This window comes from Thalassophryne amazonica, chromosome 2 (genome assembly GCF_902500255.1).
Source record: "Thalassophryne amazonica chromosome 2, fThaAma1.1, whole genome shotgun sequence".
In the NCBI taxonomy this organism is placed as follows: domain Eukaryota; kingdom Metazoa; phylum Chordata; class Actinopteri; order Batrachoidiformes; family Batrachoididae; genus Thalassophryne; species Thalassophryne amazonica.
Genome location: NC_047104.1, coordinates 11,977,595 through 12,049,683, shown reverse-complemented (window position 1 = coordinate 12,049,683; position 72,089 = coordinate 11,977,595). Strand labels below are relative to the sequence as shown.

General features: G+C 42.0%; 1 long non-coding RNA gene across 1 annotated transcript; it reads right to left on the bottom strand.

Annotated features, from left to right (window-relative positions):
- Positions 1 to 47,374: 47,374 nt before the first annotated feature.
- Positions 47,375 to 67,009, bottom strand: LOC117501780. The gene is made up of 3 exons (XR_004558084.1): positions 66,929 to 67,009; positions 61,941 to 61,949; positions 47,375 to 47,384 (listed from the first exon to the last, which is right to left on the bottom strand). It is a non-coding gene; the product is annotated as an uncharacterized LOC117501780 (long non-coding RNA).
- Between the last annotated feature and the right edge of the window lie 5,080 nt (positions 67,010 to 72,089).

Genomic DNA, 72,089 nt, shown 5'->3' with positions numbered 1-72,089 from the left:
TTTTTGTAATACTTCCATGTCCTTTCCTGATATGAGGCAGCTTCCCACAGCTTTCAAAGAGCACCTCCGTAGCTCAGTGGCAAAGGTTCTGACTGCAGATCATGGGTTTTGAAAGGCATGAGTTTGTGCCCTGGGTGGTGTGTTTTTTTCTTTTCTTTTTTTTAAAATTATTTCACATAAGCGGTGCGATGTGGTCACACAGGTACCGGCTGGTTTTTATTTTTTTTATTTCTTCCACATAAGTGGCACTATGTGGTGCACCGGGCACTGTTCCTGCTCGATGGACACCGGCACGTGCATGAACTCTCACACCGGGTTTGTGCACGCCTGCCCATCAGCGCAATGTTTTGTGCACGATGTTTCGTGCGCTAATTTTGAACTGTTTGCGGTGTTTCACCATTTTCATCCAAATGCCATCCAAACTTTGCACTATGTGTGAAGGCTCCATAATGTACAGCATTTGTTAAAATGTCTGCTTTCAGTATACAAATGGAGCCAAATGCACTCTTCAAAAAAGGATTCCAGACCTGTAGGCCTCCAAGTTTTTGTAATTTCTCATTACTGCTGAGCTTAATAAAGCAAGATTCACAACCAAATATTTGTAAATTTGTCAGAATTCCAAACTCGATGAGTTTGTCAGGTCATGGCTCCATTTCTTGGTTGAAATTTTGCACGGATCAGGAAGAGGTTTCAATCTCGTACCGCTCTCCACCTTGGTGAGGTATCTTTGCAGAGCTTACATGTCTAATGCTGCCAGTTTTGAGTTCCCTGTGGATTTTCATGTCTGTATATGTTCTTGTCTTGTGGCTCCCCCTTGTGACTGTTCCTAACGTTGATATTGTCTGGGGTCCCTGTGGGTTTTCATTTCTGTGTATATCTTTGCCCTCTGCTTCCCTCCTTCCATCCTGGTTTTGATTATATTATTTATTGCAGTTGTGTGCCTTTATGTGTGTAATTTATAAATAATTTCCCTGTGCCCGCTCAACTACTTGTTTGCTTTTCCTTTATTACTTTATTACTCCCAGTGTCTTTGGTTCACTTCCTGCCTTATTTGGGTGGTCACAGTTTCCTTGTGTATTTTGGTTAACTTTGTTCCTGCGTCCCTTCCCCACCTGTTTCCAAGTAGTGGTTACTCTCACCTGCTTTTGCTGTTAACTGCCTCGTGTGTTTTTGGACCTTTTGTTGCCTCTCTGACCGCTCTCCTGCACTTCCTCACAGACACTGTTGACAGTTGTGGACTGCTCTCCTGTGACCCTTCCCACATGAGTCATTAAAGAGTGTGTTTTTGAACTTGCTGGTGGTATCTCTGCACTGAGGTCTGAACCATCCTTCCACTCATGACAATACATTCAAGCCCGCAAAGACCCCACAGAGTTCATCCAGAAATATGGACTTGGACTTTTTTATCTGTTCCAAGATGAGGGCAAGCAGGTGAAGCACGGGCAGGTTGTGGAAAAGTTATGCCAGCTGGATGCACTTAAGCAACAGGGAGCCACACCAGTACGAGCCAGCCGCACACAAATTCTCCTGCCAGCAGTCATAACCACCAAAGCCTGCCCAATGTCAGCTTTTGGTCAAGTGTGTGATCTGGCATGTCCCTTAGGCGATTCGCTCAACAACCCCATCATCTACCACCATGCCACTGGTGCAGACACCAGACACACCATCCCTGACCTTGCCTCAGCATCTGGCTGTAAAGAAGCTTTGGTCATTGGCGCTTACTCTTGCAGCACACCTGGCTTCACGTGAGTCCTCGGCACTCACACTTCTTGACAGTCTCCTGCGCTGCTAATGCCTCGTCAGTCTCCAGTGCCACCTTCACATCAGTCTTCAGCGTCGTCTTCACATTAGTCTCCAGCACCGTCTTCACTTCAGTCTCCAGTGCCAATGCTCCGGCAGCTTTCAGAGTCATTGCTGGCTGTGTCACATCAGTGTCCAGTGCCTCTGCAGCCTCCAGTGCAAATGCTGCCCACACCACTTGAGTCTCGAGTGCCGACGTCTTGGAAGCCTTCAGTGCTGATGCCGGCCATGCCTTGTCAGACTCCAGCGGCGATGCCTCAGCAGCATCCAGTGGCAACATCTCAACAGTCTCCAGTGGTGACATCTTGTCAGTCTCCTGTGCCAATGCCTCTTCAGTCTTCAGTGGCGCCCACGTCTTGGCGATACCTTGTCAGTCTCCTGCACCAATGCCTCATCAGTCTTCAGCGGCACACTCACCTTGGAAGCCTTCAGCGCTGACACCTGAAGCCCATGTCTCCACAGTCTTCAGCAGTGCCTTCAGTGGTGCCCACATCTCCAGAGTCTTCAGTGGTGCCTTCAGTGGCGTTCATGTCTCCAGAGTCTTCAGAGGTGCAAACATCTTCAGAGTCTTCAGCGTTGGCTTCTCCAGAGGTGCCCACATCTTCAGTGGTGCCATCTTCTCCAGAGATGCCCACTTCTCCTACAGAGGTGCCTACTCCTCCAGAGTCTTCAGGTGTGCCTTCTCCTCCAGAGGTGTCTACTGCTCCAGAGTCTTCAGCGGCGCCTTCTCCTCCAAAGGTGCCCACTCCTTCAGAGTCTTCAGTGGCACCTTCTCCTACAGAGGTGCCCACTCCTTCAGGGTGTTCAGTGGCACTCTGAGTCTTCAGCATCACCTTCATTAGTGCCCACATCTCCAGAGTGTTCAGCGGTGCCTCCAGGGTTTTCACACATCTTCAGAGTTGCCTTCTCTGCCAAAGTCTTCAGAGGCACCTTCTTCTCCAGAGACGTCAGAGGTGCCTTCTCCTCCAGAGTCTTAAGAGGCACCTTCAGTGGCACCCTCATATCCAGAGTCTCCAGTGGTGCCTTCAGTGATGCCTTCTCCTCCTGATGCACCCACATCTTCAGCATCACCTTCAGCAGCACTCATATCTTCAGAGTCATCAGCATCATCAGTGTCTTCAGTGCCTTCAGCACCGTCTCCTCCTTCAGAGTCTTCAGTGTTGTCTCCCTCAGGGCTATCTCCACTTTCAGGGCCATCTCCACCTTCAGAGTCTACCGGACAGTCTCCTCCTTCAGAGTCTACACTACCTCCGCTGCCTCAAAGAGTGCCTCCTGTGTCACTGCATCTTGAACAGTTATTCCTTTTGTGCTGTGTCTCATGTTTATGTTACTGTGTTGTTTTCTGTGCCTATTGTGGCAAGTGGTATGGTTCCCCGTGTTGTTGTCCTTGTCGTACTTGTGATCCTTTTGTTGTTTTATCTGTCCCTTGTTGTTGCTGTTGTTGTTGTTCAATTGCTCCATCTCCAATCTCTTTTCTCTTGTCCATGTTTCTGTCTACGGCCCCCAGTTCTGCGGTCCTCTTGGTTCTCTCTGTTTCCTCATGTTTATTATGTGGTTTCTAGGTTGTTTTCTCTGCTGTCAGTGTCCCACATAACCATCTGTTAGTATATGTCCACTGGTTTTGCCACAGTCAGTCCTCTGTTTTGTCTGTGCTGTGTTGCCCTCACTGTTGCTCCTCTGACCTCCTGTCTCCCCACTGTTGTCAGCATTGCCATCTGCCTGATGTTCGCCCTTTCCTCTGTCATCTCTGTTTTAGGTCCACTGTTTGTTTGTCTGTCCCCTGTTGGCCTCATGGGTGTCCTCCTGAGGGTCTAGTTGCCCCCTGTCAGCCACATGGCCAGGGCCCAGATATTTCTTGTTTGTCCCGCCCCACTTGTCTTCCACCCTCCCTGCTTGTGTTCTAGGGTTTGTGATTTCCTTCTGTATGTTTTTGCCTCTTGTTAATGTTTGACCTTGCTTGATCTTTGGACACTTTTGTTTTTTGCCTCTCATGTTTTTGGACCTTTTGCTGTCTCTCTGACCACTCTCCTGCCTATCCCCTCACGGACACTGTTGCCAGTTGTGGACTGCTCTCCTGTGTACTGACCTTTGACCCTTCCCATGTGAGCCATTAAAGACTATTTTTGAACTTGCAGTTGTTATCTCTGCATTGGGGTCTAAACCATTTTTTGACTTGGGACAGGCCGCACATGAAATATGTATGTACGGTGCATCCAGAAAGTATTCACAGCTCTTCACTTTTCCCACATTTTGTTATGTTACAGCCTTATCCCAAAATGGATGAAATTAATTTTTCCCCTCAAAATTCTACACACAATCTAATATATAAAGGTGACCGTGTGTGTGTGCATGTGTGTTCTCTGTGCACAGCCACAGTAATTTAGCAGTCGACACCAAAACATGCTATAGCAACTGGGGGCACTGGGGAGGTCACTGGGCCTTTAGGTTGAAAGCATATGTGCACGAACACAAACGTGCACACAAGGTGATGATGGTCTCATCGTTAAGTGTTGTGCTTGAGACCAGAGGATCCTTTACCCAAACCTCAGCATGACCGGTAAGGGCCCTTGGACAAGGTCCTTAAAAGTTGCTCCCAGTGTGTAGTGAGCGCCATGCATGGCAGCACCCTGACATCAGTGTGAGAGTATGTTTGTATGAATGGGTGAATGTGATGCATCATTGTAAAGCACTTTGAGAATCTGATGCAGAAGGAAAAGCGCTATATAAATTCCATTTACCATTCACACACACGCGCACATGGTCAGCCTTATATGTTAGATCACGACTTGTTCACTGGAGCCCTTATTTTCACAGTTCATGTGGTACTCGGGTCAGGTAGCAAGCATAACATGCTTACACTTACACTTACTACGTAGTAGCGGCTGTCTAGGGTGCACTTTAATTACATTCTGAACAGGCCAGCATGTGCCATGTGTGAGTTAAGGTGCGTGTTTTTCAATTAAAATGTACCTGCTGTTTGTGGCATGCCAGAGCTTTGCAATAATATGACATGCTATCACCTTTTTATCATCATTCACTTGAGTCTACTTTTGGTTTTACCTTCATAATTTACCTTAAAAACTGTTTACCTGGCCTTATTTGGTGTCATTTTTTCAGCACAACCTCATCTGTGTGATTTTACAGTTTTTCTTTCATTCTGACATACTGCATTAAAACAGTGACCCAATATTCTCCCCAAAACCTAAAATTATTGTGAAAACCAGAAATATTTTTTAACAAACCATTTTCATAGCTTAGAATGTACATATAAATTGTAAACTTCAAAAATATATGTAAAAATGTAGCATAAACAAAAGTTCTATTCAACAATTCACATTAAAATGGAGGCAATGATTCAGGCGTTTTTTTTTTTTGTGGCTATTTACATGCAATAAGATGCCACACAAATTATATTTGTGCCACTTAGAAAAACAATTCCTGTTCAATGCACACCAGAAGCTCCAAAAAGTTTGTACACATATTCCAGTTGTTTTTGTTGCATTTGTATTGGTATTGGTACAGACTGTCCTGGTTGTTAGTTGCCAAAAAACAAAACAAAACAAAACAAAAAAAAAAAACAATAGAAAATGGTGCTTTGGACTTTGGGGGGGGGGGGGGGGCAGTCTCTACCTGAACTCCTGTGTTCTCCGCCCCTGGAGCCTCCTTAGTACTGGGGCAGTGTGTGTCTCCACCCTGCTCTGCTCCAAGACTCAGCGCTGGAGCAGAAGGAAGGAGAACCGCATGATCCGATCCATTGAGCTGAGCTGTGAGCACAGATTGGTGAATCCATCTGCTCTCATTCGTTCAGACCAGAACAATAAAGTCTACTTCATTATCAGACTGATCACCCTCTGGTTCAGACTCTAATGACGCAGTCCGCGGTTCAATCATCTTCATGCATTTCAAAAACAGAGAGTTGATGCGCTGTTCCAAGACGCTTGATTATTTTGATGCACTAAATAAATAAAAAACTACACCCCACACTAACTACACACACTAAAGCACTCAACCACACACCCCAACACACTCTCCAAGCATGGCAAATATAACTTTCAAAACTGTGTGCCGTCTGCTTTTAGCTCCACAGGAAACCATATTTTTCTTCTTTCAGCAAGCAAATTACGTGGACTGGGGATCATTGTTTATTTGGTAATATATTTTACACCAGTGATAAAGAAAAATTAGTGTATTTTTTTACCTGTTTGCTGTCACAGAGAGAAAGAGACATGGAAGAAAAGTCCCGTTCGCAAAACATGCGTGAGCGCGCGCACACACACACACACACACACACACACACACACACACACACACACACACACACACACACACACACACACACACACACACACACACACACTTGGAGTTTGTGCGTTGTCATCCAACCCACGTGAAGTTGGGGAATGTGATTGGTTAGTTACTGAGTTTTCCACCAATGGTAACTCTCCTCTCTCCTGCTGCAGCTGAGGGAGTCCTGTTTCATTACAACCCTCTTGCTCCTTCAGCTGAAAGGAGGAAATGAGTTGCAGCTGTCTGCAGAACATGCAGTGAATATGAGAATATTATCCCCCAAAAAACTTGCATAATTTATTAATCATAATTCAAGTTATACTTGGCCTATTAGCAAAATTGAAAAAGTGGTTTGGAGGTTGAAGTCTCCACGTTCAACACACATTCAAACAGACCCTCAGAGTGGAGCCGATTGTGTGCTATGTCTGCTTAATTAGGTCATGTGACTTTTGACGCGAGGGCGCGTCATTCGACTCCAGAGGGTTAATGATGACAACATACACACAATGTAATGCAACTTACTAAACCTTAACTAAAGTGACATGAAATGTACAATGACATGGCTAAAATTCATCTCTATTACCTGTGTGTAAAACGGGTAACTCAGCTAGTACTCCATAATGACAATGTGAAAACAGTTTATTTATTTATTTAGATTTTTGCAAATTTATTACAAATAAAAATCTAAGAAAATATATGTACGTAAGTATTCACAATCTTTGTCATTCAGCTCAAAATTGAGCTCTGGTGCATCATGTTTCCACTGATCATATAAGGTCCCACAGTTGAAAGTGCATGTCAGAGGACAAACCAAGCATGAAGTCAAAGGATTGTCTGTAGGCCTCAGAGACAAGATTGTCTTGAGGCACAAATCTGGGGAAGGGTACAGAAATATTTCTGCTGCTTTGAAGCTCCCAATGAGCACAGTGGCTTCCATCATACATCATTGGAAGAAAATCAAATCTATCGGGATTCTTCCTAGAGCTGGCCACCCATTTAACCTGAGCGATCGGTGGAGAAGGACCTTAGTCAGGGAAGTGACCAAGAACCCGATGGTCACTCTGCCAGAGCTCCAGTATTCCTCTGTGGAGAGAGGAGAACCTTCCAGATGGACAACCATCTCTGCAGCAATCCACCAATCAGGCCTGTATGGTAGAGTGGCCAGACGGAATCCACTCCTTAGTAAAAGGGACATGGCAGCCTGCCCGGAGTTTGCCAAAAGGCACCTGAAGGAGTCTCAAACTATGGGAAACAAAATTCGCTTGTCAAATGAGACAAAAATTGAACTCTTTGGTATGAATGCCATGCATCATTTTCGGAGGAAACCAGGCACCATCCCTACAGTGAAGCATGGTGGTGGCAGCATCATGCTGTGGGAATGTTTTTCAGCAGCAGGAACTGGGAGACTAGTCAGGATTGAGGGAAAGATGAATGCAGCAATATACAGAAACATCCTGGATGGAAACCTGCTCCAGAGTGCTCTTGACCTCAGACTGGGGTGACGGTTCATCTTTCAGCAGGACAATGACCCTAAGCACACAGCCAAGATATCAAAGGAGTGGCTTCAGTGAATGTTCTTGAGTGGCCCAGCCAGAGCCCAGACCTGAATCCAGCTGAAGATCTCTGGAGAGATCTGAAAATGTTTGTGCACTGATGCTCCCTATCAACCTGATGGAGCTTGAGAGGTGCTGCAAAGAAGAATGAGCCAAACTGCCCAAAGGTAGGTGCACCAAGCTTGTTGCATCATATTCAAGAAGACTTGAGGCTGTAATTGCTGCCAAACATGCATCAAGAATGTACTGAGCAAAGGGTGTGAATACTGATGCACATGTGATTTCTTTGTTTTTTTTATTTTTAATAAATTTGCAAAAATTAAAAAAAAATTATGATGTCATTATGGGGTGTTGTGAGTAGAATTTTGAGGGACAAAATGAATTTTCACTATTTTGGAATAAGGGTGTAACATCACAAAATGTGGAAAAAGTGAAGCGCTGTCAATACTTTCCAGATGCACCGTATTTAAAACAATTGGAAATCCAAAGTGGCTGCCAGAATAATCCCTCATCGCCCTTGTTGTTTGTTTGTGAGGTGATTGTGCCTTTAAAAGAGCAGTGTGCCTGCGACTCGGGGCCTAATGTCATTACTCTGTACAAACTTGGTGTGACAGAGGCAGGAGGCGCCCACAGATTGATGACATTTTATTGTTATTGCAGCGCCACTATTAACTGTTCAGCACTCCTACTCGTGCTGCTGAGAGACGCTACCTAGTGACAGAGAAAACACAAAAACAGCAAATTGAACACATCGCCAATGTGATGCAGAGAAAAATGATTAATTTAAGTATAAAATTGCTATTCTGATATTATATTTGCTGTTGTGCATTTCCATGCTGTCATGTTAGAATCCGCGGCACAGATCTGGCGAGCATTAAGCTGGATGGAAAGAAATATTTAATTTGTGACCTGGCTGGCTTTGTGAATATCTGTTTTATTTTTAAAGCATGACACTGAACACTGCAGATGAAAATGTGGTTTAAACTGAACAATGTTATTAAAATCCAAAAAGTGTTTAGCAGAAAAACATGCTGCTTTATGTTTTTATTTTACACATCAATTGTAGGTGCACTTACGAGAACAGGTATTTTGTGAATTTTGCTGATGATACAGTCATTGTGAGCCATTTAAATACTGATGAGATTGAGCGTGGTTCTGTTTTTGGTGTGTAATCATCATCTCTGTGGCATCAGTCCTCCACCTGGTCAATGACAAGGTGCCGCCATTAATTGACACTGTATGCAGAACAGATGGAAATCTCTTCAACGTGACCTGACTGAACGCCAAGAAGAAAATCACCATCACGGCATTCCTGGACTTCCAATATGCTGACAACAGCAGAAGGTCTTTGGAAAATCCTTGAAACCTGTGATGAAGCCATCCATGAAACCTTTGATGAAACCAACAACAAGCTTGTTCTTCTCATTAACCCGAGGAAGACAATTCAATTTCAATTTCAATTTTTTTTTTTATATAGCGCCAAATCACAACAAACAGTTGCCCCAAGGCGCTTTATATTGTAAGGCAAGGCCATACAATAATTACGTAAAAACCCCAACGGTCAAAACGACCCCCTGTGAGCAAGCACTTGGCTACAGTGGGAAGGAAAAACTCCCTTTTAACAGGAAGAAACCTCCAGCAGAACCAGGCTCAGGGAGGGGCAGTCTTCTGCTGGGACTGGTTGGGGCTGAGGGAGAGAACCAGGAAAAAGACATGCTGTGGAGGGGAGCAGAGATCGATCACTAATGATTAAATGCAGAGTGGTGCATACAGAGCAAAAAGAGAAAGAAACAGTGCATCATGGGAACCCCCCAGCAGTCTACGTCTATAACAGCATAACTAAGGGATGGTTCAGGGTCACCTGATCCAGCCCTAACTATAAGCTTTAGCAAAAAGGAAAGTTTTAAGCCTAATCTTAAAAGTAGAGAGGGTGTCTGTCTCCCTGATCCGAATTGGGAGCTGGTTCCACAGGAGAGGAGCCTGAAAGCTGAAGGCTCTGCCTCCCATTCTACTCTTACAAACCCTAGGAACTACAAGTAAGCCTGCAGTCTAAGAGCGAAGCGCTCTATTGGGGTGATATGGTACTACGAGGTCCCTAAGATAAGATGGGACCTGATTATTCAAAACCTTATAAGTAAGAAGAAGAATTTTAAATTCTAACTAGAATTAACAGGAAGCCAATGAAGAGAGGCCAATATGGGTGAGATATGCTCTCTCCTTCTAGTCCCCGTTAGTACTCTAGCTGCAGCATTTTGAATTAACTGAAGGCTTTTTAGGGAACTTTTAGGACAACCTGATAATAATGAATTACAATAGGCCAGCCTAGAGGAAATAAATGCATGAATTAGTTTTTCAGCATCACTCTGAGACAAGACCTTTCTAATTTTAGAGATATTGTTATATGGCTGGGGGGGCCTGGCTGCCGGTTTGTTTCTGTTTTTTGGTTTTCCTCCCAGGTGGCTTGCGTTTGGGACTGAGTGGCTGTGTTGCTGAGGCTGTCAGGACCTCACCCTGATCACCTGCGACTCGTCAGGACTCACAGCTGTGGTGCATCTGGATGGATTGGAACATGTTGGCATTTAAGACTGGAGTGCACAGTGTGTATTTGCCAGAGACTCGACCTTGTGACCAGACGGGTGAGATCGTCGTCTCGGGAGCCATCTCATCAACAGCGGATGCTGAGAACGTCCAGGTTTGATGCACAGTCTGTGAAAGAGCAGGGGGTGAGGTCTCACGCTCGTCAGCACACTTCCTGAGGTACGTTAGATTTTGTGACTAACATTTATACAGTCAGTAAATGTGGTGTCCCTCACACCTTATTGTATTGAGCTGTTTGTTAGTCATGTATCAGCTTTCACTGCGGTGGAGTTTTGTGAACTGGATGTTCCATGCCTGCAGGTTGGGAAGCTGATCAGTAATCAAGCCAGGAAGTGTTTGCTGTTTGTACACCTTTAAGTGTTCTGTGTGTAGAGTGTGGACTCACATAATGGTTCCTTCTTTCACAGACTCGGTTGTTGCGGCCACCTGGGGGGTGTCGGCGGGGTCCTTGGGTCCGAAACAGCTTCTGGCTCCGGACCGTTAGCGCTGCTGGGAGCGCACCACGCCAGGCCGCACCTTTTATTATTATATCATCACTGTTATGTATTAAATTCAGTTAGCCTTTGTACCGTGCTCTGCTTATTTCATACTGGGTCCTTCAAACGCTGGTCGGTTCTCCGAGCTGCGTCCGACACATAACAGTAGTCTCTGGCCTAACATCACGGACCCAGCGGTAGCAGAGACGGTAACGCGCCGGGAAGGCGGCAGCAGACGTTCAGTGGTTATCCGGATCAGTTGCGGGGCTCTCCGCCCGGAAGGTGCGTGTTTGAGACCCATTACTGGATACTGATTTGTGCTCTCTTGCAGCCGTGTTCCTGTGTTGTGCCTTATCCGTGGGTCGTGGTGGAGTGACTGGCGATGGCTTCGCGTCACACTCCGACCGGATAAGAGGTTTAAACGGGAGCTGCAAGAGTGCGTTTGTAATGGGTTCACGCGCACGGCGAAGCTCTGTTAGCACGGGTCGCTGGGCTTCCTGTGTTACAGTCGTAGCCCCGTTTCCCCGGACAAAGGTAACTACTGCGTCTGTTGTTTCAGCTCCGGCGTTATTTAGTTGAGCACATTTTGGTTGTGTGTTGCACTCAGCTGCGCACATAAGAGCAGCTCGTTTGTTTTTTCTGTCGCCAAAGGGGTTTTTTCATTTTTTGCACTCTGGTTCCCCCTTGTGGTGACTGAATCACGTTACCGTCAAGCTCTTGAGTAGGAACAGGTGTGTTCCATTTGGTTGAGCTTGACGGTATAACTCACTGATTTGTTTTGTGTTAGTTCATTTTGTGTGGGATTTTATTTTTTTGTTGTCCACTATTTGTCTGGGGTTGTGACCCTGCAGCCTGTCTGACAAAGAACAAAAAAAACAAAAAAAAACAAAAAAAAAAAGGACCCAAACAACTGTGTGTTGGTCTGTTTGTTTTTTCTTTTATTTCTTTTTGTTTCACATCCCCAGGGTTAGATGGAACGGTCCCCTGGGGGGTGATGGGGTGGTACTTGGGTTGTTTTTTCTTTGTTTTTTGTTATGCCCTCTCTTCTCCTCTGACTCCAGCCGGGTGTGCCGTAGTGTCGGCATTGCTGGAGGGGTGCAGTTAGGTTGTGCTGGGCGTTTCCCAGGTAGCCTCTGCACCCGGGAGGGGAGGGGGGGGGGGGGTTTGGGGTGTCTTTTTGTTTCCCCCCCCAGTTTCCGCCCTCAGGGTTTGACTGTGGTGTCCTCTGGGGGGAAAAGGGCGTTGGGTCCATCTAGCCGTGGACGGCCGGGGCTGGGTCCATTGGTCGTGAGGGGAGGCGTCTCCTGGGGTTGACGAGTGGTCCTCTGGGAGGCGCTGGTAGTCCCCGTGGGTGACGTTGGATCCCAGAGGGACCTCGGCCGTGGTTATTACTCCTGGAGCTGGCGGGTGGCCCTCTGGGGGGTGTTGGTCCCTACGTGTCGTTTGGGGGGAGGAGGGGGGGTATTTTGGCATTTTTGTTTGTGAGCTCAAGTTTGGGTTTTTCTTTTCTCCCCTTCCCTGGGGTTTGATGGAACGGTCCTCTGGGGGGGGGGGGGAGGGGGGGTATTTTGGCATTTTTGTTTGTGAGCTCAAGTTTGGGTTGTTTTTCTTTTCTCCCCTTCCCTAGGGTTTGATGGAACGGTCCTCTGGGGGGGGGGGTGTTTTAGTATTTTTGTTTGTAGGCTTGGGTTTGGGTTGTTTTTCCTTTCTCCCCCTCCCTGGGGTTTGATGGGACGGTCCCCTGGGGAGGGGGGGGTGTTTTGGTTGTTTTGTTTTATGACTAATCACACATGTTTGGATAAAGGCTGACCGCACAGGTGTAAGAACTCCTGGCCACACCTGTGCTAAGAGACTGTCAGAAACAAGGGCAAAGATGCAGCCAGTTCAACCAGTCTGTTGGAGGATGAACGCAGACGCGGTTTCCAGCCATGGTCCCTGGAGGGGGGTGTTTCTCCTGGGCCAGGTGTGTGTGGTCGCCGGGAGGCTTCCCGTGAGGGTGGGGTACTGTTATATGGCTGGGGGGGCCTGGCTGCCGGTTTGTTTCTGTTTTTTGGTTTTCCTCCCAGGTGGCTTGCGTTTGGGACTGAGTGGCTGTGTTGCTGAGGCTGTCAGGACCTCACCCTGATCACCTGCGACTCGTCAGGACTCACAGCTGTGGTGCATCTGGATGGATTGGAACATGTTGGCATTTAAGACTGGAGTGCACAGTGTGTATTTGCCAGAGACTCGACCTTGTGACCAGACGGGTGAGATCGTCGTCTCGGGAGCCATCTCATCAACAGCGGATGCTGAGAACGTCCAGGTTTGATGCACAGTCTGTGAAAGAGGAGGGGGTGAGGTCTCACGCTCGTCAGCACACTTCCTGAGGTACGTTAGATTTTGTGACTAACATTTATACAGTCAGTAAATGTGGTGTCCCTCACACCTTATTGTATTGAGCTGTTTGTTAGTCATGTATCAGCTTTCACTGCGGTGGAGTTTTGTTAACTGGATGTTCCATGCCTGCAGGTTGGGAAGCTGATCAGTAATCAAGCCAGGAAGTGTTTGCTGTTTGTACACCTTTAAGTGTTCTGTGTGTAGAGTGTGGACTCACATAATGGTTCCTTCTTTCACAGACTCGGTTGTTGCGGCCACCTGGGGGGTGTCGGCGGGGTCCTTGGGTCCGAAACAGCTTCTGGCTCCGGACCGTTAGCGCTGCTGGGAGCGCACCACGCCAGGCCGCACCTTTTATTATTATATCATCACTGTTATGTATTACATTCAGTTAGCCTTTGTACCGTGCTCTGCTTATTTCATACTGGGTCCTTCAAACGCTGGTCGGTTCTCCGAGCTGCGTCCGATACATAACAGATATTGCGTAAATGCAAAAAAGCAGTCCTACATATTTGTTTAATATGCGCTTTGAATGACATATCCTGATCAAAAATGACTCCAAGATTTCTCACAGTATTACTAGAGGTCAGGGTAATGCCATCTAGAGTAAGGATCTGGTTAGACACCATGTTTCTAAGATTTGTGGGGCCAAGTACAATAACTTCAGTTTTATCTGAGTTTAAAAGCAGGAAATTAGAGGTCATCCATGTCTTTATGTCTGTAAGACAATCCTGCAGTTTAGCTAATTGGTGTGTGTCCTCTGGCTTCATGGATAGATAAAGCTGGGTATCATCTGCGTAACAATGAAAATTTAAGCAATACCGTCTAATAATACTGCCTAAGGGAAGCATGTATAAAGTGAATAAAATTGGTCCTAGCACAGAACCTTGTGGAACTCCATAATTAACTTTAGTCTGTGAAGAAGATTCCCCATTTACATGAACAAATTGTAATCTATTAGATAAATATGATTCAAACCACCGCAGCGCAGTGCCTTTAATACCTATGGCATGCTCTAATCTCTGTAATATTTTATGGTCAACAGTATCAAAAGCAGCACTGAGGTCTAACAGAACAAGCACAGAGATGAGTCCACTGTCCGAGGCCATAAGAAGATCATTTGCAACCTTCACTAATGCTGTTTCTGTACTATGATGAATTCTAAAACCTGACTGAAACTCTTCAAATAGACCATTCCTCTGCAGATGATCAGTTAGCTGTTTTACAACTACCCTTTCAAGAATTTTTGAGAGAAAAGGAAGGTTGGAGATTGGCCTATAATTAGCTAAGATAGCTGGGTCAAGTGATGGCTTTTTAAGTAATGGTTTAATTACTGCCACCTTAAAAGCCTGTGGTACATAGCCAACTAACAAAGATAGATTGATCATATTTAAGATCGAAGCATTAAATAATGGTAGGGCTTCCTTGAGCAGCCTGGTAGGAATGGGGTCTAATAAACATGTTGATGGTTTGGATGAAGTAACTAATGAAAATAACTCAGAGTTATTTTCAAAGACAAGACAAAGGTCCTGTATCAGCCTCCAGCCAACATGGTCAATCCCAAGCTTCCTGCTGTGAAACTGCACGGACAGGTCCCAGAGAACATGGCCCACTTTCCATACACAGGCAGCTACGTGTCATGAAACACCGACAATGATGACAAGATCCAGCACTGACTCAAGTGTGCAGGCCCTGCCTTCAGCCTGCTTCTCACGTGTGTTTTCAGCAACAGAGACCTGTAGCAGGGTGAGTTTCTATGCAAATATCTATAATTACAAAAATTTCAAGACCTTACCACAAACATCTTAAATTAAATTAAAATCAAATTTGTAAGATACAATACTGTGCAAAGTTTTTAGTTAATTCTTTATTTAAAAAAATATGAAAACAACCAAATATCTACTTACAAACAAATGTACATAAGTAAAATGACCAGTTTCTAACATTAGAAACTGGTCATTCTTTTAGTCTGTAAGTTATAAAAAAAGTAGTATTTAGTCAAATTCTTACCATCATTTTCTTATTTAGTAAATATCGGCAGCAGTCTGAATTATGGAAAGAAAAAAGAAATTCAACTTGAAAAACAGCACTGTAGCTTAATAAATGCTTAGATTTTCAAAATGAAAAAGTAAAAAAAAGAGGAATCCAAAAAAGTCAGATTGCATTTTTATCAAGATTCAAGGCTGTCTAAGCCTTTCGCACATTACTGTACTTTACAGCCTGATCAATGCGGATTTTTTTTTTTTTTTTTTGGGGGGGTGGGGGGGGTGTCAATACCGCTACTGATATCAGAGAGTAAACAAACCTTAGATACAAATTTTTCTGCTAATATACAGTAGTGTTCAGAATAATAGTAGTGCTATGTGACTAAAAAGATTAATCCAGGTTTTGGGTATATTTATTATTGTTACATGGGAAACAAGGTACCAGTAGATTCAGTAGATTCTCACAAATCCAACAAGACCAAGCATTCTTAAGGCTATGAAATTGGGCTATTAGTAAAAAAACAGTAGAAAAGGGGGTGTTCACAATAATAGCAGTGTGGCATTCAGTCAGTGAGTTCGTCAATTTTGTGGAACAAACAGGTGTGATTCAGGTGTCCCCTATTTAAGGATGAAGCCAGCACCTGTTGAACATGCTTTTCTCTTTGAAAGCTTGAGGAAAATGGGACATCCAAGACATTGTTCAGAAGAACAGCGTAGTTTGATTAAAAAGTTGATTGGAGAGGGGAAAACGTATATGCAGGTGTAAAAAATTATAGGCTGTTCATCTACAATGATCTCCAATGTTTTAAAATGGACAAATAAACCAGAGATGTATGGAAAAAAATGGAAAACAACCATCAAAATTGATAGAAGAATAACCAGAATGGCAAAGGCTCACTCATTGATCATTCATTGCGTCATTCGCCTGTGGGCAGGCTTTGAGTAGCACTGGTCCACCCCCCGCGTTGGATTTTCATTGTCAGGAAAATGGCTGAGCGATTGGAACAGCGCTGAATCAAATTTTTCCAGAAACTGTGAGAGACAGCCAGGTGGAAACCATTCGGAAGATTCAGACGGCTTTTGGTGAAGATACTCTGGGCGTCACACAGATTAAGGATCATTACAACCGGATTAAAGACGGCCCACAGCGGCGGAGGGCGCGCCGCGCTCCGAGTGGCCATCGACACGCTGAAACGACCGGATTATTTCCAAAGTGAAGGCTGTGTTGATCCGGGACGTCGTCTGACTACCAGAGAAATTGTGGAAGAGGTGTACATCAGCACTTTTGCGGCACATTCCACTGTTACAGGAGATTTTGTAATGAAAGACGTGCGGAGGAATTCGCCTGTCGGGACGGAGCCACTCATGGCGCACAACAAAAAGCACGTTCGTGTTGGAAACCATTCGGAAGATTCAGACAGCTTTCGGTGGCTTTTCAGTCGAGTGAGTATCCGAGAAATTGTGTAACAGCGGGCATGTCACAACTTGTCCTGTGAGACTTCCAACACGGACGTGCTTTTTGTTGTGCGCCATGAGCGGCTCCATCCCGACGCATGAATTCCTCCGCACGTCTTTTATTACAAAATCTCCTGTAACAGTGGAATGTGTCGCAAAAGTGCTGATGTACACCTCTTCTGCAATTTCTCTGGTAGTCAGACGACGTCCCGGATCAACACAGCGTTCACTTTGGAAATGATCTGGTCGTTTCAGCCTGTCGATGGCTGCTTGGAGCGCAGCGCGCCCTGCGCTGCTGTGAGCTGTCTTTAATCCGGTTGTAATGATCCTTAATCTGTGTGACGCCCAGAGTATCTTCACCGAAAGCCGTCTGAATCTTCCGAATGGTTTCCACCTGGCTGTCTCTCACAGTTTCTGGAAAAATTTGATTCAGCGCTGCTCCAATCGCTCAGCCATTTTCCTGACAATGAAAATCCGACGCAGGGGGTGGACCAGTGCTACTCAAAGCCTGCCCACAGGCGAATGACACAACCGACAGGGGTGAAAAAACTCACGCATGCGCACGAAGGTTCAAGCTTGGCTGATGCAAGCGCACGATTCAAATCCATATAGTTTTTAAAAAAAATAAAAAGGTGGGACAGTTTTCTAACAGACCTCGTACCAGGTACCTGGATCATACCCGGTATCATGGATCAGTTTGGATATGTCAGAATACTTGAAAGTTCATCATGTTGCCTTATGCTGAAGAGGAGATGCCCTTGAAATGGGTGTTTCAACAAGACAATGACCCCAAGCACACTAGTAACCAAGCAAAATCATGGTTCCAAACCAACAAAATTAATGCCTCGCAGATGTGAAGATATCATGAAAAACTGTGGTTATACAACTAAATACTAGTTTAGTGATTCACAGGATTGCCAATAAAGCAGTTTGAACATAATAGTTTTGAGTTTGTAGCGTCAACAGCAGATGCTACTATTATTGTGAACACCCCCTTTTCTACTTTTTTTTTTACTAATAGCCCAATTTCATAGCCTTAAGAGTGTGCATATCATGAATGCTTGGTCTTGTTGGATTTGTGAGAATCTACTGAATCTACTGTTACCTTGTTTCCCATGTAACAATAAGAAATATACTCAAAACCTGGATTAATCTTTTTAGTCACATAGCACTACTATTATTCTGAACACTACTGTATACATTAAAAGGTAAATGGACTGCATTTACGAGGGCTGTCAATAAAGTTACGGTCCTTTTTATTTTTTTCAAAAACTATATGGATTTCATTCATATGTTTTTACGTCAGACATGCTTGAACCCTCGTGCGCATGCGTGAGTTTTTCCACGCCTGTCGGTGACGTCATTCGCCTGTGAGCACTCCTTGTGGGAGGAGTCGTCCAGCCCCTCGTCGGAATTCCTTTGTCTGAGAAGTTGCTGAGAGACTGGCGCGTTGTTTGATCAGAATTTTTTCTAAACCTGTGAGACACATCGAAGTGGACACGGTTCGAAAAATTAAGCTGGTTTTCAGTGAAAATTTTAACAGCTGATGAGAGATTTTGAGGTGATTCTGTCGCTTTAAGGACTTTTCACGGTGCGAGATGTCGCGCAGCGCTCTCAGGCGGCGTCATCAGCCTGTTCAAGCTGAAAACCTCCACATTTCAGGCTCTATTGATCCAGGACGTCGTGAGAGAACAGAGAAGTTTCAGAAGAAGTCGGTTTCAGCATTTTATCCGGATATTCCACTGTTAAAGGAGATTTTTTTAATGAAAGACGTGCGGACGGGTCCGCGCGTCGGGACGCAGCCGACGCGGTGCGGCGGCACAGGAAAAACACCTCCGTGTTGATAACCATTTGTAAAATCCAGGCGGCTTTTGATGGCTTTCAGTGGAGTGAGTATATGAGAAATTGTTTAACAGGCAGGACATGTTCCAACTTGTCCTTAAGGCTTTCAACAGAGGTGTTTTTCCTGTGGCGGAGCGTCGCGGCGGCTGCGTCCTGACACGCGGACCCGTCCGCACGTCTTTCATTAAAAAAATCTCCTTTAACAGTGGAATATCCGGATAAAATGCTGAAACCGACTTCTTCTGAAACTTCTCTGTTCTCTCACGACGTCCTGGATCAATAGAGCCTGAAATGTGGAGGTTTTCAGCTTGAACAGGCTGACGACGCCGCCTGAGAGCGCAGCGCGACGTCTCGCACCGTGAAAAGTCCTTAAAGCGACAGAATCACCTCAAAATCTCTCATCAGCCGTTAAAATTTTCACTGAAAACCAGCTTAATTTTTCGAACCGTGTCCACTTCGATGTGTCTCACAGGTTTAGAAAAAATTTTGATCAAACAACGCGCCAGTCTCTCAGCAACTTCTCAGACAAAGGAATTCCGACGAGGGGCTGGACGACTCCTCCCACAAGGAGTGCTCACAGGCGAATGACGTCACCGACAGGCGTGGAAAAACTCACGCACGCGCACGAGGGTTCAAGCATGTCTGACGTAAAAACATATGAATGAAATCCATATAGTTTTTGAAAAAAATAAAAAGGACCGTAACTTTATTGACAGCCCTCGTATATAGCATTTTTCCATCCGCATCAGACACTCAAAGCGCTTTACAACAATAATGTCTCACATTCACCTCAATGTGAGGTGCCATGCAAGGTGCCCACTGCACACCGGGAGCAACTAGGGAACATGATTCCCAATATTTCATTATCAAACCTTTATGACAAAGAAATGCAATTGAGGCTTGATATTTTACAGCAGAAACACAAACTTATTATAAATAACTTTAAATGAAGCAGCTCTGATTGGCAGTCGCTGTGTCACATTGCTCAACATTTCCATATAATCTTCTTGTCTATTTTGGCCCCGCCTAGCTGGTGCCATATGGACCATTTTTGTTGCTATAAAACACCAACTCCAACACCAACAGTAACCGGTTAGTTTGAGACGCTCTTGTAGCTAATATGACCAAGGGGTGGTAAGGGTCCCAGCCATGCTTGACAGAACAGGAAACAATGGTGTTGGAATGCCGTCTGCTGAACAAAATGCATAATGACATCATATCCAACAGCCAAAGTGTATTTTCTGCATTGTTATTCAGTAAAACAAAAGTTTCCATAGCTGCAAAACTAATGCAGATACTGATATGTCTGTGAAAGGCTCATATCGGCTGATATCCTCAGCCAAACAATATATCAGTCAGGCTCTACTTTACATAAATAAAGTTTGACTCGGTTAAATATAATCAGGAAAACAGCATCCGAAAGAGCCCATCTGAAATTGAGACACTGTTGTTGTATTGGAGTGCTAGTGACTCCTACTACTATTCACGAATGCACATTTGTGAGCTTGCAGAGATCTGAAATTCTCTCAAGAGCTCGCTTGGATGAAATGTGACCTCTAGTGTTCAATAAAGGTGTTACACCAGATGGATTTCTTTTGAAACTCAAACAGTAGTAGTAAGGGCCCCATAGTGTGAATACGTACAACTCAGGGTGACTCACAGCGTGTTGCCATGCGTGATGCTCCTGCTGAAATTATATTTGATTTTGCTTCATCAGCAGATTTGAAGAACTGTGATGTGCCATAAATTGAAGCCACTGTTCACCAGTGTTCATAGTGATCGTATCTTTCCGACTTAATCAGGGAATCTTAAGTACTGCATGAGTAAAAACACCAAAAAGATCCATCTCTGCAGGTTGGGAATCATTTTCCCCTGTGATGATGGTGAAGACAATTGGAGTTTTCCCTGTATATCTCTTGCAGCATAGAGAAATGGTAGAAAAACCAAACCAAAACAAAGATGCTTCCATCCAAATGTGATTTTCTAAGGACAGCACCACCTCTATGACATGCACAATCTGATCTTCTGTCGTGCACATGACCTGCATTAAATCTCTATATCTCCACGTCTTCAAATATTTATCTGTAGTGTCACTCTGTTCATGCATTGTTATTATTTAATATTTGTGTTATTTTCTTCAAATACTCTATCTATTCTCTTCTTATCTACAGTTTATTCTTCTCCGAGCTGCTGCAACAACCCAATTTCCTCACAGGGATCATTAAAGTCTGATCTTATCTAATCAAATTTTTGTTTATTTGCTGTGGAAAATGTGGAAGTTTTGTTGAGCCACAGAGCTGTGCTGTGCACCACTTGGAGAAATTAGCAGAAAGTTTCCATTCCTTTTGCCGTCTCCAGATAATACTGTCCACTTGTTTCTGTCAATGGAGATTTGGTGTGTGAGTAAGTGTCAGGTCGGGAATTCTACATGGAGCTTGTATAAATGATGCTAAAATGTGACAAAGTTTGTGATTGCAGTCTGTGAGATGGACGGGGAGAAAATGGCAGACAGTGTGAAGGTATAGGCCAGGGACAGACTTGATGGGATTTTAGAAATCTATGAGGCTGATGATGAATGTTTGAAATAGGTTTGTCTGCCCATTGAAAAGCCATTTGTTTTCATTAGCTCTCAGTGCTTGGGTACGTCTGCAGTGGGGGACGAGGGTGGCTGGCTGGAGCTGATGTGGGGGATAGTCATTAAGGGATGGACCTTGCTAGCTAAAGGAATTAGCCCAAAGCTGTGTTGGTCCTTGAACCTGCAGGTTGGTGGAGCTCCAGTCTAGGGCAAAGAGGCATTGATGTGGGTGAAACCGTCCCACTGTATCAGCCACTCATTACATGTGAATGTTTTACTGTAGTGCTCGTGCCCTTTATCCCTTAAAGTTTGGCTGAGCAATGGTCCATGGGTCAACCAGGTTTTCTGTATCAGTTAAGGGGGCTAAACAAGACTTCAGCCTCAGTATACGATGGCCTACACAACAGTATGTGGTAGCCATCTCAGGGTGGCAGCTATAGCCAATGAAGGACTAGATGTGGTCAGTATTTAAAAATGGTCCCTCCATTCATTTTGAAGCATATACTGCATTATTTGTCTGATTATAAAGATTCCAAGAAGGTATAGTTTATATCTATTTATGACTGAATGTTTTTTGGAGTTAGGGAGTAAAAAACACAAAAATGGTGACACGTCAATTTCAATTTGTGCAGTGGTTAGAGTTGCCACAATTGTGGTAAAGAGTGATGCAAATTATTGGTTGTGATAAATGGAATAATAAATGGAATAGGTTTGTCAATGATGAATGTTTGATCTCCAAACTAATGGTCAAACAAGGTCAACATCCATTATGATAACTAGGCATTATAGACAGTGCGGAGAAATCCTGTATATAACTTATATCTTAGCCCTAAATCATTTTGGTGTCATGTAATTGTACAGTGAAGTACATGGTTGGAGCTTGTTTCTGTAGGTCTTGCAATGTTCCAGCAGGAGCAAATAAATATTTACACAAGGGTAAATATTATTGGTTGATTTCGGCAGCATTTTCAGTTTATTGCTTTTTTGGTGCTGACATACCAAATCTACACCTCTGGAGATGTTGGTGATGGTGATCATGAGGAAAGAACATGCATTGGTGTACAGTGATGGTTCTTTTTTCTTCCTGCAGAGTTCTACCAGAAGGACTCAGAAGGCAAGTTAAGGTTTAATTTTAATGTTTAAAGTTAAATTTTTATGTAACAAGATAACACAGAGAAAGTTATATTCTATAGTGTATTAGATATGGTGCTGGTCCCCATCATGGCAGAGAGGAGAATTGAGATAATCATGAGTGCTGCCGATGGAAATGACAGTTTAGGAGCCTGACCAACAGGCAGAGGAAGGGAACAAACGGGTGGCTGTGGGATGGAGGAGGGAATGTCTTGTCAGTGATCTGAAAACAGTGAAAGGTAAGTGAGAACATTGATGCTTTAAAGCTGTATGGCCTTTTCAAATTTCACAAAACTGACAAAATTTAGTTTGCTGAAATCCAAACATTATAATGTTGGTTTATTTTTGAAACATCTTACAAAGTTACAGCTCATTTTATTGAAGAGAACATATTTACCTGGGGGGAAATTCCACAATTCCATTATTTTCATTTTAACGCCATCTGCAGGAGGATGCATGCATGAGGTTTTGAAATTACCAGAAGTTTCCTTTGACTTCACAACACAGAGCATGCAAGCTAAGATGTCTTGTAAGTCACTTCTGAGGTGTTACCTTGTTTCAAAAAGAGTGTATTTAGATTTATAAGTGTTTGTCGCTACCTTTTACAAAATATTGGCCTCAGGGTGTATGGTTTTCTTCAGGGTGTGTAAAGCCATATTCATTGGTGAACAACTTGATAACGATTTTATCATATACAGTGGTCTCTCGTTTATCACGGGAGTTACATTCTAAAAATAACCCACGATAGACGAAATCTGCGAAGTAGTCAGCATCATTTTTTACAATTATTATAGATGTTTTAAGGCTGTAAAACCCCTCATTACACACTTTATACACTTTTCTCAAACAGGCATTAACATTTTCTCACTTTTCTCTCCTGTGTAAACACTCAAAGTTCAAACCTTAGTAGAAAAAAATAGAACGTTTTCCTATAAATAATTATGATGGCTTTTAGAACTAACGAGTTAAATTTTAATGATCAACCTATGAAGTTGGACACGTAAGAAATTATTAATAGTGACTCACCCAGTATTTCACAGTTCTGCTGCTCCGCTGTCCGGATTGGCTGATTACCAAGGTGACATTCATTTTGTGGGTTTTACTCAGGTGGTATGAAAAATATTACCCGTCCGCAAAAAGGGTGTATTGCTATTTATTCTTTAGTGTTTTATCCAATCATATTGGCGTGTCATTTATAGGTATATGATAAATGTGAAATATATTAGGTTTATACAGAACTAAGCTGTTTCTGAGCATTTGCCACCATGTTGGATTATGTTGTTGGGATGAGCAGCAGACAGATGTCACTGCACATCCATGTGCTTCCCAGCATCGCTCGCACAAGTGGACATCACTATCATAAACTGATTGGTTGCTATTGTATGTAGTTCAAGGCCATATGTTGTTTTGACATCTTCCCCTTCAGGGGAATTATTTACTTTTTTCTTGACCTCGTGAATTTTGATCATATTGGTAATCTTATTATGAATCCCCCCTATTTAAAGGCTAATAAATAAAATTATAGCGGTGCCGCTTTTTATGACTTCAATCTTTAAAAAAACTCAAAGGTGGTACAGTTTTAAGGAATGTGTGTGGATCCGTGGGTGAGAGTTGATGACTAACAGGAAACACCTGCTTCCTTTGGAGATTAAAGCTGACGTTAATTCACTGATTCCGAGTGACTCCTGAAAGATCGGAGTCCTCTGGTAGAACTCGCGCTGTGTTGGATTAATATATGGAGGGAGAACACAGGGTAGACTTTTGGCTGATACTAAAATGTGTTTCATGAATATCTTAAACACAATTCTGTGTAAAATCCTGTGGATGTAATAAATGTGACGGGTCTTAGAATAAAACTGTCTCTCTTCACATCCACACATTTATCCATCACTTGCAGGAGCATCTCGTATATTAAAGCTAGATCTATAAGTATGGAACATGAACAGCTCCAGATTGGCCTGAAAGGGTTTGTTCATGTGGAGCTGAGAGTGGCCGGAATCAATGAGAGAGAAAAATAGGAAAATGACATGGCTCTCTCCAGATGAAAGATCTAATCTCCAATATCCATTTACAGCTCACGGCTCGCACTAAAGCAGCATCACCACATCCCAGTTACAGTAAAAACTGTTTAAGAGGCCAGGCACATCAGGCTATTTACTTTTTACTGTTGTTTTTATATTTGGCTCTTCTTAAAACTCTTAATTACTTCCTTGTAATGAAGCTGGCGGATTTGCATTGGGCACAAACGTGTGCCCCGTTTTGATGTAGCTTTCACTTAGACGTGATGACAATTTAATACCCTCGGTATAGTCGTCGTACTTAAAGTATATCATTTTCATGTGGCTGCCATTACTTCTCTTTTTGGTGCTGAATATTAAAGTGGAATGTGCTGCAGCCACGCTGGGTCACATTAAGAAACGCTGACATGCCCGCGTTAAAACCACACAATGTTCTCAGCCAGTACTTTTGGTTGCAATTTGGTCTCCTTTCTTCTTCTGCTCGCCCTTCCTCATCCCTCCTTCTGAAGGAGCGGCGCCTTTGTCTTTTCTGTCTGCTCTTATCGGTCCTGGCATGAAGCGCTCGCCTCTGCCACTGTCCTCGTGTTCGCTACAAGCTCCCACTTTTGTGTCGCCTAATGAACTTTGACCAAAATTAGACATACACTTCAACTTTTAAACTGAAGGCGCCTCTTCAATGGCTCCTTTGTGAAGTGCTGCCACCGCTGAGGGGAGGGTGGAGAAACACAACGTAGAGGAATGCTCCACTGTTTTATGACTGATGTGGGGAATTTAGGCTCGAGCTGCAGGCAGCTGGACGGTGTTTTGATCTGTGTCGTCTCTGTTTATATGTCCACACATTCATGTGAACGTCCATTCATGCATATTTTCCCCCTTGGAAAATAAAGCTGCACTCAGAAGTATCAGTTTCACAAAGTTTTAGGCTTATCTGACTGGATTTTACATAGAGAACACGCCTATAATTTAAAGCTACAGTGTGTCAGGTTTAGAGGCATCTACTAGCAAAATTAGAATACGACTGTAGCGGTTATTATGTAACGCCTGTTTAGATCCTTGTCATTTGATTACTGGTTGGTATTTCACATGACATGGATTATTCATACCATTTGCAGTTGTGTTCCATTTACCGTGCAATTTTGGTTCTACACGATTTGTGCTATTGCACGCCTGACCACCGCGCACACTCACACCAGCCGCAACGGTGTTTTCTTGAAAACAAACATGGTGGGAGCTTAGCATTTGCAGTATTCACAGGGACATCTCTAGTTGAAGTGGAACTGCTGTCGGATGAAGAACTTGATACATTTCTGACTGAGAAAAGCAGATGTCAGTCTGTACACAAAGAGGTCAATCCACACCATCAGCTATGGACTCCATCATCAGGAATCAGGATTGTTTTGGAACTATCTGACTGTTTTTCAAGTTGACTGAATGTAATGTGTTTTCATGAGCTCTGAATGAGCCCTTTCATACCAATATGGGAGTGGGTCAACCTCATGATGGCCACCATGTTCATACAGTAGCCCAAAAGGGACATACTTCATTTTTTTGTATTTTGTGTTGTGGTCAGTAAACTGGTGTGAAAAGAAGAGGAATCAGCACTTGCTCCCCTACTGGTTGCCAAGTGGTAAACTTGACTCAGATGAAGCCCTAGTGGAAGAAGAAAAAGTTGCAGTTCTTTGACTGGCCACCTGAGGCTGGCTTCAAAAGTGAGCTGGTTTCCATTCAACTCCATGTTAAAATGTCCAGCTTTAGTACAGAAATTAACATGTTTACTGCTTTGATGCTTTTCAGAAGCGGCAACTCTGCTTCTTAACCCCTCTCAAAGTCATTTAAAAATGTCAATCATGAGTCACTTTTGTGCCCGTTAAAGTCACTAACTGGGACTCTTGTCTTGTTGCAGGCAAGAAACAAGAATTGTCCTCTGTTCCGTTCGCACAGCTCCAAACGCTGCGCTGCTCTGTGCTGAGTCAAGTTAAAGTCCAGCCAGAATTAATAACTTCAAAGCGAATCACCACTTTAAATCAAATGACACCTCTTTCCAAATGTTGTAATACAAACAAACTACAACAGAATAAAACGTTTTTTTTTTCCTCCTAAAATGTTGTGGGCTGGGGTGTTTGGCTAGTTTGGTTTTTGTTTTCTGTTTCTCCCTCCAGGTGGTATGCATTCAGGACTGAGTGGCTGAGCATTAGGACCTCACCCTGAACACCTGAGGCTTGTTATCACGTGCAGGTCATCAGGACTCACAGCTGTGGTGTATTTTGTCATAATCAGAGATTGCTGCATTTAAACCTTGAATGCACAGTGTGTGATTGCCAGAGACTCGACCTTGTGAGCAGACGTGTGAGATCGACGTCAGGAGAACAATCTCACCATCACGGACGCAGAGACCGCTCCAGGTTTGACGCCACAGTCTGTGAACGAGGATTGGGTGAGATCTCACGCTCTTCAGCACACTTCCTGAGGTAATTTGGTTTTGGTGACTTTTATGAAGTAATGACAGTGGATTTGGTGTCCCTCACACCTTGTGTTATTGAGCTGTCACGTTATGCTAATTGTCTAATCAGCTTCTGCTGCAGTGGAGATTTGAACTGAGTTGTTTCATGCCTGCAGGGTGAGAAGCTGATGTATAGCTTTAAGCCAGGAAGTGTTTGCTGATTGCGTGCACCTTTGAGTTGTGTCTCTCTGTGTGGAGTTGGACTCACCTCATGTTTTCTTTCTTCACAGACTCAGTTTGTCGCGGCCACCTGGGGGGTGTCGGCGGGGTCCCTGGGTCCGAACTGCTGTGGCTCCGGACCGTTTGCACTGTTAAGAGCGCGCTGTGTTTCCACCTCACCAGACCGCGGACGTTTTAGTTGTTTGGCACTAGTCACTGTTATGTTTATTAAATTCTGTTATCCTTTGAACCGTGCTCTGCTTATTTTATGCTGGGTCCTTCAAACGCTGGGTCGGTTCTCCGCCCGCGTCCGAAACATAACATAAAATGAGACGTCCTGCGTTCTTTATGAATTACACTGATGCTGACGTGCAGCCGGCTGAGCTCAGCTCAGAGGTATGGACTGACATTCATGTCATTTATGTCTGAAAGGAAATGCTTTTGAGAAAACTACAGATTTTGTTTATTTCTATTTTTGTACAGAGGTCAAGGATCCATTGACCAACTTCATATTTATTTACTTTAAGACTCAATAAAATGTTGTTGACATAGAAAACCTGTAAAGCCTACTTTTAGTACACAGAAAATTCACAAGAGGTATTGATAAGGGAATCGATAAGGAATCAGATCAATAATCGGAATCGATAACGGTATGGATAAACACTTATCAATACCCATCCCTATACACGACACTGACAAAGTGAGGAATCTTGGGGTAATTTTTGATCCTACGTTGCCTTTGACCTCTACATTAGAGATATTAAGAGGACTGCTTTCTTCCACCTGTGAAATATAGCGAAGATTTGTCCCATCCTGTCTATGGCTGATGCTGAGTCCCTGATTCATGCATTTGTTTCTTCCAGATTGGACGACTGCAATGCTCTATTTTCTGGTTTACCGCAGTCCAGCATTAGGGGTCTCCAATTGGTTCAAAATGCTGCTGCCAGACATTTGACAGGAAGCAGAACGTTTGACCACATTACGCCCATTTTGGCATCTCTTCACTGGCTTCCTGTCCCAGTGAGATAAGATTTTAAGGTTCTGTTACTAACCTATAAAATTGTTCACGGATTGGCACCTCCCTACTTAGCTGACCTAATTAAACCCTACGTACCGCCCCAGGCTTTGCATTGTCACGGTGCAGGGCTAGTTTGTGTCTGCGGGTCACAGAGCTTTCTCTTATCATGCCCCTGTTCTGTGGAATGATCTCCCTGCGTCAATAAAACAGTCAGATTCTGTGGAGACTTTCAAGTCCAGACTTAAGACGCACTTCTTTTCCCTTTCTTATGGCTAGCATACTGACATAGTATGTTATTATGCTTTTTACCTTTTTAACCCCTTAACGCCTATTGTCACATATATGCTACAATATTTGACTCAAATATGCAACATACCAAATTGACCAGTATGCCTGTTGTCGCAAATTTGCAACATACCATTATTATTATTATTATTATTATTATTATTATTATTATTATTATTATTATTATTATTATTATTATTATAACATTATAACATAAATTATTACCAAAATACCAAAATTACTATTTATTTTTTGTGCAAAAGTGAAATTAATAATCTCAACATTATTTACCATCTACTTAAAGGCAAAAACACACAAAACATTTTTTTATATAAAGCTATATAAATTCAGGCGTTAAGGGGTTAAATTAATTTTATTAGGAAACGGAGTGGGCCGGGGCCTCAACTTTATCTAAATTTTGGGTCTTTTAGTGAAGCTTAGGTCTATTGGCCGCTGATTACCTTAGTATTTCTTCTGTTTTTCATGTTGCTTAATGCTGACAAATAATACTGTATTTGCTGCCTTTCTGATGCCTGATTCTGTTTTTTTTTCTCTGTTTGAGGTGCAGCTTCATCCAGAGACGGGAGTGGTGTCTTCTGCAACCCTCCTGTCCTGTCGCTGGTAAAATTTCCTGTATACTCGTTTTGTAATTTTTTTGTCAATTGTTTTGTCAGTTGTGTCTGTAGCATGGCCCAAGCAGAGGGTCGCCCCTTTGAGTCTGGTCTGCTTGAAGTTTCTTGCTCAAATCATCAGAGGGAGCTTTTCCTTACCACTTTGTTGTGATTTGGCACTATATAAATGAAATACATTGAATTGAATCGAAATTAACATAAAACAGGCACAGATTTGGGCCTTAGAGAATTATGTTATAGATGAGTACATGAAGTTGCATGCAGAAAAATGTAACTAACATTCCTGCAGAGATGCATATTGGAGAAGGAGGAGGAGGAGGTATGGCACAAGCCCTGTGACCAAAGTGATGATGAGTAATTGCACACAGTGATGCAAGCACCAAGTTAAACTAATGGTGCCGGTGTTATTCAGCACAAACACTGTAGCGGTCAAGGGAGGACTTCACGCTGATGTGGAAACTGGAGCACAAGCGCTCCTGCGAGCACTGGAAATAATTGAAAATAATTGCGATTTACTATGTTATTTGTTAATGTCTTATACTGGTTCTCATGGTGACTTTGTTGCTAATGTGTGAATAGTTTTCCGAGGTGTTAGAATGCAGAAACATGGCAAATGCAGTAAATCGTACCTGGGAGGATGATGTGCACCTGTTGGTGCCTGTGATATGTTACACGTGGGGCTGTGTGGTCTTTGAGGCACAAGAGCCACTGGCCTAAAAAGACAGTCTGGCTGTGCTGCCTGTTCCTGTGGCCAACTTGACAATGCAACAATATTATCTGGTTTGTTAACTGCTAAAAAGAGCCAAAGTACTGCCACAAATACAACTGTCAAAGGACTTAGCTCAACTTCTATACTTTTGATTGGTAGTGTGCAAATATTTTTGGAGATCAGAAAAGAGATTATGGAGAGGCAATGTGAGGAGAAAGGTTCATGAGACCCACCTGATCAGGACATTTAGGGTTGTGAACCTGCTATAGCAGTAGTCTCTGTAGATGTCAAGAAATACTCAAAGTACATCCCTCAGTTTATTTGTTCAGCTGGTCTTCTAGGGCATCCTCCAAAAACAATGCAATTCTAACGCAATTTTTACACTATCCATGTTAACCTACTGGACAGTCAGCCTTGGTATCCATTTCTCCTAGTTTACTTTGAACTCACCATACCTCCAGCATTTACAGTGCATCCAGAAAGTATTCACAGTGCTTCACCTTTTTCACATTTTGTTATGTTACAATCTTATTCCAAAATGGTAAATGGACTGCAATTATATAGCACTTTTCCATCTGCTTCAGACGCTCAAAGCACTTTACAAATAATGCCTCACATTCACCCTGATGTCAGGCTGCTGCCATACAAGGCGCTCACTACACACTGGGAGCAATAGGGGATTAAAGACCTTGCCCAAGGGCCCTTAGTGATTTTCCAGTCAGGCTGGGATTTGAACCGAGGCTCTTCTGGTCTCAAGCCCAATGCCTTACCCACTACACCATCACCAATAAATGGATTTTTTTCCCCCTCAAAATTCTACACACAATACCCCACAATGTGGAAAAAGGTTGATTTTTATTTTATTTTTGCAAACTTATTAAAAATTAAAAGAAAAGAAAGAAAAAAAAACTAAACTAAACTAAGAAATCACATGCACGTAAGTATTCACAGCCTTTGCCATGAAGCCCAAAATTGAGCTCAGGTGCATCCTGTTTCTACTGATCATTGTTGAGATGTTTCTACAGCTTAATTGGAGTCCACCTGGGATAAATTCAGTTGACTGGACATGATTTGGAAAGGCACACACTTGTCTACATATAAGGTCCCACAGTTGACAGTGCATGTCAGAGCACAAACCAAAAATGAAGTCAAAGAAATTGTCTGTAGACCTCAGAGACAGAATTGTCTTGAGGCACAAATCTGCTCCAATAACTTATGTCGGCCTCCGCTGGCCAATGATGGTGGCTTGACTGGAGGCACCATGTCCTCTGGATCCCTTTGGCATGAAGAAATGTTGCAGAAGAGGTAGAACCTGTCTTGATAATGCACCAGTAGCAGGTGATGCATCTCAGAGTTACGTCGAGTTTATATAGGTTATGTCACGTGACATCTCATATGTTGATTCAACAATCAACTCTACCAGGCTGCGCTACTGCACTATGGAGTGCGCTACCAATGCGCCCGCTCTCTGATGGAAAAAGGTAAACTATGTCTTATCATAATTCAGTGGACTGTCACCAAACATCAAGCTCCAGCAGTACTACATCGCCCTCCGTTGAGCTACGTTGACCTGTGCTGAAGATGGGCCATTAGTACCCCGGAGTGATCCTTCTCTGGCAGTTCAGAGATTATCGAGAATCTGCTACATCAGCCAGCATCAGCCACTTCACGTCATAGTGGGCTGTGACAATACTTCTCATCTACAACTCCAATTCCAGTGAAGTTGGGACATTGTGTGAAATGTAAATAAAAACAGAATACAATGATTTGCAAATCCTTTTCGATCTACAATATGTTCAGTTGAATACACCACAAAGACAAGATATTTAATGTTCAAACTGATAAACTTTATTGTTTTTGTGCAAATATTTGCTCATTTTGAAATGGATGCCTGCAACACTTTTCAAAAAAATTGGGACAGTGTTATGTTTACCACTGTGTTACATCACCTTTCCTTCTAACAACACTCAATAAGCATTTGGGAACTGAGGACACTAATTGTGAGTGTCATGATTGGGTATAAAAGGAGCATCCCCAAACGGCTCAGCTGTTCGCAAGCAAAGATGGGGAGAGGCTCACCACTTTGTGAACAACTGCATGAAAAATAGTTCAACAGTTTAAGAGCAATATTTCTCACCGTTCAATTGCAAGGAATTTAAGGATTCCATCATCTACGTCCATAATATAATCAGAAGATTTAGAGAATCTGGAGAACTTTCTACACGTAAGTGGCAAGGCTGAAACCAACATTGAATATTCGTGACCTTTGATCCCTCAGGCGGCAATGCATTAAAACTGACATCAGTGTGTAAAGGATCTTACCGCGTGGGCGGTAAGAACACTTCAGAAAACCATTGTCAGTTAACACAGTTCGTCGCTACATCTACAAGTGCAAATTAAAACTCTATGCAAAGCGAAAGCCATACATCAACAACATCCAGAAACGCCGAAGCCTTCTCTGGGCCCAAGCTCATTTGAAATGGACAGACGCCAAGTGGAAAAGTGTGCTGTGGTCTGATGAGTCCACATTTCAAACTGTTATTGGAAATCATGGACGTCGTGTCCTCTGGACAAAAGAGGAAAAAGACCATCCAGATTGTTACCAGCGCAAAGTTCAAAGGCCAGCATCTGTGATGGTATAGGGGTGTGTTAATGCCCATGGCATGGACAACTTACACATTTGTGATGGCACCATCAATGCTGAAAGGTACATCCAGGTTTTGGAGCAACACATGCTGCCATCCAAGCAACGTCTTTTTCAGGAACGTCCCTGCTTATTTCAGCAAGACAATGTCAAGCCACATTCTGCACATGTTACAACAGCGTGGCTTCATAGTAAAAGAGTGCAGGTACTAGACTGGCCTGCCTGCAGTCCAGACCTGTCACCCATTGAAAATGTGTGGCACATTATGAAGCGCAAAATATGACAACGGAGACCCCGAACTGTTGAACAACTGAAGTTGTACATCAAGCAAGAATGGGAAAGAATTCCACCTATAAAGCTTCAACAATTAGTGTCCTCAGTTCCCAAACACTTATTGAGTGTTGTTAGAAGGAAAGGTGATGTAACACAGTGGTAAACATACCACTGTCCCAGCTTTTTTGAAATGTGTTGCAGGCATCCATTTCAAAATGAGCAAATATTTGCACAAAAACAATAAAGTTTATCAGTTTGAACATGAAATATCTTCTCTTTGTGGGTGTATTTAATTGAATATAGGTTGAAGAGGATTTGCAAATCATTATATTCTGTTTTTATATACATTTTACACAACGTCCCAACTTCATTGGAATTGGGGTTGTAAGACATTTAGGTAAACATGCGCGGTTCATACTTTACCTAAATTAGTGCAGTAAAACTGAAGTATGTTACTTAGTTTCTTTGTATTGCTCTGTTTTTTAAAACTGGTCTAATTAATTACTCTTCTTTTGGATTGTGATTCCCATCTCCTCTCTTTTAACTCCTGTTCTCCCCCAGCAGGTCTCACCTCTCTGTGTGTGGAGAGAATAGAAAAGAATGAGGGAAGAGGAGGAGGAGGATTATAAATCAAGGTAAACGGTAGCTGTTTAACCCCTGCTATGATGTCATTTCCAACCGAGCGGCGACACGCTGGCCTCCTCTCTTCTCCTCCCCTCCCCTCATTTGGAAGCCGTATTGTACATTACACTCGCTGCCATGCGTGTTCAGCTTTTGTGTAAGTACACACGCACGTGCACACAGTCCCTGTGCACATGACATGTCGATGTTAAGGCAGGCTTGGGGCATATAATGGGGGCGGGGGAAGAAGAGGGTGGGGTTTCAGACAGCTACACACACACACACACACACACACACACACACACACACACACACACACACACACACACACACACACACACACACACACACACACACACACCGAGAATCTCTCCCGGCACACTAAAGACGACTCTCATTAGATATTTATATTTGTGGATAAGCCCCTCATGTAGCACGCAGGACTTGTCAGTTAGCAGAGTGGGTGTATGTGTGAAGTTCAAGTGCATATGCGTGTGATTGTCTCCTCGGCATTAATGGTGTTATGCTACCGCACAGCATGTTTAAGTTCAAGGGTGATATTATCATATTTCATGTTTCTTCTCAGCGGCTATAAGAGGCTCGAAATACTGATGCAATATGTGACAGAATTTCAACACTGCATGAGGTGTAGCCATCTTAAGAGGGGAGTGTCACAGATGTACTTTTGTTCGATAGTTCGTGTTCTATTTGCAGTATGTCAATAGCAGTGGTGGGCACACTTCCGATAATCCGATAGATAATTATCGAAGATAATATTTTCATTATCGGATTATCTTTTTAGATAAATTTAAAAACCATCATCGGAGTAATTATCTTACAATGAATTACCGGGCCATAACTTTTAGACCGATAACGTACTAAACTAAGCTGAACAGTGAAAAACATTTTCAAAACTGTTGAGACCTACCTGTTAAAAGTTTCCTAATAGGCATGTTGTTCTACCCTCTGCAATCAGAAACCACTCTATCGTCTGTAAGCAAAGAAGAACTAGTAATCAAAAAAAAAAGTAATTTCCTTTAACACCATACTAATATAATCGCAATGTCACCAAGTCATCCAGAGGCATACATGTTTAACTTATGGTTCAAATTTTAACCACTCATTTTAGACGTTATTTAAAATTATTGTCATATCTGAAGTTTATAAAGTGAAAATATCAGATATATGTTTTCGTTTTAAAGTAATGTGCTAATTTTTAAGGTTTTGTGAGCACATGCTGTGCCAGGCAGCAATGCATTATGGGTAGCATAAGGTAATCTCAGATGTTCACGACAGGACAAATGCATTTCAGACACTCTGTTCAGGGTCCACAGATAACAGCATTAAACTCTAGTGCCTAAAACTCTCGTGAATATATTCTCTGGGTTTATAGACGTTAGTGTATTTGCATTTGTTAAATTCCACGCATCTTAAATGTAGCAGACACGGATTATCTGTAATTTTGTTTGACATTTTTTCAAGGCCGCTACTGCCATCTACTGGCCAGGAGTGTTCATGGCAGTATTAAATGTCTGGGTACCTGGCTGCTCTCAAAGTGTTGGTATTGTCCATTGTCCAGGCGCTTTTTGTGTGCATATACGAGGTCTGTCAATAAAGTATCGTACCTTTTTATTTTTTTCAAAAACTATATGGATTTCATTCATATGTTTTTACGTCAGACATGCTTGAACCCTCGTGCGCACGCGTGAGTGCTTCCATGCCTGTCGGTGATGTCATTCGCCTGTGAGCACGCCTTGGGAAAGAGTGGTCCCGCCCCCTCATCGGATTTTCATTGTCTGGAAATGGCGGAATGAAAAGGACTTTTTTTCCATCAGAATTTTTTCAGAAGCTGTGAGATACTGGTACCTGGAAACCATTCGAAAAATTTATCTGGCTTTCGGTGAGAATTTTACGGGTTTCACAGAGAATAAGGACTTTTACTACAGCTTTCAGGACTGCTTTAAGGACGGTCGGTCCAGCTCTCCACAATTTCTCTTATACTCACTCGACTGGTAAGCACTGAAAGCCGAGACATGTCCCAACTTGTCCTCTAACACTCCGAAATGGAGGTGTTCCTTTGTCTCGCTTCATCAGCGAATCGGTCGTGACGCGCGAAGCCTCCGCGCGGCTTTCCATGACAAAATCTCTTGTTAAAAGTGAAATCTGCCGGAAAATGGCTGATGTCCAGCTCTTGTGATAACAGAGAAAGAGCACACGACGGTCTCGTATCCACAGAGCCATCAGCTTAGAAATGATCCAGTGGTTTGTGCCTCGTCGTCGTAGCTCAGAGCGCGGCGCACCGACCATCCTTAAAGCAGTCCTGAAAGCTGTACTAACAGACCTTATTCTCTGTGAAGCCTGTAAAATTTTCACCAAAAGCCAGAGAAATTTTTCGAATGGTTTCCAGGTGCCAGTCTCTAACAGCTTCTGAAAAAATTCTGATGGAAAAAAAGTCCTTTTCATTCCGCCATTTCCAGACAATGAAAATCCAACGCGGGGGCGGGACCACTCCTTCCCAAGGCGTGCTCACAGGCGAATGACGTCACCGACAGGCGTGGAAAAACTCACGCATGCGCACGAGGGTTCAAGCATGTCAGACGTAAAAACTTATGAATGAAATCCATATAGTTTTTGAAAAAAATAAAAAGGTACGATACTTTATTGACAGACCTCGTATTTGTTAACTTTGTATTCTAAAACTACGGTTAGAAGTAATTGCGACTCCTTATCAGTCCACACGAACGAGGTTGGCGCCATGTTTTTAGTTTTTGTGGAAGTGATGACAAGAGAATAAGGCTTCTGATTGGATAGAATTTTAATCAGTACTGCCACCCAAAGGTTTGGCAGACTAATTACAACACATTTATACGGTTCGATGTGGATGGATTTTTTTTTTAAACGACGTAGTGTGGATTAAGTTTTTTCCCCAAACTGAAAGGGTAAGATATTCGGTTTTACAAATACCTGATAACGTGTGTACATGGCCTTATGTCTGTGAAAGGCACTATATAAATAAATTTACTTACTTACTTACAAATATTGAGTGCACGTTTTACAACATCATAAAAGTTTTAAAACATGCAATTGCGATGACACTTCCAGGGCTCCGTAAAAATGCCTGTTTTTACAAATAAAAATGGAATGTTTTACAAAAGCACATTTATCTTTAAACCAACACATGACACACGTCACATTAACATGTTGGTTTACATAATGGATTACTGAACCAATCACTGTTTAGCACTTTTACCCAGAATGCTTTGCGGTCTGTGTTTGTTACAAAACCTCAGAATTAGTGCCTTATTCAACATTAAAAGATATATGTTATATTTTATCTTTGTACAAATGACAGAATTTACATTAATAGAGTTATTCTATCAGTATTTTCAAAAAACCATAAGTTAGTATGACTTTATTTTTCAAGACCTCCACCTGACCGGTAAACAAGAGCTTCCAGCAGCGGCAGAATGTTGAAAGAAAAATGATTCAGATTAGTAAAGAGTTGATTTCGTGGGTGCTCTCAGGATTTGTCTGTTTCCTGCAGGGGGCAGCATGGTCAAACATTCTTGGTTATTCTTTAGGTCTTTTACCGCTTTTGATGCTTTCAAAAGCAGTCGTGTTAAAAATCAATTTCAGCTCTTTAGCAACTGCAAACGTCCCATCGGCAACACCGGAATTTATCGGTTATTGATTATCTGTAACTTCCAATACATTTTTGGGTGGTTTATCTTTATCAAAGATAACTTTTCAGTTATCTTATTATCTGTTATCAAAGTTAATTTTTTGGTTATCTGTGCCCACCACTGGTCAATAGAGACTAATGCATCAACACTGTTGCCTTTTTGGAATGATAGAAATTTACCCTCAAGGTTGAGCAGTTTTGTGCTTTGTGTATTCCTTGATGACATGTTGACACTCGAGAACAATTTGTGATTGAATCAACCTAACCTTCAGTTCATGGACAGTTCCAGTCCCTTACATCCTTTGCCTTTGGTGACTCTCGGTGTCTGAAGGTGTGCTTGGATGTTTGCATTTAATTGCTGAGCCATACACAGTCTACTTCTTGTCAAGTTTACATTAAGAGTCCAGTCCATATGAACCCCAAGAGGACCAAGTCAAGTCAAGTCTGGAAGCATGTGCTCGTGTCGCACGTCGCTGTATCCTCCTCACCACAGGATTGTCTTGGATGGCAGCCACCCAGGTAGACAACCACTTCATCCCCATATCTCAAAAGTAACCATCTGTCTGCCACAGCCAGGTGAAGCAAGTGATGCCCCTTAGAATTCCACATCCACCAGGCTTCTCAACACCTCTATGTTGGATCATGAACAGAGAAATACACCACAGGGACAAAATGTTATTGCTGGTGCTCCCTCACTATGCAAGTGATACTTATCTAAGTAACTTCTTATTTGACACAAAGTCACTCCGGCAGCACTCAAGGATTCTCCAGACAGAGCTGATATCAAAGACACCCACTTCTCACCTTAGGTGAGTCATAATTTGGACTTTTTGTGTCATGTTTTTCTGTTTGTTCTGCTTAGCGGAGGTTTGATTGTTTTTTCAGTTTGTGACTTCTCTTGCTAGGCTTTTCCTGCTTGGGCTTTGTCTTTCCCCATCTCTCTTGTCTGTCTCTCTTTGTGCTTGGTGGTGGGCGGTACACACTGTTTAGGCCACACCCTGTTCTGGAGCTTTCCACACACCTGTTTCTAATCTGTAGCTCATCACCAGGGTGTATATAAGGTTCACTGGTTGCACTAGTCCCTCGCCAGATTGTTGTGCTTTATGTCTTCACTTCCAGCTCTGTTCTTGTGTTTTCCTAGTCCTGCTTGCCACATTGTGTTTTTTCGACCACTCATTATCACCTGATGTACCTGATTTGTTTGCTGTTTTGGATTGCCTTTTTGTGTACCGGACCCTGCTTAATCATTACAGTAAACAATCTTAAGCATTTGTGCCCAGACGTCTCAGTCCACCCAACCTGATTACTGTCAAAGTTTCATAACCATACATTAAGATGGGAAGCACCAGGACTCAACAGAATGATTGGAAGAAAATGGAGGAACAATAGTATGAGGTCAGATGTTGGGTCATTGCCATTCGCCACACTGTACATAACCCCCCCCCCCCCCCCCATGTCCTAGTTGTCAACCACCCAAGCAAACAGCTCTGTCCCGCCTCCTGAAAGTACTCACCTACTGCCCCCTGGGCACCCAGTAGCATTTTCCATTAGCTGGTGCACTCAGGACTGAGGCATCCGGTATTGTCATTCCAGTTGTATTCAAGGATCCTCTGGAGAGACCTAGTGCCAAATGCATCCACTTGTCACTTGATTAGAGTCTAGGTCTCCCAAATATACAGAAAGACAGGAAGCACCAGGATCTTAAAGACTTGGACCTTCATTCTTTGCAGTGACTCTGATGGGACAATGTGTAGGTGTGCAGGAACACAGTGTTTAAACTTCTTTGTAAGAAGATCAAGGTTGAGTAGACTACAGATAGTAGTCACCAGCTCATAGAGTCCTTGTTTACCCTCAATGCAATCAGTGCCTTATCTTGTACACCCCAGAATTTCCACCAAGCTGTACACTATGATTCCTCTGGATGATATTCAGTGTTCTCACATATGAAAGATGCTCCTGTGCAGGTTCGATGCATTCCCAGGATTATTCATGTTCATATCCCATTTGAGTCCTTTTTGTGTCCTTGTTTGCAAATTCTGCATTTAGATCATGTGCAAACTCCTTCAAAATAGTCGGCTCTTGAAGTCTTGTCAGATTAAGTCTGTCACACAAAGCAGACAGTTGTGTTCTGAACTTCAAATGAGGTAAGCCACAAGTAGATTGATGTCAGATTTCATAAATTGAATACTTCTATAGGCCGCACTCTTCTGCAGACGTCACCAGCACTTTTAATTTTAGTTTATTCATTTTATATTGCGCCAATTCACAAGTGTTACATCAAGGCGCTTCACACAAAGCAATAAAAAAAACAAGATAAAATCAATTAAAAGATTAAAAAGCACAATTAAAAGATTAAAAAAGCACAGTAAAAGAGTAAAAAAAACACAAAACAAAATAATATAACTTTAATAACTTTTCCACAAGAACATGATCAATGGCCTCAGGTGCACCACCAGTAATAAAGATCCAGTGTCTAGTGGAGGGGCTCTTGACACTGAAACTATAATTGAGCATTGTGTACCCCCCAGTGTTTTGCATACTCAAGGAGCATCATATTATTTACCCCACAGTTACTAGAATCCAAAAGTCCATTACTCATTTTTTCACCTTATCTGCAGAACTTGGAGAGCATTCGCACTGGAGTTTTCCAACCTCCCTTGATAGCAGTGGAGGTTGGTCATACTTGCTGATAGAAAGGATGTTGCAAGTGTCCACCTGCATAAGCGGCCTCATGTTTAGTCCTGAGGGTCTCGATGCAGTGGGCGACCCCTTAGCACTCAAAAGCAGATGTTCAACATGCTTTACAAGGATGCCTCACTATGGGGCCATTAATGTAGCAACAATACCTACAAATTGGTGTGGAGACCCGTGAATCCAAGTGCCTCTGCCTGTGCGCAGTCAAGCCCACAAGTGCACGTGACCTGCAAACGTCCATACAAATCTGCAAATAGATCTGTAAATGTGTGCATTTCTTCCTTTACACGGATGAGGATCCAAGTGGGTTTCCCCCGATCCCTGTCTTAATGTGTGCTGTCTTCCAATGGAAGGCAGCAGAGTTACTCTCACAGAGGGCAGAAACAAAATATCTTCTGTTCCTCTGTTGAGCTTTTCAAAGTGTTTTACGGTGGCTGAAGTGCCCAACCCACCACCAACTCCCAAAAAGGGAATTACCTGCAGGCTGGAGGCACTTTAACTTTGTTCCCAGGACAAACAGTCCACTCGAGGACAATCATCATGGATTATTAGGTTCCATGTAAACATAACTAAATTCTCTTTCCGTTTTTATTTAGTTGCTTAAGTGGCGTCAGTCTCGAGGTGCTTTATTGTGGTGTGCTGAGAATGACTGAGGTGTGTTTTGCAGCCATGGATGCTCTGTCTCCACAGAGAGGCAGCATTGAAATATCACATTCATAACTTTACTCATTTCAGTTTAATACTGTTGTATAATTATTAGATATGTGGGAGTAATACAGATGTTGCGCAGATTTTAAATTTCCCAAAAGTCAAAGGAAAGACAAAGGAAAAGAGAAATTAGTGTAGGTATGAAATAATGCAAACAATCGGAACAGGTTGTAAAAAAAATGATATGAGTGTATGAAACTAATATGTCACATTTTATCATCACTTCTTATCCGAGCTATTTTTGTCGGCTGCTGTTTGAGCTCTTGTGATTTTGTGGAGTTCTGTAAGACGATAGCAGAAAAAACAAGATTTCATTGCTTAACAACAACAAAAAGAACTCAAATTATCCTATTATTATCATCTTTATTAAATACACACACACACACACACACACACACACACACACACACACACACACACACACACACACACACACACACACACACACACACACACACACACACACACACACACACACACACACACACACACACACTTCAAAATCAAGCTTTGTTTTCTTTATGCAAATGTTTCCATCCGACACAAATTGAAAACTGAATTTTGCAAGAGTTGGACACGATTTTGAATTTACCTTCAGTCTTATTGTTTCCAAAAGAGTCTTTGCTTTTCAGTTACTGCAAATATATCACCACCCACATATATGGCTCACGTTTAAATATAACCTGACAAACATTTAGTAATATACAATCTTTAATTAAAGTATGTTTTCTTGAACTGTTTGATTTTCTGGGTTTTTGGGGTTGGTGTGTGTCAAGTGCTGATAGAAGTTTTATTTGGACATCATAATTTAAGAATAAGGTGTACATACAAAATGATGCACCCAGTGCAGTATTTTGTGAATGATTTAGGTTTTAAAGACTGAATAAAGACTAAATATCTTAGTGGGGAGACACTTGCATGATAACAGCTATTCTATATGCAGGCCTGCTGCCAGGGTCTGAAATTAACACCCGACAAGCATCTGATGCCAGTAAAATTTGTCTTTTGTGGATAAATCAATAAAGGTCACCCTCTAAGAGCTGTAAAGAATACAGCTCTTGGATCTCTGTTATACATCGTCTGGTCTGCACAAACTGTACACTGAGAACTGATAGGGCAAAGCATTTCCAGTCTTATATATATATATATATATATATATATATATATATATATATATATATATATATATATATATATATATATATATATATATATAAACTCACCTAAACTGTCATCGTATAAACCAGATACTTGCACTCACAGAACAAAGGCAGCAGTCCCAGTGATTCTGTATGGTTTTCCATGCAATGAACTGTATATCTATATCTATATCATGTAATGTAACTGTAAATATGTATATAACAGATTTTGTATAATGAATTTTCGCTCACATTGGACAAAAAGTCCCACCACCATCGCAATGTATTCCTGTTAAAAACTTCTCGCATGCACCGGACAGAGCATTCTGGATGGGCTCATTTGGGTACCGTATTTCCTTGATTAACTGTATATTTCCTGGTTTTTCTGGGTTAGACTTCGTAATTGTCCCTTGTGTATATATATCCCTTTCTCAATCCTTCCATCTTCTCTTCTGGGGTGATAGTGGTCAAACAAAAGTCCTGGGGGTTTGAAGGTTCTACACAGTATCTTAGCTCTTCCTAGAAATGCACTCTTCTGAGCAGAGATCTTTCAAGCGTGGGTCCTCTACTTGAGGCCCGGGTATTTGGTTGTGGCTGTCCTCCTGGCTTCCTCATTATAGCTCCAAAGTACTTATAACTTTTGTAGTCTACCGTCTGGTAGCTACACCCCATCAATTTAACCACCTCCCCAATCTTCACAACATTCTGTTTCACTTGTCCAGTCCAATATGCCACTGTCATTGCTCAATATTCTGATGAAGTGGATCAGTGAATTTATGTTTTGGTGATGACCTTGATTATAAAGGTTCTGCTGGTGGAAATGTGGGCGAGTTCACAAGATGGCGCAAAGGTTCAAATGACTCTGAGTGGCATCAGTTCAAGAACCCATTGCGTATTGGTGGAAAGGCTTATGGGTCTGCTGTTGTAGTAGCACTTTATGAAGTCCATGTTCTCAGCCTATGTTCATGGATCAAACAAATACACAAACACAGCGAAATACACAAATAGACAACAAGCATATGGCCCTATGAATCAAATCACTGACAAATTCTAATAGAATCAAGTTTTCTAGAACTTAAAATCCCCGTGAATTAATGTAAGGTGAGTTTGCCCATACGTTTGAAGTTCTTTAGTCTCCACTTGCTTTTTTCCAAATATTCTTTTATTGTAACCTTCAAGTCTTTCACTCTTTATCAAAGGTACTACTTCCACCACCCCTAGCAGCACAAAAAATATCTGCACGCACACAGACATACAGTATGGACAGCATGCACAGGCCACTGCCACACACATTCCCAGGCTGGGCTTGATGAATGGGCCTAGTTTAAATTATTTTGTGTAGATCTCATTTAGGCCCTTGAAGAAGAGATCCAGCCTGTTTATTCATTTTACATTTGCACCCAGGCTTTAATATCTCTGTCTATGCCTGCAAAGAATTCACCCTCCTCCCTTCCAAGAAAATGCACGGGGAAAGAAAAGACAGAAAGAGACAGAGAGACAGGCAAGGAGAGAGGAAAAACAGCAATTTACACAATGTACATAAAATGATGCGCACAGAGTTTGATAACCTGCATAAATTATAGAGTATAATTAAATATTATACCCGGCGAATCACCAAGGAGAGAGGATGCTGCAAGGAGAGACAAGAGGATAAAAGCAGGGAGTGGTAGGGAAAGACAAGTACACAGAGAGGAATAAAGAGGAAAATCAAAGAATGGGAGATTCTCAGCTTGGATCTAATAATTGTTTTTATTGATCATTTCTTCAGGTGAAATTGTTTTAAGATGGGTAAGAACAGGGACTCTGGATGGACAGAAACCAAGGTTATGGAATTTATAAGGAAAATAACCCTTTATCCCCATTAAAAAAAAAAGGGGGGGGGGGGGGCGGGATCAAAGATGGTTTTTGGCATTGCCTCATTGCCTCAGTGGTGGCCCATATAAATTAAATGGGATATTAAAAATTTAAGTTGTTCGGCAAAGGTTAGGCATGGAAGCAGTCTCTGGTGAGTGCACGATTGACCCAAAAATACATTCAAATTAGCATAGCTAAACAGTGTGCACACACGAAGGAGGAGGTGTTAGTATGCACATGTGGGCGTGTGTAGAGGAATGTGGGCAAACTCTATTTTTGTGTTGCTCTTGGATTAACAAGACTGTGAGAAGGAAAGAGTTTAATATTGCCATAGTCTGTGTTCAAGAGGTGGCAAACGTCAACCAACAGCCTCTTTGAGGTTGAAGCACAGAGTCCTTTAAATGATTGGTCTGTCAAGATTCATAACTTTTCAATGTTCCAACAAATGCCAAGGTTTTGTGGGCTCAAGGGCCAGGTGGGCAGTGACATCAGGTATCTGCACCATTCTTTGCACTAGTATTATAACTGGATCGTTCTGTGTGCGAATGCACACAATTCATTTCAATTTATTTTTTTTATAGCGCCAAATCACAAGAAAGTTGCCTCAAGGCACTTCACGCAAGTAAGGTCTTACCAACCCCAAGAGCAAGCACACAGGTGACAGTGTTAAGGAAAAACTCCCTCTAATGATTTGAGGAAGAAACCTCAAGCAGATCACACTCAAAGGGGTGACCCTCTGCTTGGGCCATGCTACCGACACAATTGACAAAACAAATATACATGAAATTTTTGCAGTCCATACTGGTACACAGGATGAGAGACCCACAGAAGAAGACACCCACTCCCATCTCTGGATGAAGCTGCACCTCAGAGAGAGAAAAAAAAAAATGGAATCAGGCGGCAGAACGACAACAAATACAGTATAATTTGTCAGCATTAAGCAATGAGAAAAACAGAAGCAATACTAAGGTGATCGCCTCACTAAAAGACCCGTATTTTAAATAAAGTTGAGGCTGCAGCCTACGGAGCCCTGGAAGTGTCATCGCAAAATGTTTTGCATGTGGAGAGAATGTGCGCACGTTTTATTATATTGTGTGCTCGTTTTATGATATTGTGCGCACGTTTTATGATATTGTGTGCTCATTTTATGATACTGTGTGCACGTTTTAAGCATCGTTTGAGTAAAACAAGGGCACGATCTACTTAAACGTGGCCACAATTTGGAAAACGTGCACTCAATATTGTCTTGACACATAAATGTCATAAATCAGCCAACAAACCAGGAGACAGTGTAATACATTTCCCCTTTAGAAATGGATCTGGTCAGAGTATATCATCATGGTTTGGGCACACAAGGACATACAGAGAATTTCATCTACCCAGCATGGTATCATCTGGAGTTTAAGCACATTAAAAAGGATGCTGAGGGTGAAGCGTCTCCCCATCGTGAGGATGACAATTTAGGTCATATCATTTTGAACGAAAGGAAAACGTGCGCACGTTTTATTAATTTGAGAGCACGTTTTATTAATTTGTGGGCTCAATTAAAGGAAAATGTGCGCACAAATTATCATGGCCAGAAAAAAAAATCACTTTAAGTGACCAATCCTGGGCTCTGTAGCGGCCTGCTCTGTTTCCTTATAAAATTAATTTAAAAGGGCAAAAAGCATAGTACCATACTATGTCAGTATGCTAGCCATACGAGAGGGACAATAAGTGCGTCTTAAGTCTAGACTTGAATGTCTCTACAGAATTTGACTGTTTTATTGATGCAGGGAGATCATTCCACAGAAGAGGGGCATGATAAGACAAAGCTCTGTGACCCGCAGACTTTTTATTCACCCTAGGGACACAAAGTAGTCCTGCACCTTGAGAACGCAGAGCCCGGGCCAGTACGTAGGGTTTAATTATGTCAGCTTAGTAGGGAGGTGCTAGTCCATGAATAATTTTAAAATCTGATTTCACAGGGACAGGAAGCCAGTGAAGAGATGCCAAAATGGGTGTAATGTGGTCAAACCTTCTGCTTCTTGTCCAAAGTCTGGCAGCAGCATTTTGAACCAATTGGAGACCCCTAATGCTGGACTGCAGTAAACCAGAAAATAGAACATTGCAGTAGTCCAATCTAGAAGAGACAAACACATGAATCAGGGACTCAGCATCAGCCATAGACAGGATGGGACGAATCTTTGCTATATTTTGCTGGTGGAAGAAAACAGTCCTCATAATATCTCAAATATAATATCTCAAATGTGGAGGTCACACAAAACAAGATCACAGCCACAAGAAGTATGTAGAGATGCATACAAATATTAATTGAATGTTTGATTTGATTTGATGTATCTGGCAACAACAATAAAATATAAATTAATGACTGCAAATGCTAACACAACAAAGCAAAAATTCTTATTTCCAATATGGTCCTTGAAAAACAAGCAACAAAACAATTATGAGGCAACACTAAACAAACACTAAATCACAAGTAAGGCAACCAATAAAGGCTTAAAACTAAATTAAAGGGCTACTAACAGTACATAAAATGACTTTTTGTCTGTTAACTATTAATTGAGCCAGGTACAATTCTACCAGGAGATTCAGCTGGTTGGAGAAGAAGGGTTTATTACATAGGGACATACAGAGTACTGAAATTGATGTGGCCTCAGTACCCGTCATGGCAGTGGGATGAGCAGAGACTCTCCGATCCTGCCGATGGAGGAGGCAGGGGGCGGAGCCCATTCCCCGGCAGACAGCGACCAACTCGTGGCAGTGGAGGGAGCATCATGTGGCGTATTGCAAAACACGAGAGGTGAGTGAGACATTGAGCTTTTAAAGGATGAGCCTGTACCATATTGCATTGATGATAATAGGTAACGTGCTTAGGATTAAGGTGGATCCAATTTGCTGAATCTGAAAGAACAGTGAGTCTCCCGACAGAATTTGTGCTAATGCTGCATTTCTTTAACATCCATCCATCCATCCATTTTCTTCTGCTTTATCCGGAGTCGGGTTGCGGGGGCAGCAGCCCGTGTTCCCCATCTGCCGCCCAGACCTCTCGATCCACACACACCTCCCCCAGCTCCTCCGGAGGAACCCCAAGGCGTTCCCAAGCCAGCCGAGAGATGTAGTCCTTCCAGCGTGTCCTGGGTCTCCCCGGGGCCTCCTCCCAATGGGACGTGCCCAGAACACCTCTCCAGCGAGGCGTCCAGGGGGCATCCGGAAAAGATGCCTGAGCCCAGGGGCGTAGGTTTGCATATGGACCATAGGGACAAGTCACAACCAATATTTTGGGATGGCAAAATAGTCCCTACCAATATTTAGCATTTTTTTTATATATCAAAATCATTCACTATTTTTTTGCGAATTCGATACTATAATTTTAGTCGTCACGTTTTGTGTTTTCGATGTGCCAGAGTGACAGGGTTACCCATGTTGCAATTTCATTGGCTCACGTTCTTCTCACATGGATGTAAACAAAGCGCATCTCGTGGCAGGCAGTGCTTCATTTGTAAAGTGGGAGGTCCCGGAGCGCAGAGGATGGGTGGCTCCGGTGCAGTGTTGCCAGATGTACGATAATTATCATATTTGTACGATAGTTTTGCCCTCTGTACGATCAATAATGGGAAAAAATCCAATATGTACGATAATTTCAGTTGGTTTCCCAAACACGCATCTCTCTCTGACACCCAAGAATCATTTTGCAGGTGTTGCACTCAGGCGGCATCAAAGACACACCACACACAGGGCTGCTGCTGGCTTTGGGCGACCGGGACAGTCATTTGAAAGCCCGCCCCCTCTATACAAGTTCCCATCCTATCTTTACCGTGACAGGAAGATTCCCCAGCCAACATTTTTTTTTTTCGAAACTTTATTTCAACAAATGCAATAACAAACGAACAAAACACAAGAGCAAAGAGATATACAAGAAAAAAAAAAAAAAAGGTTCAAGTTCCTTATGGAGGTGTCAACATTTTTTCTGTGTTCAACAAAATCTGCACAAGTGGCCATGGCATCGGATGACGACAGCGACCTCAAGGTTGAATTCGACTCTTTCTAGTCTGGTAATTGACACGTTTGTGTCCCTTCACAGAAAAAAAAAAAATCTTTCTAGTCTGGTAGTGCATTTGCTTGTGCATTTGTGTTCTTTCTGTGCCATAGTTTCCCCATTACTATAATTACTGTTTAAAAATGTGACATAAAATTCTTTGTAAATTAATTGTATGCGTTTTGTTTGTGTACGATAATTTCTCCCAAAATACGATAATTTTGAGGTTTTGGTACGATAGTTTCATATTTCATATCTAGCAACACTGCTCCGGTGCAGAAAAACAAGAAGGGCGGGGCTTGCGAACAATGCTGTGCGCCACACTTAAAATAAACTGCACACCCACACAAACACATCTTCACAAATGACACTAACACCCTGCCTTTTCCTCAAAAATTACTACATTTATGTTTGCTGTCTGTCTCTGTACTTTTCTGTCAGTTTTGCGCTCTTTTTCATACTTTTGCCTCGTTTCAAAAGTCACCGAACGCACTTTACCATAATATATGCAACATATAGCACACTGTTGGAAAGCACGGGTTCTTGGCTTGCTGTCAGTGTTGAAATTTTTCAGCGTGAGGGCTTACATGAGAACTTACGGTAATGAGAATCAGCGGCGCACTAGTGTGAAACTTCTGTTTTTCCTCTGCGTTATGACATCACAGGCTTACGTTTACCATAATACACCATATATGTTATTGGAAATCCCTTTTTTTTTTTTTTTGGCAAATTAGGTTGCCAGATACCTACAACTGCATTATTGATGAAGAGAATAGATTATACATCTTGGTTGCAAAAACTTTTTTTTTTTTAGCTCCACAAGTATATTTTTTGTTGTTGTCTTGTTCTCTCAGGTGTAGGCCTATCGAATAGATTCGTGATTTTGGGTGCAATTTTGTTATTTAAGCTATTTGTTTGTTTGCCTACACACTTAATATTGTAAATAAAGTGTTAAATTATTCAGCATTATGTCGTCATATGTTATGTATTATGCTGTACTTGTGCGTCTAATGGTATGAGTGGGTTAGGGGGTGGGGGGGTGGTATTATCCCTACCAAAGCTGAGACCAAACCTACGCCCTTGCCTGAGCCACTGGAGGAACTGGCAAGTTAATCTTGAAGACACATCAATCAGTTTTTTTCCAGACCACACAACTGCATAAAGTTATTTAAGGCACCCACCAGGGAATCGTCAGTCTTAAGAATGTTCACATTAATATCAACAAGAATAATTTCATATTCTAACAAGTTGGTGCCAACATTACAAATCTTTTCAAAATAATAATAAAAGTCCATTTGCTTTGGAGGCCTATAACATACACCAGTGAAGACAGGGTGACTTTTAGGGTCCATAATCTCCACCCAAGCTACTTCCTTATCACTATCAGTAACTAAGTAATAAGCAATTTAAATTCCTTGTGTATCCAATTTAGCGATATAAATGTGGATTACAGTGTAACAGAAGAGGCATGATAACCTGGGCTAGTATCAGAAGAGACCGGATTTGAGCAACAATAATGACTCAGACACAGCTTCAACAACGCAAAAATGGGTAAAACCGTAATACTGTCCCTTTGGTCCCATGGACCGATCATTGGGGCCCTTATAAAGTTGCAGAGACACAGAGTCCCCAAAGATCCTCTAAAAGGGAATTGCATTATTGTTTCCTACCATAGCTAAGGAGCTTCCAGGAAATGATGTGAGCTGGGTGTCTGTCTCACCACAATTGGGCATCCAGCAGAGAATGTAGAGCTGCGTGGACGTGCGCATTTTACTTCGTTCGGCTCCATCTTGAATGATCTGGAATCTTGGTACTTTAGATTCGTCCCATTCAATCAAAAAAACTGACCTGAAGACAAGGTCACATGTCTATCATTTACTCTTCAATAAAGAATTATTAAAGGTATCAGTGGCATAAAATGTATAGAACTTTTCATCAATCTTATAATTCAACTCAAACTCTTGTTCTGTTCTGTTGTACAACAGTATTCCTTCATTTGATCATTGTAGCTCATCAAAAATAAAATGGTATAAAGTATAATACTATTAGCTCTCACAGTAAAAGTACGATGACAGTAAACTCATTGTAAACTTGTAAACTGTGCACGGCTGCATGAAAAGAAAATTTTGAAATATTCAAAATCCCTGGTATGCATTACTGTTGTGAACTGCTTGTGAACATTGCGCAAACAATTCAAAAACACTGTGGGTCAGTGCCAGTTAATGCGTCAGGGCAGCGCATAACAGTGCATATCATAATTACAGATACTCATAAGAAGGAATGAAAATGCAACTGTTTTACCAAGACATTACAATGTAAATATTACAAATTGCTACCTTTGAGACAATTCCAAATGTGTGTTCACGTCATGAAGTGCACAAGAACAGCTGCAGTTGTAGAAAATTCCTCTGTCATTCCGGAAGCAATTAGAGGTGGTTTTAGCAGCCAAACTCTGAGAGCAAATGACTGATCTGCTACAAAATAATTATTTTATATAATCACAGTGTCCAGTGGCACAAAGCGCAACATCCAGCGGGACAAAGCGGGTTGCACTGGCACGACGAATTGCGCAGCAGTGCATATCAATGAAAATAAGGAGCTCTTACCACTGAAATGTCCTCCTCGAAAGTCAGCATTTAAGCAGAATTCGATGATTTCATGAATGCCACCATTGACACAATTTTAACCAATCAGAAATAAAACCTCCGGATCACTTGCAGCACTGCTTTGACGTAGCATGAGCACAGAAAGCCACAGATGGGGAACACGGGCTGATGTAAAAGTCATTTCTTCCTCGCTGTCTCTCTCCACTCTCTCACTCTCTCTGTCTCCCTCTCTGTCCCTCCCTCCCACTCTCTGTCTCTCCTTCACTCACTGTTTTCCTGCTCAGCAAACACAAAGCCTTTCAACTGTAAAATAAACTAAATTTCTAAATGTACACAGTAAAATCACCAGAGTAAAACTAACACTACCAGTGTTAAATTAACATTAGTGATTTTACTGTGTATCATCAGCGGTGCTCACGGGAGTAACTCTGAATAAACACTGAAGAATTTTGGTGGAGGTTTTCCCATTCAGCGGAGAGAAAGTGAATCTCTATTCGGCTGTCCTCCTCAGCTATGCGTTTCACAGCCTCGGGACATTGAATCAGCTGATTTTCAGTAACAATTCAGTTCATTTTTCAGAAAGAAATCTGTGCTCGGAAGCACAGACCATTTGAACCCAAGAGCCAGGTGGAAATTTGCCATTACCAGTGGCTTACCAGTGGCTCTCCTGCCATTCAGCAGTACACACCAGACAGTACGCAGCATGAAAAAGGTTTCACAGATGTGGTTTCTCTCCAGTATCGGAAAATCCCGCAGGTTGGATCGGGAAATTCCGACCCATGAATTACGTCGGTATCGGAACCCGATACCGATCCGGAATGTTGATTGCCGCTTGCGTGCTTTGTCCCTTCTATAGTGAACAGCGACACTGGTGGAGTTGTGAACCTTTGTGCCCATGTGACATCACACATCGCTGTTATAGCAGCCAACATGGCCGCCTGTTGGTGGATTTAGACCAGCCATACAAAAACGCTCTTAACTTTAACATAAATGATCACACTTGCCTACAACTTTTCATATGGACTCTCATAATCTACCAACCAAATTGTAAATTATCAGTGGGTTTTTCCTTTAAGGTTAATTTTAATCAGAGGTACTGAAATGTACATGTGCTTAATCTCTGTTCCTGTGCCATAGGCCTAGTGGTGCAATGAAGATCTGCACCAAAAATGAACCTCCTCATAGTTAGTAACTCACAGTATTGAGGAAAAAAAATCCTTCACTGCACTTTGCACTATATAATAAGTCACTTTCAAAATGCACTTTGTGCTGCCTGCAACCACATGCAACAAGCTCCACATGACTGTACATCCTCAATCACGGTCCACTCCAGCAGGCCATCACACAGCTAACAACGTTTTTAGCCTTTCTGAGGCACTGGAAACCAAATGACTGCTCAAAGGAAGAAATCACAATTCTCACCGTTGAGCAATGTTCAAAAGCGGAGCACCATCGAAGGCTCTCAACCGCTTGCAAGATGAAAAGGAAGACACTCGCCTGCAAGACACCATGGCTAATGTTAGTACAGGTAATGATGGTTAGCTACTTATTGCTACTGAGCTTTTTTTAGACAAGTAATATCTCCTCTTACACAAAGATTTAGTTTCCTTTCCTGGATGCACACAACTACTATACTGACAACATATGACTTGGCTTAAGCCAACATTTAAATATTCACGTCATTTCAGAATTCTTCATTGTTTTCTCTGCATCTGTTAACGACCAGCTGCCTTGCATTACCGCCAGGGTCCACAGGAAAGAAAAGAGGGTTAGGGTTAACCCTAACCCTAACCCTAATTTCCACACACATGCACACATTAGGGTTAATTTCGGGGGGGTCAGAAAACTTGTCATGATTATGTGGGATTTGTATGAATTTGTGTGCATTACTTTTTGCATTTTTTATTACAACTTTTTCATGAGGATACCCTGCACCATTTGCTTTGGATTGTCAAAGTAGATCAAGTATGGATCCGTATGTTGGGTTGGCATAGGTTTTACACTGCATGTCCTTCTAGACCTTCTTGCATTTTCAGCAGTGACATTCGTGCCTCTGGGTCCTCTGCCATTAGGCTCGAGAATCACCTTAAGGAATCACAAGGTCACAGGGACAAAGGTGTTTGTTGATGCCCATATCTTTGCAGGATATCAATAGTCCAAGTCGTTATGGTCCTGGTACTTCCTGTCTGACTGCGTAGTTGTGATATATGTATGCTAACATGTGACACAAGGGGAAGAATGGATGTCTTAGACCACTTTGGAGGATCCTTGGGTACCACTGGAATGACTTTGTGTCAAAGGAGTGTTTACTTTGTGAAATTCTGATCATCTGTACCAGGAGTGTCAAATACAACATTTTTGCTACTGCTTGCTTCTGTAAAAATGCATAGTTTAGCTTTTTCTGTGCAGTTGGCAGTTAAGAGTCAGATGATTTAAATTATGGACTGGCTGCAAAGTGTAATCAAGTCTAGTAATCCAAGGGTCAACAACTGACTTTTGAAAATGACTTGAGACACATGCCACATTTGTGACTGGGTTGGAGGACTGGGGCTTATTGGGCACCGTAGTCTTGTTTGAGGGTGGGTGCTAAAGGGTTAAAATATGATGCATATGATGCAATAATCCTACATCCATGGACAGGCCTCGTATGTCCCCATCAGAAACAAATTACAGGACAAACAAAGTGAAAACGCAAAGAAAAAGTGACGATGTGGTGGAAAGTAGACGTGTTGAGGTTTGTTTATGACCCGGAGCGTGAACATGTCAAGGCGGTTATGCAGGCGAGAGACCGCAGCTTCCCTGTCAAGGTGTGTAGGCTAAAACCTACCGACATGACCTCTCCCATTTGCCTCATCTTCCCTTCTTCACTGGGAACCGAAAAAAATGCACTTTTTATGACTACGTCAGTGTTTGCAGCCGAAAACAAAAACGGAGTGGCTATACTCCCAACCGTTGGTTCAATAAAGTAAATACGCGAGCATATACGCCCAACCACAACTGACCAATGAGCGCGCTTGTAAGCTCACTTCCGGTTTCAACACGGGAGGGAAAAAAGGCGGATATTTTTTTGCCGGCTGCAGGAGGGTTTGTACTCCGCGGAGGGGCTGTGATCTAAAGCGGTTCTGGTTGGCTCATCACACCCAGGGAACTGTGTCAAACTAACACCATCTTACAGGCAACAAGCAGCATTTTGTTCAAAAACTGTTTCGTCGTCGTTAACAGGCTTCTGTTCAAAATGCTTATGAAGTTTGTCTGTGTTGGTCCATTGCGGTGTTTTCACAGTAATTAAAGACAGCGCCGTTAAATGTGTCAAACATACGCCACAATAGAGCCTTAAAAAGTGGTGTAAAAAACGTAGTTTAGATGCACAAAACGTGTCAAATACATGATCACGGTTGGGCGAATACGATAAGACATTATATTCATCTGCCCAACAGTTGGGCATATAGCCTTTGCCAAACAAAAAACAGTACACCATCTTTCTGTGTGCAGTGATGCTGTGTTTATGTTGCACAACGGCAGGCTGTTTCCAGATGTGATCAAATCACGTGGGGGTTCATTCAAGAGGTGAGTGGTGTATTTCTCTGTGCATGAACCAGCATGTAAACACCTCAGTGTTGAGGACCACAGCAGCTGGAGAAGACTCAGAACATACTCATATTTCACCTGGCTGCAGAACCCTGGTGGTTACTTTGGAGAGGATGGTGATGGATCGGGTGTCTGCCTGAGTGGTTGCCATCCAGGATTACCAACCCTGACTGCAACTCAGGAAAAAGAAAATCTTGAGGGCTAAAACAATAGTGGAATGACAGAATGACACAAAGAATGTTGTGCTGGTGAACAAAACCAAAACCCCATGATAGTTCAGTGAGCACCTGCTTGATTAATGGCAGCTTTACAAAAACTACAATGCCATATAAATGATGTTTAATAACGTTATGTGTAGGTATATGGGGGCTAGTTTATGGTCAGCAAAGTACCGTTTTCAGCTTTCGAGTAAAATCACACCACCTAACGACCACTCCATCTTTGTCTCGCTCGCTCCCTCACCCATTGTTTATTCAAATTTTACCGACAGGGTACTTTTTCCAGTTCAGCACCTTCACCAGTTTTGCGAGAGAACGGCATTATGCCTGTGTTATTATGCAATTCATCACCAATAATAGATTTGTTTATGGGGGCCCCCGTTTCTTGCCCGCTCTCAGCACAGCGTTTTCAAAATAATAATACTAATACATAGTGTATAATGATGGTAATGGTATGAAGGCTTTGATAATAGATGTGCTGGGAGGGATAAGGGAGCCTTGATCAGCCTGGGTCTCAGCTCAATTGTCTTCAAAGCACTGTTTAATGTAGAATAGGCATCCTGGGAGATTGTCTGGAAAGCAAGAAAAAGGTGGGTGTATGGATAAGAGAAATGAACACAAACACACACACGCGCGCACACATTCAGACATACATTACATACTCAAATAAGCTCTCGCACAACCACCCACTGCTGCGTCTCTCCTCAGAGGGCTCTCTGGTGTAAATGTGTTAAAACTCTCCCTTGGTCTTTGGCTTCTGCTGAATAAATCTGTGTTTTAGTGTTCACTTTCGCACTTTAAACTCGGGGTATTTCCAGCATGTTTTCTCTCCGCCTCCTCCTGGGCTCTGACTGAGATCTCAAGCTGCCGACTGGTGTACTGTAGCAGGGATATTGTTTCATGTACGCAGTGATACTTGGAGGTGAGAATGTTTTACTGCCTTCCCATTAAAGTACAGTTTCACCTCTTATATTTTAAAATGAACTGGGTTTTTTTCTACCTGTTCTTTTTGAGCCTCAACTAGGGTTGCCAACTCTCTGAAAAATAAATAAGGGACACCTCACCGCCAGGGCCGACTGGCTGACTGTGTGAAACGATTTTTAACCATTTGACTGTTGACTTGACCCTGAATTTAGGTAGATGCATACATGCATTTGTTCTGATATGAACACGTGGAAAACAAATGATTATTTAGCAATTTATTTTTACTGCAAAATAAATTTTCACTCACAATTTCAATATGAGCATTCTGTCTTCTTTACAAATAAATCTCTGTAGTGCTATTGCTTAACAAAACAATGTAACAGTGCACATTTACACATTTAGTGCAATAAAAAGTGCAAAAAATAAAGTCTGAAAAGTAAACAATACTGTTGTCGTGCACCTTTTCCACCCTGCCAGTTTCCTTTTCTCATTCGCTCCTGTATTTTTGCATTCTTTTTTTTTTTTTTTAGGAGGAGGAGTAACGACGTTACAGACATTGCTGTCCATAGGCATATCTGCAGTGCCAGTGTCTGTATTGATATCAGCCATGCTGATTTGTTATTGTCGTCCAGCGACCGTCGTCGGCTCATGACGTCGGTATCTTCTTGCGAGCAGATGTCCCTCGACTAATGAGATAAGAGTGATTCTGTATTGTCAACCCGTGTCTGTCAGCTCATTGGTGAAAAGCAGGAGAGAGGCTGGGATCAAATTTACCGTAAGTTTCCATATAAAGCGCCAGTCAATTCCATTGACATTTTACAGACTTTTTGATTCTCACAGAAATACGGGACAAACTGCGTCCCGTTTCAGGTCAATACAGAACACACACTTTTATTTCCAAATAAGGGACGATTCCGTTTTTCAATGGACGGTTGGCAACCCTAGCCTCAACATCCACTGACGGTCAAAAATGAAGAAAAAGTTGCAAGAACAAAAATGGCTACTCGAGGATAGCTCTAAAGGTCAGCAAATTCTCATAGAACCCCATGTTTAAATGTAAAAACTGTGTAAACTTGTTAAAACTTTAGTAGAGGAAAAAGAAAAACATGTCTACAGTGTGCTCCAAAAACAACACCATAACAAAAAACTTAAAAAAGTTTTGGTCTTCATTGAGGCTTTTCAGGTTTAAAATCCCGCAAAACCTAGGAGAAGTCGCGCGCTGCAAGATCTCAGTGACATTGAGAACTGCATTGATCGGGCTTTAACCGCTGCACACAGACAACACCATTAACATCGCAACATAAAACTATTTTTATATTGTGCCTAAAACTCTCATGTATATATTCTCTGGGTTTATAGACATTGCTATTGTGTTTATTTTATGTAAACATGCGAGAATCACAGGCTGTCTCTCCGTTATTTTCTGTGAGCTACAATCACTTCCTGTTCATGTCGTTCTGGGGGAAAGTGAAGTTTGCTCTTTAACGTCTTGATTATTGTTCTTTACAACACTGTTTGTCCTCTTTGTCTGAAATTCAGTTTGCATTTATTAAATTCCACGCAGATTAAACGTAGCAGACACGGATTATTTGTTATAATTGTTTTAGCAAGTTTTCAGGGTATCATGCATGCAGTTTCTTATTAACATGACGAAAAGCATGAAAAAATTACATTTTTGTAGTATAATATTAATTTACAATTGTCATCATGTGGATTCTCTATATGTTGTTTGACTGCAGCGACTCTCTGGCGCACAAGAGATTATGGGATACGTCAATAGGGCGAATATGTGTCCTTTCTGAGAATTTTATTACAAATCTCTGTGATATTATTGCTTGTTGTGTGGTTAATTGTCCCAGTGAATTATTGATGATGTCTGTGCTGCAGTATAAAAAGTTTCATGTTATTTAATTTTGTATGCTAATGGAATTAGCACTTTTAGAAGCAGCTAACGGTAGCTTTATAACATTGGGCTCAGTTAATCAATCATTGCTGAGGAAATAATTTGTAAGTAAGCACACACAAGCAAACACCAAAGAAAACCACTGCCCAGTCCCCAAAAATATGCTTTAATAAAAGACATGAACCAAGGAAAGTTTGTTAACTTTTAGCTTGTTTGATAACTCTGACATAGGCTTCATTTGTCCCACCCAGGTCACACAATGTCTCGCCCATGCTTCACCTTTTGACCCATTTTGGGTTTGCTGGGAAGTAGGCAGAGTAAGCACTGCCAACATGGCGACACCCTGAGTAGCAATTTTTCAGCTTCAAAGCAGCTCTTCTGGGGCTTAAATCAGTCTTGTATAAAGATACTTGACTGAAAGTACAAGTATCTTACCATAAAATTACTTTGGTAAAAGTTAAAGTCTCAAGTCTCAATCAAAAGAAAATTTCTTATATAAAATGTAATTTAACCCTCTGGGGCCGATGCCACCATATACTACAGCTAAGACCAAGCTTTACTAAATTATAAATAACTTTTGATAACTTACTTTTTTTTTTTTTTTTGCTGAAAAGTTTTTTTTGCTGAAAAGTTAACTCCATCTTTGTACTCCTCGTAGAAGCTGTGTGATGACGTGCGCAATGTGAGTGTCCAATCGGAATTGGTTCACCGTCACATGGTTTTCCAAAATCCAGTCGTAGGGCAGATTTACCTCACGTGAAAAGCCAAAGATCATTTTCAGGAGTGATATGTTACTAGTTGGGCCATTTGAATAACCACCTGGGTGCTCCAGTGAGTACATACTATTAGTACATACTCAGTGTGCCCTGCACCATTACGCACAGTGATCAGTGAAAGCAGGAGCACATGGAGAGCATGATGACAATCTCACGTGCTCAAACAAAGAGTGTGTAACTGTCAGGATTGCTCCACGAGTTTGCATGTGAATGTTATTGGATAACTCTGTTGCTTTCTCTGCATAAAGCACTGTTTACCATATCAATGGACAAGAAAATGCATAGACCATTTTGTATATATTGTTCAAAATGTGCATTTGTGTTTATTGTTTGAACCTTTTTGTTGTACAGTCTTTCACACAAGACCTCAACTTACCTTTATAAAGTGTCAAAACAGTTGTTTATTATAGTTCGCTGTGTGTTTTGAATAAATATGTGTGGAAAATTATTTTTCGCTTTATTTTTCCTTGCCTGTTTTTGATTGTTAACCTTTATTACACTTATAAAACACAAAAAAACATAGCATATATTCTGAAAGCACAGGTTATCCTGAAAAAAAGAGACATAAAACTTGGTTGTGGGATGCAGGGAGAGCTGTTAACAGCAATAATAAAACATTTATGCCAGGCGAGTGAACTGTCCAAAAAATGCCCTCGGACCCCAGAGGGTTAAGTAAAAGTATTGAGTAAAAGTAAAATGCAAAATGTACTTTAAGTAAAAGTTTTGAGTAAAAGTAAAATCCAAAACTCCAAAAGAGTGAAATTGCAACACGAAAAGAAAGCCAGTATGGTGTCTGGATAAACCATGAGGGGGGCTCAGCCCAAATAAATGGCTGGAGCCACCTCTGGCAGAGCAGTGAGCAACAGGTGGATGTATCAAGCTATAAATAAAGTTGCCATTCTTTTTCCTGGAAGACCCACACACACTTTTCTGTTAAACACAACAGCCAGGCTCATGTCAAACAGAACAGTCATTTGTAGCTACACAGTTGTGCCAAATTTAAGGAGAAAAAAAATGCAAGCGTCACCACCAACCACTGCAAAGCAACCAAACGCGGCGGTCTTTGCGCTCTTGAATCCAAAAACGTGGCGCTGCTTTTACGCACTGCATTTTTGTGGTCATTTCAAATAAATGAAACGACACAGCCACGCACACTGGCAGCCAGTTTTGTTGGTACTTAAGTGTGCTAATTCCAGCGAGAGCCAATCCGTGTATGTGTGCGCACGTCGGCGTGTACGCGTTTGGAGTCCAAAGTGCAGATGACCCCCTTTGCACCCTCTCCTCTTCCTCAGTAGTTGGCGGTACGGCCCGCCGCTGTTTTCACCTCTGCAAACAGGCATTGCCCAATCAGATTTCTTCTACTTTTCATTGCAGTAATGAAGATGGTTCCGAGAAATGTATCGGAGTAAAAGTATACATTTCATTGAGGAAATGTAGTAAAGTAAAAGTGAAAGTCGCCAGAAATTTAAATAACGAAGTAAAGTACAGATACGTCAAAATTCTACGTAAGTACAGTAATGAAGTATTTGTACTTCATTACATTACAACACTAAAAAAAAAATAATAATAAAATAAAATAAAAAAAAAAAAAAAACATTTTAATCCTACACCATGCAGGGTTTGTCTGGTATATACAATTAGGACGACTAGCAAACTACTCGCCCTATGGCGGTGCCAGGTGAAGATTACAAATGCTGAAATCATATATCGTAGAATGGAATTATAATCCTCATTTTGTCATTTACCTGCTGTATGATCTTCATCATAAATGAAGAGTTTGGCCATTTCACAATCACACTGATCACTGATGTCTATGCAGCGATGTAAAAGTAATACATTTTGACACAGCTATGTCCACATCAGTATCACCAGTGGTGGTGGGCGGATTGATAGAAATATTAATAATATCAATACCAACGTTGGTATCGATATTAATTGATAATGAGGTCGATACTTCAGTTTCAGTTTCTCTCCTGTATGCACTGCTACATTCAGAACAGAAGTGTACTGTAGGGGAGAAATCAGTGTTGCCAACTCCTATGTAAGAAAAGTAGCTATTGGCTTTCTGAAAAGTTGCCAGAACTCAATAAATGATGTCATCGTCTAATGTGCATATTATTTGCATAGTATGATGTCATCACAGATGCTGTCGGAAAAAAAAACGTTGTGGGAGAGACCACTGAATACATTATCAACCTTTTAATATTGTTTGGTAAATTCCATATTGATAAATGTAGAGTATTGAAAAGGAATTTACACGGACGTCTGGCTGAATTTGAACAATATATAAGCAGTATTAAGCTTACAGACTCTCCCAGATGTCATAAAACTGCCACACTCTGTAAGGAATTTTTGAAGAGAATTAATGTTAAAAAATGCCTTTACTTTTGTTATTGTACAATTTATTTATTTTTTTATCTTTTTCTATTTGTAATGATAATACTGTGAATGTTATTGTGGCCTCATCCTTTGTTCATGTGCTGTTCATTTTACTGTTAATGTATTTGCTGAAAAACGCGAGAGACAAAAAAGTGAGTAAAAACACCTTCATATTTGTGTTTGGCAGACTGAGTGGGGGGGGGGGGGCACTGTCGCTCAGTGAGAACAGAGACTAGATCAATACGTGCTTTCACTTTTGAGTCGCCAAACACCAGAAAAGTCGCCAGTGACGCCAGGAAAAGTAGCAAGATTTGTCACTAGTTGCTTTTGAGAAAATAAGTTGTCAAGAGGGTTTGGAAAGTCACCAGATTTAGCAGGAAAATCAACAAGTTGGCAACACTGGGAGAAATTTTGTCTTTTATTTCCTGAACACACAATTCTACTTCTTTGATAATGTTTGAGTGATAATTTTTCCACTTTGTTTATTTAAGAAAAAAATCCAGAAAATAAGTCTAATGAAGGTGGAAATTTTATTTAAATGTTGTCTTTTACTTTCTGAATGATAATTTTGTGCACTTTGTTAATTTTAGAAAAAAATTCAGACATGACAGTGTATGGCGAAAATTATTTTCTTCTTGTTTCTGAACAAAACCTTTTATTATGATAACAAAGTATATATTTTCCGATCAACTTTGGCCAAATTCTGTCCTGGGTTTAAAGTAATTAATAATCCAAAGGGGTGGGGGAGCAAAAGCTAGACGCTCATAGAGCACAAACCTCCGCTAACAGTAGTTTCCTATTCCATAAATTTTTACCTTGGAAAAAATTTTCAAGGTGAAAGCCCGGTTGGTTTTCATAAGCTAAAACATAATACAAAATATATATCAAAAGGGCTTTCAAATGTTAAAATCAAATATCCACTAAACCTGCAATATGGATCAGATGCAGAACAAACTTAGTCTACCCATAGAGAGTGCCAGGTTGCACCTTGTTGTCACAAATGAGATTGATTGAGGCACTTTTGATATAAAGCCAAATGTACACCATATGGGCTTTTCAATATTAAATCAAATCAAATCAATTTTATTTATATAGCGCCAAATCACAACAAACAGTTGCCCCAAGGCGCTTTATATTGTAGGCAAAAGCCATACAATAATTACAGAAAAACCCCAACGGTCAAAACGACCCCCTGTGAGCAAGCACTTGGCGACAGTGGGAAGGAAAAACTCCCTTTTAACAGGAAGAAACCTCCAGCAGAACCAGGCTCAGGGAGGGGCAGTCTTCTGCTGGGACTGGTTGGGGCTGAGGGAGAGAACCAGGAAAAAGACATGCTGTGGAAGAGAGCAGAGATCAATCACTAATGATTAAAGCAGAGTGGTGCATACAGAGCAAAAAGAGAAAGAAACACTGGGTGCATCATGGGAACCCCCCAGCAGTCTAAGTCTATAGCAGCATAACTAAGGGATGGTTCAGGGTCACCTGATCCAGCCCTAACTATAAGCTTTAGCAAAAAGGAAAGTTTAAGCCTAATCTTAAAAGTAGAGAGGGTGTCTGTCTCCCTGATCTGAATTGGGAGCTGGTTCCACAGGAGAGGAGCCTGAAAGCTGAAGGCTCTGCCTCCCATTCTACTCTTACAAACCCTAGGAACTACAAGTAAGCCTGCAGTCTGAGAGCGAAGCGCTCTATTGGGGTGATATGGTACTATGAGGTCCCTAAGATAAGATGGGACCTGATTATTCAAAACCTTATAAGTAAGAAGAAGAATTTTAAATTCTATTCTGGAATTAACAGGGAGCCAATGAAGAGAGGCCAATATGGGTGAGATATGCTCTCTCCTTCTAGTCCCCGTTAGTACTCTAGCTGCAGCATTTTGAATTAACTGAAGGCTTTTCAGGGAACTTTTAGGACAACCTGATAATAATGAATTACAATAGTCCAGCCTAGAGGAAATAAATGCATGAATTAGTTTTTCAGCATCACTCTGAGACAAGACCTTTCTAATTTTAGAGATATTGCGCAAATGCAAAAAAGCAGTCCTACATATTTGCTTAATATGCGCATTGAAGGACATATCCTGATCAAAAATGACTCCAAGATTTCTCACAGTATTACTAGAGGTCAGGGTAATGCCATCCAGAGTAAGGATCTGGTTAGACACCATGCTTCTAAGATTTGTGGGGCCAAGTACAATAACTTCAGTTTTATCTGAGTTTAAAGCAGGAAATTAGAGGTCATCCATGTCTTTATGTCTGAAAGACAATCCTGCAGTTTAGCTAATTGGTGTGTGCAAGGGCGTAGGTTTGGTCTCAGCTTTGGTAGGGACAATACCACCCCCCCACCCCCTAACCCACTCATACCATTAGACGCACAAGTACAGCATAATACATAACATATGACGACATAATGCTGAATAATTTAACACTTTATTTACATTATTAAGTGTGTAGGCAAACAAACAAATAGCTTAAATAACAAAATTGCACCCAAAATCACAAATCTATTCTATAGGCCTACACCTGAGAGAACAAGACAACAACAACAAAAAAATACTTGTGGAGCTAACAAAAAAAAAAAAGTTTTTGCAACAAAGATGTATAATCTATTCTTTTCATCAATAATGCAGTTGTAGGTATCTGGCAACCTAATTTGCCAAAAAAAGGGCTTTACAATGATATATGGTGTATTACGGTAAACGTAAGCCTGTGATGTCATAATGCAGAGGAAAAACACGGAAGTTTCACACTAGTGCGCCGCTGATTCTCATTACCGTAAGTTCTCATGTAAGCCCTCACTCTGACAAATTTCAACACTGACAGCAAGCCAAGAACCCGTGCTTTCCAACACTGTTGGAAAGCACGGAAAGCATATACCGTAATATATGTTGCATATATTACGGTAAAGTGCGTTCGGTGACTTTTGAAACAAGGGAAAAGTATGAAAAAGAGCGCAAAAGTGACAGAAAAGTACAGAGACAGACAGCAAACATAAATGTAGTAATTTTTGAGGAAAAGGTAGGGTGTTAGTGTCATTTGTGAAGGTGTGTGTGCGTGTTTGTGTGGGTGTGCAGTTTATTTTAAGTGTGACGCACAGCATTGTTCGCAAGCCCCGCCCTTCTTGTTTTTCTGAACTGGAGCAGTGTTGCCAGATGTGAAATATGAAACTATCGTACCAAAACCTCAAAATTATCGTATTTTGGGAGAAATGATCATACACAAACAAAACGCATACAATTAATTTACAAAGAATTTTATGTCACATTTTAAACAGTAATTATAGTAATGGGGAAACTATGGCACAAAAAGAACGCAAATGCACTACCAAGAAAGATTTTTTTTTTCTGTGAAGGGACACAAACATGTTAATTACCAGACTAGAAAGAGTCGAATTCAACCTCGAGGTCGCTGTCGTCATCCGATGCCATGGCCACTTGTGCAGATTTTGTTCAACACAGAAAAAATGTTGACGCCTCCATAAGGAACTTGAACTTTTTTATTTTTCTTGTATATCTCTTTGCTCTTGTGTTTTGTTCGTTTGTTATTGCATTTGTTGAAATAAAGTTTCGGAAAAAAAAAAAGATGTTGGTTGGGGAATCTTCCTGTCACGGCAGAGATTGGATGGGATCTCATTACTTTGTATGGCGAGGGGGCGGGCTTTCAAATGACTTTGTCCCGGGCGGCCAAAGCCAGCAGCTCTGTGTGTGTTGTGTCTTTGATGCCGCCTGAGTGCAACACCTGCAAAATGATTCTTGGGTGTCAGAGAGAGATGCGTGTTTGTGCAACCGGAATTATCGTACATATTGGATTTTTTCCCATTATTGATCGAACATTTATTGATCATACATCGTACAGAGGGCAAAACTATCATACAAATACGATAATTATCGTACATCTGGCAACACTGGAGCCACCCATCCTCTGCGCTCCGGGACCTCCCACTTTACAAATTAAGCACTGCCTGCCACGAGATGCACTTTGTTTACGTCCATGTGAGAAGAACGTGAGCCAATGAAATTGCAACATGGGTAACCCTGTCACTCTGGCACGTCGAAAACACAAAATGTGACAACTAAAATTATAGTATCGAGTTCGCAAAAAATAGTGAATGATTTTGTTATATAAAAAAATGCTAAATATTGGTAGGGACTATTTTGCCATCCCAAAATATTGGTTGTGACTTGTCCCTATGGTCCATATGCAAACCTACGCCCCTGGGTGTGTGTCCTCTGGCTTGATGGATAGATAAAGCTGGGTATCATCTGCGTAACAATGAAAATTTAAGCAATGCTTTCTAATAACACTGCCTAAGGGAAGCATGTATAAAGTGAATAAAATTGGTCCTAGCACAGCACCTTGTGGAACTCCATAATTAACCTTAGTCTGTGAAGAAGACTCCCCATTTACATGAACAAATTGTAATCTATTAGATAAATATGATTCAAACAACTGCAGCGCAGTGCCTTTAATACCTATGGCATGCTCTAATCTCTGTAATAACATTTTATGGTCAACAGTATCAAAAGCAGCACTGAGGTCTAACAGGACAAGCACAGAGATGAGTCCACTGTCTGAGGCCATAAGAAGATCATTTGTAACCTTCACTAATGCTGTTTCTGTACTATGATGAATTCTGAAACCTGACTATATTAAATTCAAATGTCCACAAAATCCACAATCCAGATCAAACTTTGTCAGGCGATAGTGAGTGCCAGTCTGCACCTCACTTTCAAACATAAGAGTGATTGGGGCATGTTTGATTAAGATGTAATGTAAAATATTCATGAAATGAGTTTATCAATATTATGGTATTATATTATATTATATTATATTATATTATAGTATGGTTTTCCATGTAATAAACACCATATACGAGGTCTATTAGAAAAGAAACTGACAATTTTATTTTTTAAAAAACTATATGGATTTGAATCACGTGTGATTACATCAGCCAAAGCTTGAACCGTCGTGCGCATGCGTGAGTTTTTTCACGCCTGTCTGTGACGTCATTCGCCTGTGAGCACGCCTTGTGGAAGGAGTGGTCCAGCCCCCTCGTCGGATTTTCATTGTCTGAGAAGTTGCTGAGAGACTGGCACTGTGCTTGATCAAAATTTTTTCAGAAACTGTGAGGCACATCCGAGTGGACGCCATTCGAGAAATTCAGCTGGTTTTCTGTGAAAATTTTAACGGCTGATGAGAGATTTTGGATTGTTTCTATCGCTGTAAGGACTTCCCACGGAGCGGGATGTCGCGCAGCGGTCCGAGGCGACGTCGTCATCCTGTTTCAAGCTGAAAACCTCCAAATTTAAGCCTCTGTTGACCCAGGACGTCGTGAGAGAACAGAGAACTTTCAGAAGAGGTTGGGATCAGCAGTTTATCCGGACATTCCACTGTTAAAGGAGATTTTATTAATGAAAGACGTGCGGACGGCGTGGTGCGGCGGCACAGGAAAAACACAAACCAGGCGGCTTTTGGTGGCTTTCAGTTGAGTGAGTATCTGAGAAATTGTTTAACAGCAGGGCATGTTCCAACTTGTCCTTAAGGCTTCCAACGGAGGTGTTTTTTCTGTGGCAGGCATGCCGCGCCGGCTGCGAGCCGACGTGCCAATCCGTCCGCACATCTTTCATTAAAAAAAATCTCCTGTAACAGTGGAATGTCCGGATAAACTGCTGATTCCGACCTCTTCTGAAAGTTCTCTATTCTCTCACGACATCCTGGGTCAACAGAGGCTTACATTTGGAGGTTTTCAGCTTGAAACAGGATGACGACGTTGCCTCGGAGCGCTGCGTGTCGTCCCGCTCCGTGGGAAGTCCTTACAGCGATAGAAACAATCCAAAATCTCTCATCAGCCGTTAAAATTTTCACAGAAAACCAGATGAATATCTCGAATGGCGTCCACTCGGATGTGCCTCACAGTTTCTGAAAAATTTTGATCAAGCACAGCGCCAGTCTCTCAGCAACTTCTCAGACAAAGGAATTCCGACGAGGGGGGTGGACCACTCCTTCCACAAGGCGTGCTCACAGGCGAATGACGTCACCGACAGGCGTGAAAAAACTCTCGCATGCCCACGAGGGTTCAAGCTTGGCTGATGTAATCACACGTGATTCAAATCCATATGGTTTTTAAAAAAAATAATAAGGTCGGATACTTTTCTAACAGACCTCGTATACCAGATTTTGTATAACGGATTTTCGCTCACATCAGACAAAACATCATGTCCAATCGCAATGTATCTTCATTAAAACCCCCACACATGTACTGGACAGAGCAGTCTGGGTGTGCACAGTCACAGCAGAGATATGAAATGAAGTTCAGCACTGACACTCGCTGATTCAAGGAAAGTGGGTACTGTATTTCCTTGATTAAAAGACCGGAAGCGCGGGTGTTTATTGTTTTCAAACCGTGCTCAGACCCACCGCCTAAACGAGGCAGGCCTTTATTCAAGGCTGGTGATTATTAACAAAATTTTGCTTGTTGTCTGCACTGAAATATGGTATTAAGTTTCACACATACAATATCCCTGGGTGTGACAAACCAAACCACTTTAGATCAGAGCCCTCTGCAGGGCTGCAAACCTTTGCACATGCTAAATGAAGGAGACTGCAAAGATCTGTGATTTATCACTTTTACATTTTCACTCCTTCCTCTCCCATCATGTTTTTGCAGTGTGCACACTGATTACATTTCAATCATGGATCAAATATGTTTGGCAGAAAAGTCAGCAAATATGACTTTACAACACGGAGTCAGAAAAAGATGCTCAAATGACCCACAATTCATAGAGGGAAACTGCACATACTGTACTTTTGGTTTGCAGGTTTATGATTGTATAAAGAAGTGGAGTGCTTGTTGAGGGACACATTAATTCAGAAAAAGGCACTATTTCTGCAGCAAATTGCATAAATACATGACGGAGAACTTTAAAAAAGTCATGCGCATGTTGATGCCATTGTATGGCATCAGAGTTGGGGAGCTGAAGAAGCATTAATCAGCCTTAAATCTGCCGTACCACTCTGCAGTGGAAAAAACAGTGACTCAAACAAATGTAATATTTGTAATGCACATAATGCCCAGCGCTTATTCTAGGCAGGTGTTTATTTTTTTTAGACAAAGATTTGACCCAGCCATTAAATGATTCAGGCCTCTATTCAAGGTCAATCAAGGAAATAATGTAAGCCTCATTGGTGCTGGGGCTTCTCTGTAGATCGTTCAGCACCTCCTGACTGTAACTAATCCATTACATACATATAATGAATTTTGTCCGTTTCATACATATATTGGATTTGGATTATAACGGACAATATTCGCTGGTCCACCTGAATCCATTATATGCAAGTTTTACTGCATACATTAAATGATTTTCAACGTTAATTTTAAATGGCCACAAAATCTGTATCCAGATCCAGATCAAACTTTGTCAGTCGATAAAGGAAGTGGGACTTCACACTTAGTCGCTCGAGGTTTATGCACCGCTGAGTATGTACGACACGATGCAGTACACTTTATTGTCCCCAAAGTGAAATTTGTCTTGGACTCCAAGTGCTCTGCAAACATTTCTGTTTCAAAAATCATACACTTACTAGCAGGGGTGTGAAAATGCTGTGGAATTCCGCAGATTTCGTCATGGGGGATGGGCAATGTTAATGTTAAGTTTTTTAAGTTTTTTAAGTTTCATTTCCGGTTGAGTGAACGCTGGCGTGCTTTGGCTGCCGCTGCTTGGTGGATTTTAACGTTTAGAGATAGCACGTCTTCAAACTGGATGCTCAGCGTTATGATTCACATTGCATGGGTCTTCGCGACATTTTACTTCCTCTCTGGCATTCCTCATCAGTATCCTCCTGGCTCGACCACGGCCCGAAGGCTCTTCCTCTCCGAAGCAATCGCTAGCTTCGCGCTAGCTCCACTCAGGATGCCGCTCCAGTACTCCGCCTCGACTCTCCGCGACCTCAACAACCGCTGCCGCCCGCTCTGTGCTGCTTCTCTCCAACAGCTCGGACAGCTCCGCACCTCCCGTCCTCCACATCGTGGCTCTGGTCGTATGTTTTCTTTTCACATTTCATCTGCAAAAGCTATACCTTCACTTTGGTCTCACCGCTCGCCCACGTCTGGGTTAAGTCATCACAACAAACCACATGTGAAGCAGACCAATCTCCGTCCTCTCGCTCGCTGCTCCCATCACACAGACTCACGCCACTTGAAACTGTCTCTCCTCAATACCCGCTCTCTCACAAACAAGGGCCTCATCCTAAACGAATTCATCATGGACAATAAACTGGTTTTCCTCTGTTTAACTGAAACCTGGCACAAACCCCTGGATTACTTTTCCCTAAATATAGCGACACCCCCTGGATTCACTTACATTGAAAACCCCCGTTCTGAAGGGCGGGGCGGAGGCACGGCAGTTATTTTCAACAAGGACATTAAAGTCACTCCCATATCACTCACAATTTTTCATTCTTTTGACCATATTGCTTTTAAATTTTCTGGTCCCTCACCTCTGGTCACTGTTGTAATTTACCGTCCCCCAAGCCCAACCCTTCCTTTCTCTCAGAACTCACTGACCTCCTCACCCAAATAAGTGCCATCTCATCATCCATCCTTCTGCTTGGTGACTTTAATTTTCATGTCGACAATATCAATTCCAAATCTGCCACTGAATTCCTGGACCTTCTCAACTGCTTCAACATCACTCAACTCGTAAACTTTCCCACTCATTCTCAAGGCCATATCCTGGATCTAGTATGCTCTACCGGTGTCACAATCCATAACCTTGCAAGCCATAACCTGCACATTTCAGATCACCTTGCCACCACATTTAACATTAATATTTCCCTTACTGTCACCAAAACAAAACGTACAATAGTTTTCCGTAATCTCAAATCCATCAACCCTGTTGCTCTTTCCTCTGTCCTCACAACTAAATTATCCACCTCCCCTCCTCCAATCATCTGAAAATCCTTCTGAACTGGTCACCCACTATAATACTCTTTCCTCCTGCCTTGAAGAACTTGCCCCAACTAAAACCAAAATAGTCTCCTTCACTCACACTGCCCCCTGGTACACCCCCGAGCTCCATAAAATGAAATCCCGCAAGCGCCAGCTTGAGAGACTGTACAAAAAATCTGGTTTGACTGTTCATCTACAAATGTACAAAGATCACCTGCAACAATACAAAGATGCCCTAATTCTTCCGGTCTAATTACTACTCCAATCTCATCCACTCTGGTTCCAATAACCCCAAATCTCTATTCTCTACCATTAACACACTCCTTAAATCCAATAACAACATTTCATCCTTCACTACCACCAAATGTAATAGCTTTCAATCCTTTTTTTCAGTCCAAAATTGACTCCATTTACAGTTCCCTCAACCTTTCTTCTGTTCCCACTCCCCCTCCAGACCCTCCTCCCCTCAGTCCCAAACATCAGCTTTCAGATTTCAAACAAATCTCCCCTGTTCAGCTTACAAAAATACTATCTGGCATTAAAACCCCCACTTGCTCCCTGGATCCCATCCCCTCCCCCCTCATTAAAACCTGTCTCCCCATAATTTCTCCACTGATCACAAAGATCATAAACTCCTCACTGTCCTCTGGTTCTGTTCCACAGTCTCTCAAGCTGGCAGCTATCACTCCCATTCTCAAAAAACCTGGTCTTGGCCCCGATAACTTCATCAATTTTCGGCCCATATCCAACGTTCCCTTTCTGTCTAAAATCCTAGAACGGGTCATTGCTGATCAGCTCCAAACCTACTTCAATTCCGTTAGTCTATTTGAACCTTTCCAAAACACAGTACTGAAACAGCTCTTCTCAAAGTCACCAGTGATCTCCTCCTCTCCTCTGACTCCGGCCATCTCAATATTCTCATTCTCCTGGACCTCACCGCTGCCTTTGACACCATCACCACTCCATCCTCCTGTCTCGCCTCAAGACCTCCCTCAACATCACCGGCTCCGCCCTCTCCTGGCTTCAATCATACCTCACAAACCGGCAACAGTTCATCCACGTTAACCGCTGCTCTTCCTCCATATCTCAAGGTGTTCCCCAGGGTTCGGTACTTGGTCCTCTCCTCTTCATTCTCTACATCCTCCCTCTCTGAAGTATCATCCATCATCATGGTCTCCACTTCCACTGTTATGCTGATGACATACAGCTTTACATTTCCACCGCATCCATAAACCCTAACATTCACTCCACCCTCACCCACTGCCTGTCTGAGTTAAAAACACAATTTCTTGAAATTAAACACTGACCAAAACAGACATCATCATCATCGGCCCTAAAACATCACAAAATCAACCCATTTTTCACTCTGTTTTGACAACACTACACTCACTCCATCCCCCCTTGTCCGCAATCTTGGAATCCTTCTCGACCCCACCCTCTCATTTGACCCACACATTAAACAAATAACCCGGACTGCATTCTTCCATTTGAAAAATATCGCACGTCTCCATTCATCCCTCACTTTCTCCGCTGCTGAAACCCTTATACATGCTTTTATCACATCCAGAATTGACTATTGCAATAACATCCTCTATGGTTTACCTTCCAAAATACTCAACAAACTACAGTATATACAAAACTCTGCTGCCCGTCTCCTCACCCACACCCCCACTCGAGAACACATCACCCCCGTCCTACAAAACCTCCACTGTCTCCCCATCACTCAACGCATTCACTTCAAAATCCTCCTGATCACTTTCAAAGCCCTCCATAACCTGGCCCCCACATATCTCACTGACCTCCTCCACCGCCACACTCCATCACGCTCTCTCCGCTCCTTCGATACAAACCTTTTGTCCTTTCCCTGTAGGACCAGGCTCCGAACCTGGGGAGACAGAGCCTTCTCCATCGCTGCCCCTACCCTCTGGAACTCTCTGCCCCAACCACTCCGTGCTTTCCCCGACCTCCCCTCCTTCAAGAAAGAACTCAAAACCCACCTGTTTAAGTTAGCTTTTAATGTACAGCCCTGATTTTTAATGTGTTTTTTTCTTAGCGTTTTTATCTTTTTCTTTTGGTTTGTAAAGCATCTTTGAGTGTCCAGAAAAGCGCTATACAAATAAAATGTATTATTATTATTTATTATTAAAAATCAATAAATACAAGAAACAGTACACTGCTTGCATGCCTATGGAAAATTCATCAGCATATTGTGCGTTACCCGTAATTTAATATACAATTAAAACAGCATATTAACACAGATAAAAACCAGATTAAAACAGGTAATAAGTTAACATCCACACCTTACTTGTACATATGCACATACACACACAGGCACACATATATGTGCATTCTGTTTGTAACATTGGTCTATTCAGACTGGGCCAAAGCAATAATGAATGCCTCAGCAGATATGCGACCTGAAAGTGATCATGTCCTGTTACGAAGTTTTCTCCTCCGTCCTGTTCAGTTAAAACAAAAAAAAAAAAAAACAGGTTTGTTGTATTTCTCATTTCCACCATAATGAAAACATGATTTTTTTTTCATGCACCACATATCACAACTAGTTAAAATAAGTGACTTATACTGTGGAAAATATGGTGTGTATATGTGTAACTATGTGTAATTATTTTAATTTGAGTGTTGGACCTATCATTACTGGTAATCACAGGTGTGATGTGGTGATGTGATATTTACCATGATGTACTGACTTTTGACTGGTACTGTATTTGGACTATGGCAGAGTAGAAAAGCTGTCAGTCCACAGTGGTTGACTACAATATTCATTTACCAAAGATCCAAACGTGTCTTCTAATGTCTTCAGTTGTTGCAGAGCCCTTGATTAGAATTCATTGTGTGTGCTGCCTTTTTAAAGAGTTGTGTACATCAGTGCTGATTAACACCTCTGACACACCCACCAAATGAGAGAAAGTGTACTTCAGAGGCTGTTGCACACCGTTTGAGTTGGCACACTTGATTGGCTGAGCACATCTAAAGCATTAATGAGATGCCTGCCATTGCTAAATTGGCTCCTGTTTATTTACAGTGTTTTTGATTATTAGTCTAAATGAAACAAACCTTTTGATGCTCTGTGAGTTTGCCGCGATTCACAGCCTTGGTGGCTCTAACTGATCTGAGAGCAATAAGTTGCAATAAGTAAACTGATCCCTGTAGTGGTTATAACATGCCAGGAGACCCCAGCGCAGAAAACAATGCAGTCGGGTCATAGAAACAGTCTTAATTTACAGTTCCACCATTAGAGCAATCCACAATAGTACATGAGGAATCCAGATATCAGGTGAGTGATCGGGGTACACAGAGTATGCAATTCATGTGTAAAGGTGTCAGTAAAGGGTCAAGCAAAGAGGCTAACTGTGAAGCGACACTAACTGTCTACACACAGTTGATCACGTACCAGACAGGCTAAATGCAAGTAACATGAGATTACAAGAGTTGACAGCTAGTACTCAAAGACAGAGCATGGTTAACTAATATGAAAAGACCGGTGTGAACACTAAATGCCCTGCTGACAAGTGAGACCACGAGGAGGGTTAAAATACCCTAAAGAGTCATTAGAACAACGGGGACCAGCTGAGAAACATAGGAAGCAGGGCACAGAAACACACTAGGAGCATTAACATCAAAATAAAAGCACCACAGGAAGTGACTAAAACATTAACAATGATAATTCCTAAGCGCTGGCTT